General features: G+C 40.4%; 2 protein-coding genes across 3 annotated transcripts in view; one reads left to right on the top strand and one right to left on the bottom strand.

The window, feature by feature from the left end:
- Positions 1-12,138, bottom strand: part of tedc2 (tubulin epsilon and delta complex 2) — a 17,733-nt gene extending 5,595 nt beyond the window's left edge. Inside the window, exons 1-8 of one of the 2 annotated variants that reach the window (XM_079827538.1) lie at positions 11,928-12,138; positions 11,505-11,614; positions 11,073-11,134; positions 10,097-10,589; positions 9,385-9,438; positions 6,011-6,089; positions 5,412-5,541; positions 5,094-5,192 (exon numbers count right to left, since the gene is read on the bottom strand). In XM_079827538.1, coding sequence (XP_079683664.1) covers positions 5,094-5,192; positions 5,412-5,541; positions 6,011-6,089; positions 9,385-9,438; positions 10,097-10,589; positions 11,073-11,134; positions 11,505-11,605 — 1,018 coding nt within the window. In that variant the 5' untranslated portion in view covers positions 11,606-11,614; positions 11,928-12,138. Of the gene's footprint in view, positions 1-5,093; positions 5,193-5,411; positions 5,542-6,010; positions 6,090-9,384; positions 9,439-10,096; positions 10,590-11,072; positions 11,135-11,504; positions 11,615-11,874 lie in introns of both variants that reach the window. The other variant, XM_079827537.1, reaches the window with a different exon arrangement.
- A 6,071-nt stretch (positions 12,139-18,209) lies between these two features.
- Positions 18,210-68,279, top strand: cfap70 (cilia and flagella associated protein 70; the record flags this gene model as incomplete). Its single annotated transcript, XM_079827597.1, has 22 exons — positions 18,210-18,314; positions 22,245-22,427; positions 22,503-22,597; positions 22,681-22,783; positions 22,882-23,016; positions 24,760-24,909; positions 28,729-28,803; positions 28,899-28,990; positions 29,087-29,147; positions 47,126-47,320; positions 49,243-49,374; positions 49,684-49,809; positions 57,945-58,078; positions 58,487-58,602; positions 59,378-59,542; positions 59,620-59,774; positions 62,058-62,210; positions 64,389-64,550; positions 64,636-64,725; positions 67,575-67,676; positions 67,851-67,898; positions 67,997-68,279. 22 exons carry the CDS (start codon positions 18,210-18,212, stop codon positions 68,075-68,077), a joined length of 2,658 nt encoding a protein of 885 aa, XP_079683723.1. The 3' UTR covers positions 68,078-68,279.
- Positions 68,280-72,089: the final 3,810 nt, after the last annotated feature.

Genomic DNA, 72,089 nt, shown 5'->3' with positions numbered 1-72,089 from the left:
CAGCCGAATCAAATTCTGTTGCATTATTTTCCTGTTTAACACTGTGAAGCTGCTTTGAAACAATATGCATTGTAAAAAGCAATATATAAATAAAGGTGACTGGACTTGACTCTACTCTACCCTTCATTTCAACCAGATGATCCCACAGGAGCTGCACGAATCTCAAACTGTCTGGCGGACATCTCGGCATAGATGAAAGAACATCACCTGCAGCTCAACCTGGCAAAGACTGAGCTTCTTGTCTTCCCTGCCAATCCCACTCTACAGCACAATTTCACCATCCAGCTAGGTTCCTCATAAATTACTCCATCAAGGACGGCCAGAAATCTTTGAGTAATCTTTGATGACCAGCTGACCTTCAAAGTCCACATTTCAAAGACAGCATGCAGGTTTGCGCTACACAAAATCAGGAAGATCAGGCCTTTCCTAACCGAGCATGCAACACAGCTTCTCGTCCAGGCCCTGGCCATTCCTAGGCTTGATTACTCAACGCTATTCTGGCTGGACTTCCATCACGTGCAATCAAACCTCTTCAAATGATTCAAAACGCTGCAGCACGTCTTGTCTTCAACGAGCCCATGGCTTTTTATCTCTCTGAACTGGCTACCACTCGCTGATCGCATAAAGTTCAAGGCTTTGACGCGTACTTACATATCCACCACAGGCTCAGCACCCGCATACTTCCACTTGCTCTTACACCCCTACCAGAAACCTACGATCGGTAAATGAGCGACGGCTCACAAAATCACTCTCCAGAATATTTTCGTTCACTGTTCCTTGCTGGTGGAACGATCTCCCCGTCTTCATCTGGAATGCAGAATCCCTGACAACTTTCAAAAGACAGCTGAAAACTCATAAAACATCTATGCTTTCAATTTCCTACTCTAAGCAATGCCTGAAATGTTGTATTTTGAGCACTTCTTGTGTTTCTTTGCCTCTTCAAGATGACTCGCTTGCTGTATTACTCATTTGTAAGTCACTTTGATAAAAGCATCTGCAAAAATGAATGAATAAATGTAATATAATACCACATGCAATTTGTATAAAGAAATGATCAAGCATCTACAGTACATTCATTGCTTTTCCAAGAAGCAAGAACATGGGAACTCTGGTACAATGGATCCCTCCGGGGTCGGGGGATTTCTATGGAATCGTGGAGGATGAAGTTTCAAAATTAGATGAACCATGTGTGAGGCCTTTTGAGAGGTTACCCATTAAATCCAGAGGGAACACTTAAAACTACATGAGAAAAAAAAAAAAACAGCTGAAAACATTGAAAAGGGGATGGGAATTTTTCATTCTTGGATAATTGGATGGTGTGTCACTTGTAGAAATCAAACATGTGAATTTGTGATAATGAGCACAGCAACTCAACTAGCACTGTTTAATGGAGAGTGAACAGATTAAAGACTGCTGACACCACATTAGACCCAAAATAGACTGAAGATGTATGATTCAGACCTGCCAACCTTGAAGAAACTTTATGAGTACACACTACCCCCCCCCACCACGGGCCCCCAGCGCACCGCCAATGTACGCTCCACCGTTGTCCACACACCAGTAAGTAATCTATGAGATACCTAACACTAAAATACATAATATACACAATATACTTTCACCAATTACGATTTATTAGTTACTCCATAACCAAATACAAGTAGACCATAAATGTTGTACAGTTACTGCACACCCATCATTGTGTTCAGGATATTATATACAAAAAAGGCTGATGATGGTTAAACGTCATACAAAAATAGAACAAAAGACAGATTAAACACAAATAGTAAGATTAATAACAAACTACCGTATTCAATAGCAAAGGTGTTTGTTTTCCAGTAGATGGCAGCAATCTTCCACTAAACTATGGCACATTTCATATTTTCACTATGAATGAAACTGAGTAGTAGATATTTTATTTGAATTTGACATAAAATGTTGCTATTATATAAATAGACTATTATTACTAATTTATGTACATTTAATTTAATATTTAATCAAATTAAATATGAATTTTAATTAATAAATAAAAATGTATATAATTTAACACAACTACACAAAACTACACAACTGTAGAGTAAAAACATTAATAAAAAACTGATATTCCATGCGTTTAAAAACATCTGACAAGATTAAGGTAAAGTCACACTGTCTGGTGCCTCTCTAGACAACCCAGCACAATTGTTAGCATAAAGTTTAAGGTAAAAATAACTGCCATTCATTTACTAGTATCTTAATACTATGCAATTAGATAAACTGTTCCTTCATTACATCACTTTACCTGTCTTTATCCACATTTTTCATCTTCCCTGCATCAGAGGGCTTTGGTCTTTTTGATACTGTAGGGTAGGCTATGGCAGACTATAATGCTAATTTATAATGTGTCATGTGAATTCGACCATCTGTCACAATCAGGTAACTTTTTGTCTACTGACGCGAGTTAAGCACCCTCAAACGAAAGCAATGCTTTCTACATTGAATGTGGCAAGACGCGACGCAACACAACGCAACAGTTACGTTAATTCATTTTATACCAGCAGGTCAAACAAAATCATACAAGAAACGAATTATGGAGCTTTGATATTACAGAAACGCAAACTCTATTCATTCATTAAAATTCGCTGAAAGTCAACCGAACAACTGTGCAACGTGCATGTTCTCATTTTAATTATCCATAACAACCCCAAAACTTGCCCGCTTGCTTTGCACATCTGCTAATAAACGATGGGCAAAGTTTTTCGACTATTTTTTTACCTTATTTTTTCCTTTTTTTTGCTCTGGATGTTATTGAGCTTGTAGAAGTTTAGCTCTTGTGTTCTTCTGAACATCTCGCGCTGCCATTGCCCGATGCCATTTTTATATCACTCCATAATCTGTCTATGTTTTAAATGCCTATTCCCCGAGTGGTAGGCTACAACGACTGGCTGTTTTAAAATATCTACGAGAAGAAGCCTAGGCCTCCATACTGACAGCTGGGCTCATAGCTTGCAGGTTTGCTTAGTACACTGTAACAATATTTAAGAATGCATATATTTTTTCCCATTTGATTGGTTCAACCGCCACTCGCCCAAATTTATTTAAAATATAATTTTTCGTCAAGTCATCCGCGGCTGTAACCGCCAACAGCGTACCTCTGTGACGCGGTTCAGCCATGGCATGCACGCCTGCAGTTATCTGGCCTGCCTAGCTTGCTTGAGGCACTGAAATGAAACGAACGCGCGCGGCGCGGACTCGAAGCATTTGTCTAGGAGGGGCGGGCATGTAAGCGGAGGTAATGAAGCGCTCTGATTGGCCGAAAGCTTTTCACTCCACTTTCACGCTGTGGCTCAGCAGCAGAATCAACGTCATAGATTGCACTGAAACCGGCGAAATGCGAGATGCAACAAAATGCGTACATAGAGAGCAGCGAATCGTACAAGCGTACCAAAGGGTCAAAATGTGTGCCGAGTACGAAAAATGCGTACATGTTGGCAGGTCTGATTGTTCCATTGCAGTACACTGAATCCAAAAATACAGTGAGTTATTCATCACTATAAATACCATGTGAACATTGTTGTGTTCATGAGAAGAACTGTACATTGTTGTCTTGTGTAAGGACGTAATAATGTGTGAGAGCGGAAGTGAAAAGAGTAAAGAAAGATGCGATAGATGGATGAAGTTCGCTACCCCTGTCTTGTGTGTTTCTTTGATTAATAATTACTGACAGATACACCAATCAGGCACAACATTATGACCTAATATTGTGTTGGTCCCCCTTTTTCTGACCCCTTTCAATCAGAACCAGCTTTAACTTCTTGAGCAATTTGAGCTACAGTAGCTCGTCTGTATGATCGGACCACACGGGCCAGCCTTCGCTAATCAATGAGCCTTGGCCGCCCATGACCCTGTGGCCGGTTCTCCACTGTTCCTTCCTTGGAGCACTTTCAATAGATACTGACCACTGCAGACCGGGAACACCCCACAAGAGCTGCAGTTTTGGAGATGCTCTGACCCAGTCGTCCAGCCATCACAATTTGGCCCTTGTCAAACTCGCTCAAATCCTTACACTTGCCCATTTTTCCTGCTTCTTACAGATCAACTTTGAGGACAAAATGTTCACTTGCTGCCTAATATATCCCACCCACTAATAGGAGCCGTGATGAAGAGATAATCAGTGTTATTCACTTCACCTGTCAGTGCTCATAATGTTATGCCTGATTAGTGTATATAAAGTAGACCTACCATCTCTTTGCCCACTTATACAAACTTGTGGTTTTTCTAGCACTGGTTTTGTATGTTGGTTTTAAACACCAAAATGTTCTTAAATTAAAATAATGCATTTATCCTTAAAGGGTTAATTCACCCAAAAATGAAAATTCTGTCATTAATTACTTACTCTCATGTCGTTCGACATGAAGCTTCAAAGCGTTATGAGCGTTATCAATGAGCCGAATGAGGATTCGAATCGCGTGTCAAACCGCCAAACTGCTGAAATTTGGCGATTCAAACCGCTGAATCGACTCGCTGATTCTTAACGCTTCGAAGCTTCATGAGGCCGTGTTTTGAAATCGTCATCACTATGTAAGTCGTTATTTAGGGTTTTTTTGCGCACAAAAACTATTGTCGCCGATTCATAAAGTTATTGTAGAACTACTGTAGTGAGATGGACTTTGTAACGACGTCTTTAGTGCCTTTTAAGGGTCTTGAGAGTGTAGAGTACCATTGTGCCAATGGAGGCCTTTCAGAGCCATCAGATTTCAACTAAAATATCTTTAATTTGTGTTCCGAAGATGAACGGAGGTCTGACGGGTGTCGAACGACATGAGGGTAAGTAATTAATGACAGAATTTTCATTTTTGGGTGAACTAACCCTTTAAGTAAAATTACAATATAACCATATTTGGTAATATGTGTTGGTGTTGTAATATCTATCGGTTTTATTTTTTAAACAACACAATCACACTGATATATTAAAACAATATCTGAATACGTCAGTGTGGTTTTATTGCTTAAATTAGTTTTTTATTGCTTTGGTAAATTGACATTTTTAAGCAGATGCTTTCATTCAAAATCTCTGCTCATTGTTTGGGCAACTAGAGAGAGAGATTGTGAAGTACCTTTCTTCCGCTGATCAGCGCATGCAAGAAGTTCTGCCGTCATCCTCTCCAAACCCTCCAGCATCCGCAAGGACTCATACTCTCTCTCATGCGATGTCACTGTGACACAAACAAACACATATCTTTTGATCTCCATCTACTCCAAATGAGCTGCCCGCCTGTGAAACGTCCTGTGACTCAGAAGAATAAAGCCTGGATGACAGTGTTATCCTTGGACGGATCCTCATTGTCCAGATGCTCATTTCTCAGCCCCTTACTTCCACCCACACACTTCTGTCTTCCTGCAGCCCTCCATCTTTCTGCCCCCAGCACGAGTACCTGAGTCCGAGTCTGTGGAGCGGCTCTGCTCTGTGTGGAAGAAGTGTGTCAGGTCAAGACAGCGCTGTGAAAGCACGTCCAGCTCTGTCGTGATATCAGCTGGACATCTGGAAGGCCATTCTGATGGGAACTGATGCAGCAGCAGGTCAAGAACATACAACAACAACATAGAAATCTTAGTCAGACATCATATTTGACCAAAAACAAAAGAAAGGGAGAGTAAATGATGACAGAATTGTACGTTCGTTTTCAAAGCCTTCAAATTAAATATGCCGTCTACCCCGACAAGGCCTTTTGAACAAATAGCAAGTGGAATAGAGTGGTGCAGGGAAGATGTATTTTTGTAGGCCAAAACCCTGAAAAGAGGTTCCATTGTCCAGAAATCAATGGGTTTTTTTTACGTGTTTTTGGTTAAATTCATGAAATAAGGTCTGCGGTGTGTTCAGGATATTGGTCACGAAGCACCACTCTATAGTGTGCAGTTCATTCCTAGACCAGGATTAAAACCACATCAACAGGAGAAATGATTAGACGGATGCATTGATCACGTCTGATCAAATGCAACAGGTCAGAAGTGACAGGATTGATCTGAAGGATACAGTTGCCTGCAGTCTCTCCATGAACTGAGTTCTCTCTGGCACTGGCTTTGATTGCTGGGTTAACACTTTTTTCCACGATCTGAAAGAACACGTACACTTTAAGAAATCATTTCTTTCCCCCTCACAATAATAATGGTGATTTAATATTCTGCATATATTCTGACTTATTTACACTGTTAAAGAGTTGGATTCTCATGCTAAACATGGCCAAAAAAAAAAACGAGTTGGACACTCCTTCAGGATTCAAATAAGTTTTGTACGGTTTTTTTTTCCGAGTATGGCCCTGTTTGACATCATAAAGGGCAGAGTTCCTTGTATGGGCACTTCTCCCTGATGAGCATGTGCACATCAACCAGAGCGAGAGCAAGAGCTTAAACGAGCCCTTAAACAAAGCCCTTAAACGAGCTTTGTTCGGGTTACGGGAGGCATTGGCAGTGCTGCCATTTTGTTTTTAGACCACGAAATCAACAATATAACTAAAGAAGTGTGTTTCTGGTTGTGAGGGAGAGATAACCTTGTTCAGCTTTGTTCAGCGTTAAAGGAACACGCCACTATTTTTGAAAAAAGGGCTAATTTTCCAACTGCCCTAGAGTTTTACCATTTTCAAATCCATTCAGCCAATCTCCGGGTCATAGATAGCTTAGCGGAAGTTAGCCTATTTTCAGGCGCTGTGTAATATCATTGCGCCGCTGAACTCATGGTACGGTTCAAAGTCCGTTGATAATTACGCAGGAATGAGAGTATAGTTCATAGCCATATCGGTCTAGAAAATCACAACTTTTCATTTCCCGTCGGTCTTGGTACATGATGTAATTACAGAATAGTCAAGTTTTAAATAGGAAAAATATCGAAACTCTTTGGTAATTTTTTTGAGCGAGATGCTAACGGTCTAATCAGATTCAATGATCTATGCTAAGCTATGCTAAAAGTGCTACCGCCAGACCCGGAGATCGGCTGAATGGATTCAAAAACGGTAAAACTCGACTGTTCATCTCTAGGGGAGATGGAAAATTAGCCTTTTTTCAAAAATAGTGGCGTGTTCGAAAAAACTGGCAGTAAGTGAAACTGCATCAAATGTCTGTGTTTTGTTGGCAATCGATATGCAAGTTCATATAATATAAACAGCACGAACGTATAGAGAATCAAAAGTTATCCAGAGATAATGTGATGTATTGTGTGTGTGACTCTTTAGCTCCTCCCACTGCACTCCTCCACAAGCTCGGCTGTTTACAGAAAGAATCGGTACAGCGCATCTGTCTTTTATAAATATGATAAAACTAAAGACTCTTCAGAGATATGAAGCAGGGCTTGACATTAACGCTTGTCCGCTTGTCCGGGACAAGTGGATTTTTTGAAGGGGCAAGTGAAAGAGAATTTTACTTGCCCGACGGACAAGTAGGCCTATCCTGATTAAAACCTCAATAACAAAAAATAACTAGATAACTAAATCACCAAAATGCAAGAATGATTCTGCATTAATTTAGTGTAAGTAACGATCGATGGTGGATAATAATATATAATGTATAATGTAGGCTATTGACGGTAACAAGGTTGTGCTGTTGACGCTCGCGCAGCCTCTCGAGGTGAAAATAAATGAGCGCTGTGCAATACAAATTGTGTTTTCATATTTATAACATGATACAGTTAAGCAACATCACACAAATAAGAGAGTGCTGTTTTCCTGAATGACTGAAAATGATGGATTCCATATGCCAGCTCCATAAACAATTTATTAACATCAAGTCACTTACATTTTAGATGCAATATTGAGTGTTTTTGTTCGATTTCAGCAGCGAAAATAGTTCCAAACAAGATCACAGCAGAACCATAATGCAACAGAGCGTTACTGAATGATTCAGCGTTTGAATGAATCGGTTGAATCAAAGATTCAATGACCTGTTCATAAACGACTGCCTCATTCTGAATGAATCATCCGTTTGAATGAATCGACTCAATGACTCGCATTTAGACGGTCACCTGCCGCCACCTACTGGCAGTTTAGTTTAATCTTTCCAACATTTCTTATTTGTATATTCAAAAATTAGGGCCGTCAAAAGATTAATCGCGATTAATCGCATCCAAAATAAAAGTTTGTGTTTACATAATACATGTGTGTGTAAATTATTATTTATATATAAATACACACACAAGCATGCATATATTTAAGAAAAAAAATATTATTTTTATATATAAAACATTTATATTTATATATATTATAGATTAAATAAATGTATATACATGCAAATATTTCTTAAATATATACATGAATGTGTGTGTATTTATATATAAATAATAATTAACAGAGTACACACACATATATTATGTAAACACAACTTTTATTTTGGATGCGATTAATCGCGATTAATCTTTTTACAGCCCTATCAAAAATATAAAAAATAATCTCATAACATTATTCAATGCAGTTGTAACTTTTCAGTGTAAATTATTTAATTTAATTGGTAATAGCCCTATAGTGTCTTATTCTAATTTAATTTATTGATCAAATTTAAGAATATAAAAGGAAAGCTGAAGCATATCCTATATTTAATAAGACTATGGAAAATGTATGGACTATTTATAAAAAATATACAGATTTAAATATGTCAAAGCTGATTGAACATTGGTCTGAATAAATTATATTTACAAAAAAAAAAAAAAAAAAAAAAAATTTCGCACAAGCAAATTTTTTACTCGGACAAGTGAATGACAGATTTACTTGTCCGAAGGACAAGCACATGAACAGGCTTAATGTCAAGCCCTGATGAAGGATGCAACACTACTCTATAGGTACTCAAGATTAACATGAGACTGGCAGAAACTGTGTGTGTTATGTACACTTTAAAGAAATATTCTGGGTTTACTTCAAATAAAGCTCTATCAACATCTTTTTTAAGGAAGAATCATGGTTAAAGTAATGCATGTGGAGCACACATGAAGCACTTACATGAAGTATTTCTTAATGTGTGTTACTTGAGTTATAATGATGCTTTCTAAATGATCATCTTGCACTAGAACTAGGCAGTTATTAATAAATAGTCATTTATGTGTTTAGATGTTTCTCTGTGTAAAAACTTCACTTCTCTTTGAGTGTATCGTGTGAAATTTACAGAATTTACCAGCTTTACATTTTCATAAATAAATAGTTGGATATGATGCTCATGTTAAAGTACATGCTTAAGTCTTATTGCTTTAATTATGTTAAGCTCTGTTTACTTCCATTGTACTGTGGCATGATTTTAAAGTATCCTTTACACTTCTAGTCCATCATTAGTCATTGTAATCCATATTATGTCATTATAAACTATATTATGCCACAAATACAGCTAATAGTACCAAAAATATTCCTTTGATTTAAAAGACAATATCAGACTGACCGGATCTGTTTTGTTCTTTGTGCTCGCCAGACTGGTAACAAAGGAGACGATATCCTACAGCAACAAAGAGAAGCCATTAAAGCAACATTTGATGGAAAATAATATTTCATGTATACATTATATAATACATATACAATACCCTTGAAAAATTTTGGGTCGATTTTAATGTTTTTGAAAGAAGTCTCTTCTGCTCACCAAGGCAGCATTTATTTGATAAAAAATACAGTAAAATAGTAATATTGTTAAATATTATTATAATTTTAATAAAATGTTTTCTATTGTAATATATTTTAAAGTTTAATTTATTCCTGTGATCAAAGCTGAATTCTCAGCATCATTACTCCAGTCTTCAGTGTCACATGATCCTCCAGAAATCATTCTGATATGATGGTTTGATGCTCAAGAAACATTTATGAATATTATCATTGTTGAGAACAGTTATGCTGCTTCATATTATTGTGGAAATCATGAAACATTTCAGGATTCTTTGATGAATAGAACATTTAAAAGAACAATTTATTGGAATAGATATCTTTTGTAACATTATAAATATCTTTTCAGTCACTTTTGATCAATTTAATGCATCCTTTCTGGATAAAAGTATAATTTTTTTTCATACTGACCCCAAAATTTTGAAAGTTGTACATATTTGATTAAAGATTAATTTCATATTTAAACGCAAAAACAGATGAATATCTAATCATATACATACCATTGTGCGTTGTACTGCATATTTCCTGTTGTGAATTTCCCATCTTTACCAGACACTTCTCGGCAGGAGACAGATGGGGAATTATCGTTAGCATTTGTGGCTTTGACACACATCTTCTGCTGGGCTTCTGTGGAAGAGATCTTCACTGGAGCGCTCTTTGGGACTGATGGCCTTCCTTTGAACACTGGATGAGCAGTCAGTCCTTTCTGGACCAGAACGGCCCCGTGGGTCACGTTCCCTCCGGTTGCTCGTCTGTGATGACTGGGTTTTTTGCACGTCTCTGAAGGGGGCAAAGATCTCACAGGTTTTCTTTTATCTTCATCTTTAACGGTACAGTTAATGAGTGGTTTATTTAGTCTCTTATTGGGGTGTTTTATTTGGTTGCTGTCAGAGGGAAGTTCTTTATGAGCCTCAGATGTGCTGCGGATTTTCAGTGCTTTTTTTAAAACCTGCTCCAACAATTCAATTTCTTGCTTTTCTTCAGCTGGAATATCTGTTTTAGAAAGCAGAGACAAAGATATATTGTGTAATATATAACATGGGATTATATGACAAATAAAGATAAATGTGACCCTGGACCACAAAACCAGTCATGAGGGTCAATTTCTTGAAATTGAGATTTATACATCATCTGAAAGCTGAACAAATAAGCTTTCCGGTGATGTGTGGTTTGTTAGGATAGGACAATATTTGGCAAAGAAAATCTGGAATCTGAGGGTGCAAAAAAATCGAAATATTGAGAAAATCACCTTTAAAATTGTCCAAATGAAGTACTTAGCAACGCATATTACTACTAATAGTATATTTTTATATATATTTACGGTAGGAAATGTACTAAATATTTTCATGGAACATGATCTTAATATCCTAATGATTCTGGCATAAAAGAAACATTTATTTGAATTGAATTGCCACAAATACTCATGACTGGTTTTGTGCTCCAGGGTCACAAATAGATAAATGATTTTCCTCTGACCATCTTTAGTACTGATGGCTGCGGCAGTTTCCACCTCGCTGGCTTCTGTCACGCGTGTTCTCCTGCACAAATATGACAAAATGTAACCCTCTATTTCAAGACAAGAGTGCCACAACAACAACAACAAACCATGTGTCCTCTCAATTCGGTCAAAACCTGTATGTATTTCTTTCTCCTGCTGAACACAATAGAAAATATTTTGGAGAATATGTTTAGCCAAACAGTTGAAGGTCCTCCATATAAGTAAGAAGGGGGAAAATACTATGGAAGTCAATGGGGACCTGAGACTGTCTGGTTACCGACATTCTTCAAAACATCACCTTTTGTGTTAAACAGAAGAAAGAAGTTCATACAGGTTTGGAACAACATGAGGGTGAGTAAATGATGACAGAATTTGTATTTTTGGGTGAACTATCCCTTTAAATATCTTACATTGAGCGCAATATCTCCTTGCACTGCCTGATGTTTTCAGTGAGTCTTGATTCTTCAGCTTTGCACATCTTGATAGCTTCTTCAAAAGCTTGAAGAGACATGCTCAATATCTGAGAAAATACACAAGAACTGTAAGCCTATAGTAACTGTACTGTGTGTGTGTGTGTGTGTGTGTGTGTGTGTGTGTGTGTGTGTATAGGTGACAGATAACATGGGTGTGACAATTTAGGTTAAAACGAATATAAATGTAAGCATGGAAGTTATAAATGCTATATAGTTATACATGTACACAAGCAGAAATATTACAGATGGCATTAAGACATTAAGTTCAGTCATCAAACAGCCATTTATAATGCACAATAATATGTACCATTTGGTCAATATGAATATGCAAGACTCTTATCATGGAGTCATTCAAGTTACCCGCCCGGAAGCGCACGTTGGTGTCCAGAAACACAGCTTTCACTTTCCTTTATCCATCCTTTATGTACCGTCAGCTCGTTGAGTGGTTTAAATGAATCGTATGCAACTCGGACTGTCAAAATAAAGTCAGACGAACACGGGAAATTCAGGATCAAACTTCCGAGTTCAGATCGACTTCTCACAACAAACGCCAGCTCGCACCAAATATCGCGAGAGACTGACACGGAGCGTCGTTGCTGTGGAAACAAGTACGCGCTGCGCAACAGCTGTTGAGGAGAAACCGAGAAACATGGAGAACCAGAGAGAGTTTGGGAGAGCGGTTCCAGTGCAGATCACTGTTCTCTCTGGAAATAATTTGGTAAGTCCTTAAAATCATACTACAATCACTTAATAAAATCCTCTGAATCTGAATCCTCATGGAAACCATAACCGGGGCTAGTTGTCACACGAGGGACGGCTATATCTCTATATCTTACTGTACTGTAGTAGGGTCTTCAATTCTTGTTCTCTCTTGCTATATGGTTTAAACACCTATGTTATGTCTTAAATTAGAGAAGAAACTAACTTTCAAATATAAACCTACTAAGTTACCCTGAGAAGTATTCACTGCAGTAAATAGTGTGGCAACTAGCCCCGGTCTCCCATATCACTGTTGCTACAATAAAACGGTGGCACTAAAATATAATAATAAAACAAACATGGCATTAGCCACCACTGACTTAACAAACAAATAAATAATTAAACAAAACAACATCGAGATTCTGACAAATCCCATATTGATATATTATGATTTTGCTATTGTACGTATTTTGCCAATATGATAAAATCTTTGTAAGAGGTTGTTATAAGGTTTTGCTGTTATAAACAGTGTTGGGGAAAGTTACTTTGAAAAGTAATGCATTACAATGTTGTTATTCCCTTAAAAAGTAACTAATTGAGTTTCTTTGTTACTTTTTAAGAAAAGTAATGCGTTACATTAGTTTTGTATTACTTTTTCTCTCCTGGGCTGGGCTTGTTTTTTGTTGTTTTTTTATAACAAAAAAGTTATATTTTTGTGCAAATGTAAAGACCTCTTCATACCAAAATTTAAATAATAAACCACAGGCTGAGGTAAAAATGCTAATTCACGCATGAACAGTAGAGGGCGCAGGAGAAACAAGTTTTACTAATAAAAACAAAGTAATTTTTGCTCATGGTTTAACTGAATCATCAAAGGTCAGCAGCAAGACATTGGTCAATAAAGATAGATTATTTAAATGCATCAACATATTTGTTTTATTTAACATTTATATTGGAGGTTTGCATAGTAGGCCTACTCTGATTTTGCATTTGACTGATTTTATTCATTTTGAGGAGTACTGAATCTTTATTGTGCAAGTGAGATGAATAAATGCTCACATTTAGTCTAGAACTATACAATAATGTGTTTACACACAACATGGGGACAGGAGAGCTGTCAGTCAAATAAATGTGAAAAAGTAACTCAGATATTTTGTTGTAAATTGTACAAGTAATGCGTTACTTTACTACTTGAAAAAGTAATCTGATTACATAACTCAAGCTACTTGTAATGCGTTACCCCCAACACTGGTTGTAAATATAGTTGTTGTTGTTGTTGTTGTTTTTTTACACTCTTTTGTGATTATTTCAGAGAGGCAGTAGGACTGATTCGTGTCTCAGTTTTGTTCGGGTGGAGTTCAATGGATCTATGTTGGGAGACTCACAAAAACTGGACATTGCTGTGGACAACAGTGTGGTTTACAACTTCACCTGTAGCTTTGAATGCTCAGAAATAGCACATGCACTGGATGAGGTGGCACATAAACCTGTCATACGTGAGTATTAACAGTCTCACTGATTTGTTCGTTGTTTTAGCATTCATGATTCTCGGATTTTCCAATACAAATATCTAGACAAATTTCAAGATTTCAAGATCAAGATTCATTTACTTGAGAAGCAAATTACTTTAGATATTCAGTCTTATTTAAAAAAAAAAAAAAAAACGTAAAAATTTTACGTTTATGCTTAAAACAAGAACAAATATGTGCCATTGGGCTGAGAAAAAACTTCATTTGAAGATAAAACAAGATTATTTTCTCTACCCCAATGACATATATTTTTCTTATTTTAAGCATAAACTTACTTAATTTTGAAACTGTTTTTCCAGAAAATATCTTAATACATTTAGACTTTTTAAATATTTGTAATTGAAAACAAGACAAAAAATATTGAGTAAGAAAATAATATAGTGCAGTTCAAATGTAGCTAGAAAAATGCATATAATTCCCATCTATCCATCCATCCATCCCACAATATTTAAGGCCAATTCACGCTGCACGACAGACGCCGATAAGCAGGCACTTTGTCAGGTTTTGTCGGATCAGTGTGTTAGCCCTGTCGGAAGTGTTGGGAAAAGTTACTTTTAAAAGTAATGCATTACAATATAGTGTTACTCCCTAAAAAAGTAACTAACTGCATTACTGAGTTACTTTTTTATGGAAATGTAATGTAAAGGATCTTTCTGTCACGTGTGTGTAAGTGTATTTGTCTGTTTTGCACTCTTGATGTTTTAGAGATTCACCCCTTCACTGTTGTGCTTTTTTTCTGCATCCTGGCTGATTTGTAGATTGTACGCACAAAAAAACTCTGTATTTTCATATTTTTGCCAATTTCCCATTCATTTCCTATGGGGGTCATTTTTGACCCGAAGACTCTGAGTGTGACAATTTTTTTTACGACCACTTAGACTTTTCAAATCCTGTCCCCAATTGTTTTGTGTGTTCATATACCAAGTACCAATAAAGTCATTCAGTTTCGTACCATTCCGATGAAGCTACAATTTTTAATATTTTTTATTTAAAAAAATGACCGAAGAGCCCCACAGGATTAAACGCATCTAGACAGAGCGAGCGTTTTACATGAAAGAAAGAAAGAAATATATCACAAACGCAGACTCTTTTAAGACCCAGAAAATTGTAAAAATGTGTTCTCATCTCTCGTGCAGTAGAAGTGGTTCAGTCAAAACGCTGAATCTGTAACTGCATGAGAGAGAGTGATATATGAGCCATAAGTTTCCCACTGACACATTGTAAGCTTTATTTAACATCACAACTGATATAACATATGGAATACTGAGTCAGATATGGAGATTATTATTTTTGACGTCACTACAAGGAAATAATCCGATTTATTGATACTTGGGTTGTCATGTTTACTGGTTTGCATGTAAACTGGGGAAACTGGTTATTTCAATAAGCTGATATTTGAGAGTTATCATCTTACTGGTGTGCATGTACACATGCTCGCTATGTTGGAGTGTATTTCCCTGTTTTTCAGTTTGTTCCTGAGCATTACTAAAGTTCAAGTTTATATTTGGATCTTCTGAGTCTATAGCCCGTTCCTGTGCACACCCAACCGTTACACTTTCACACCAAAACGTGAATTGAATAAGCCTCAGGCTGAAGGAAATGCAAATTCACATCTGTCCAGTAGAGGGCGGCGCTCAAACAAACCATTCAGCTGTGCTGCTGCTATTCTGGATCGCAGAAGAATATGAGGCAGGAGAAGACGGCTTACTTCAGCAATAAAAGCGAAAAAAAGGAAACACAAATGTGATTTTTTTTTTGTGCTTATTGTTTTGGTAGTATTGGATCATCGAAAGTCAACAGCAAAGACATTAGTTAATAAAGTGAGATTAAATACATAAAGTATATTTGTATTATTTAACATATTTAATTATTGCAGGTTTGCATAATATTCTGAGTTTGCATTTCACTTTTTTATTCATTTCGAGGAGCACTGAATCTGTTTTTGTGCAAGTGAGATTAGTAAATTCATGCTCACATTTAGTCGAGAACTACAATAACCGTCATGTTTACGCTCACAACGCCTCCTCACTTTCTGCAGATTTCTCTCAACATGGGCACAGAAGAGCTGTCAGTCAATAAATGGAAAACCATCACGATTGAAAATGTGACTGATTTCATATGACAGCTCCATAAATAATTAATTAACATCAAGTCACTTACATTTTAGATGCAATATTGACTGTTGTTGTTCGATTTCAGCAGCGAAAATAGTTCCAAACAAAGATCACAGCAGAACCATAGCGCATCTCTCTCAGTGTGTTACTGAATGATTCAGCATTTTAAATGAATCAGTTGAATCAAAGATTCAATAACCTATTCGTAAACGACTGCGGCCCTGTCCCAAATTACACACTTCATGTGCACTTTCGGTCTTGTGGACTTACATTGGCTGCCTAGTGCGCGTGTCTGTTAAGTCCACGAGACCGCAGGGTGTCCCATTTGTAATTTTAGGTCTCAGAAGGGTGCTCGCGAGCGCCACCTTTGCAGTCGATTTGCGCCCTCGATGCACACTTCTGCCGAGCCGGACTTCTTCTCGACAGTCAAAGCGGCGTTAAGTCATGAAAGTGCGGAATTGTTGGAAGACCGCGAGGGTTGCAGGGGTTTTCAAACTGGGGTCCGGTGACCCCAGGGGTCCTCCAGAAGGTTCTACGTTTTTTCTGAAAATATCAGAAAATAAAAAAATGGATAAAGTCAACCTAATATTCTAACTGTTCCATTTCTAAATGTTTCTCTCCTTTCTTGCCGTATACATTCCAGAATTGTATATGTTTGCTTTGTATCTTTAGTTTTTTTCACTATAGTCCCCTTTATCTCGCTCACTATGGTTGTAAGGCAGTATTCTTAACACAGTACGTATGCTGCTTTCATACATTTATTGTGAAAGTTGCTTATACAAATAATTTTTAATTGAAAAATGTTCTTCTTCAGGTTTATACATCCAACATTAGCCAATATAAGTTGGGAAACAATATGTTGTATTTTAATGTCACATTTACTATTTATCGAACAGTTTAAATGTTTTTTTTGTACATAAAAATAGATGGATTTTAGGAAGGGGGTCCTTGGCATAAAGTTTGAAAACCCCTGGTTTAGGGTGCCATTTGGGACAGGGCCTGCCTCATTCTTGAATATTCAGCCGTTTCAACGAATCAACTTAATGACTCAGTCACCTCGGTCACCTGCTGCCACCTACTGGTGGTTTAGATTCATGTTTAAACATTCTTCCCAACTTTTCTTATTTGTATATTCAAAAAATATTTAAAACAATCTCATAACATTATTTAATGCAGTTGTAACTTTTCACTGTAAATTATTTAATTTGATTGGTAACAGCCCTATAGTGTCTTCTAATTTAATTTATTGATCAATATAAAATGAAAGCTGAAGCATAGCCTACACTCTAAAAAAAAAGGCTCGTAATCATAGGGGAACCTTTTTTAGTGCTATATAGCACCAATTTTGGTGCTTCAGTGGTTCTTCAGCGGTTCTTCAGAGGTGCTATATAGCACAGTAGTCAAAGAAGCGGTGAAGAACCTCTGAAGAACCGCTGAAGAACCACTGAAGCACCAAAATTGGTGCTATATAGCACTAAAAAAGGTTCCCCTATGATTACGAGCCAAGAACCATTTTTGGTGCAATATAGAACCTTTTTTTTTTAGAGTGTATATTTAATAAGATTAGAGGGAAAATGCCCTTTATAAAAAGTAAAAATATAAAAAATAAATATATCAAAAATAAATTATATTTATAACATACATTGTCGTGGTACTTGTAATGTAATGTTGGCGTGGTTCGGGCCTCGTTTTTGCATGTTAAAACGGCATTTATCGAGTCTTGGAATGTGAAGTGACGTATTATAATCTGACTGTCGGCTATGGTTGGCATCTGTCAGTGCAGTGTGTTGGCCCAATTTAGGACTAAATTGCATAAGATAAATTGGTCATGGTTAAATGTAAGCAGAAATGCATGTGTGCCCTCAGTAACGGTGCTCGAGATCTTACCAAAAGAAAAAAAACAAAAAGAGGAGAAAACCGTTGCACTGGGACAAGCCGTTGTGGACCTGCTGCCACTGCTGCGAGGTTAAACCATTTAATTTTATTCAAACTTTACACATTTTATGGATTCTCATATTCTTGAGATTTGACGCGGTGCTATTTTCATTCTAGGTCAGTGTAGCTTCTCATCCACTGTGCTACTTCACGCGGTGCCCGGATCAACGGCAGATGCTGCTATACATGAGGATGGCGTAAAAGTAAAATGACTTTCATTTTACACTACTAATTTAGTATGTTTGTAAATATAGTTTTATATTTTGTGTGTGTGTTTCCATGTACAGCAGTCCACACTAGATGTGACGGTGAGCGTTCCGGAGCCGTTGCTCTCTGATGCCCAGCGCTCTGGCTCCAATGTGCTGATGGTCACCGTTGAGACGGTGTATTCTGTTCCTGAGGTCTGGAATCCTGCCTCCTCTCCTCCATCCAGCTACGTAGCTGCCCTGCAGATGCCTGTCTCAGCCACAGTAAGAAACAAGTGCTTGTGTTTATTTGGCATTTCAAGTGATTCATCAGTAGTTGATTCTTCAAATCACAAGAAGCAAGACACTTTAAAGGGATAGTTCACCCAAAAATGAAAATTCTGTCATTTAAGGGTAACTTCAGTGATATAGCATTAAGTTTTGTATTTAAAATGGGTCATTTATGCAGTAGAAATATGAAATTATTTTTGAATTTGGTGCCTTCAAGACTGAGAAAAGACAGAACATTTATTTTTGACTCATGTGGATGAAAGACAACAACTCCCAGAATGCACTTGCTTCGCTGCCCTACGAGGCCACTCCGTACACCGTCGTTTTGATCTTCATAGTAATGCAATCATTTCGTTCAGTTAGAGAATAAACACTAAAATTAAAAACTGAACGTGTCTTTTCAATAAAGTGTGAGAGTGAGTGAGCCGAACGAAAGTCACGTCACAGGCAGCAGTGTCAGATTTCATTACTCTAGAAGAGCTGAAGTAACGTTAAGCACCAGTCTGGCACAGTCTATCACAGGAATTCATTGAAAAGTTGATTACCTTTTATGATTGTCCGTGCAGCCGTCTGTGTCTTAATGTTACATTCTGTGTGTGAGATCTCTCCCCTGTGGGCGGGTTGATAACATGCGGAACAGCTCCTTCTAGTGGCTGTAGTCTTTACCTCTGGCCAAAAAATCCTTCTATGACGCAAAATGGCGATATTTGCGTCATCGGAGGAATTTTTCCAGAAATAAAATGCATAATTCTCTCGTCTCAGGGGGATATGAGGGGGGAAAGTACCATAATTTGAATATACTACCGGGTTTCTACTGATACAAAGCCTAATGCTAAATCACTGAAGTGACCCTTTAATTACTCACCCTCATGTCGTTCCAAGCACATAAGACCTTCATTCATCTTCAAAACACATACAAATGAAGGGGTCTTTCACACTTGGTTCGATTGCCTGGTCCGAACCTGTGTTCGATTGCTCCCCCTGCCCCCCTGGACTGTGTTCAGATTATAGGATTTGGGTCCGAACAGTGGTGCGTTTGCATCATCAAATCTGCAGCTGTTTACCCCGTTGCTTGGTAACGACAGCGAGCGAAAAGGCGGCAAAATGCATAGCGTTGCTCACCTCACTTTTATATATTTGTTTTTGAACCATTGGTTTTGTTACCAAAGCTTCAGTACAAAACTACACTTGCGTCTTATCTACCGCGAATGTACTGCAAATGCTCTAAAGAACGCTAGTAGCGTTACGCTAGGACGCTAGGAGTCTGCGCAGTAGCGACCTCAGGACCGGAGTCTGCGCAGTAGAGAGCAGGAAGTAGAGGTGCGATATCAAAAGCCTGTCCACACTCTCGCAGATGCAAAACAATTCATTATGTTGGTGTGAAATAAACTGTTATGGAAATGTATAAATTAAAGCTACACTATGTAACTTTTCCATCCACTAGAGGTCGCCTGTTCAAAACAAAGGCGTAGTTTGATGTTGCCACGTTTGAGCGCAGAATCTTGGGACATGTGGTCTTCACCTCACAGCCGGTGGAAAACAGTCAGGATAGGACTCGGGCAGAAATCATGTTCATGGATGCAATTATTAACATTACTGTAGTCTGAAGCAGAGCAGGACCGAGTGTTGTGGAGCTGAGCAAGGCCGCAGGAGCGATTGAAGAGCGGGACTGTTATTATGGCATAGTCGCCGGTGGGACTTTTATTATGACGCGGTTGCCGGTGCCACTTCCTCTTTTCCAGTCATGAGTATATGAGGTAACGCAACTCTGTTAATCGTATTAGATATATCTGAGTGTGTTGAAAAGGAAGTTATGACGTTCGCTCGGCGGCTGCTATGACACTTGTTCACAATGCAGTGAGAGTAAAGTGTTTCACTGAATAAAACCGGAAACCGAGGGTGACGCAGATATGACGCAATCGACAGGCGACTCCCTCACACGCATAGCTCACACGTCCCGGTTCCTTGGTTAAAATAGCAATTTCTCACGATTTACAAATAGTTGGAAACATTTGGGATATTCTAAGTACTCAACTGAACAAAATATATAACACTGGCCTAGTGGTTTCTGGATATTTTACTGCAAAAATCCTACATAGTTCACCTTTAAAGCTAAAGCTCCAATCTCCTCCCGAAAATCCTGAAAAAAGACCTTTGGTGCCTCAGTGACTTCACTCAGAGAAGCTGTCAATCACAGCTGTCAATCATGACGTTACACCCCCCGTTTTTATAGCATCAGATAACTAACTAAAACTAAACTTATTTAAAAAAACAAACACTTGAAATGAAATCAGCGTGATAAAAACTACCTAAAATGACAGAAACCAACTTTGGGGGAAAATTATATGAAGTGTAATTTGATTGTTTAATTTGTCTCACGTCCATTAGAAAACACGGAGGGGTGGGGGTTATGAGCTATACTGGGACCAAACACCTGGGGGCGATTGAGGCACTTCGGCTTCAGTTTTTAACACAAGTGCTGCAGGCTTGGTTCACTTCCGCAATTTAGTATGTTTGCGTTCATATCAGCAGCGAACCGTACCAGAGTTCACATAAACCGAACCCCAGACCACCCTTTTAAGTGGACTTGGGTACGGTTCACGGGTGCGCACCCTACTTCGGAAGACAGCGTTCACATCATCCTAACGGACCGAAATCTGACGTCAGTCGAATCCGGGTACACACCAAAAGTGCTATTGTAAAAGCACCCTAAAGGGGGTCGCACACCAGACGCGAAGCTCAGCGGCGGCGAAATTCGGCACCCAGCTACGACTCAGGAAGTTGTTCAAAATCCTGCCGCGCCACAGAGCGCCATTTCAAGGTTTTATATTAAATGTATATTATATTTCCCTCAAATCGTCAATGTACATACTGATTTCACACTGTGCTACACGAACTCACCCATCGTGCAGCTCTTCTGTCAGAAGTCGATTCAAAATTGAGCTCGCTTTACTACCAGAAAGGTAGTAAAGACATCGATAAAATAGTCCATGTGACTCCAGTGGTTCAACCTTAATTTTATGAAGTGACGAGGATACTTTTTGTGCTCAACAAACAAACAAAAAGTGACGACTTTATTCAACAATTTATTCTCGTTTGTGTCTTCGTCTGTGTCTCGTCTTCGTTTTGTAAAGTCGTAGTATTCTTTTTGCTTCATAAAATTAAGGTTGAACCACTGGAGTCACATGGACTATTTTATCGATGTCTTTACTACCTTTCTGTGCCTTGAAAGAGTTAATCAAATTGCTGTCTATGGAGGGGTCAGAAAACTCTCGAATTTCATAAGAAATATCTTCATTTGTGTTCCGAAGATGAACGAAGGTCTTACGGGTTTGGACGACATGAGGGTGAGGAATTAATGACCGAATTTTAATTTTTGGGTGAACTAACCCTTTAATGGGATAATTCACCTAATAATGTAAATTCTGTCATTTTGTCATTTGAGGTTAAGTAAATGAACAGAATTTTCATTTTAGACTGAACTATCCCTTTAAGTCACTGGTATTCCTTACTTATGGACCTTGGCGGTCAAAACATACTGAAGACAATAAGACAATTTTTTTTTAAATTTTATTAAATGAATGTACTATATTTTGTTTCAATAATATTTATTCTTTCTATTTTTGTATTTTAAAAGGTTTTCATGGTACTAGACAATATTCACCTCTAAATAATGCATCATTTATTTTTTTCATTTAAAAATATGTTAGAAAAAATATTTAATATTATTCTCAATGAATAGTGTTTAACTTCTGTTTACAAAGCAAGTGCCGCAAAAGCCACCAAGTTTCATGCCATTCTGATCTTCTGTCTAAAACGACAGAAGACCACCAGAGAGTTAAATATATGCTATATATTTTTATGTTTAAATAAACAATTCACCTACAAATAAAAAGTCTGACATTATTATGTATTGCTTTTCAGAAAGAGCAAGTGCTGTTGTTCTCCAACGGCGTTTTAAAAATGGGTGGTGAGCGGGAGCCAGTGCCAAGACCCAGAAAATGGCCTTTGGGGCCTCTTCTCGCTCCAGGGGCCGAGTTCATTCAGGGCCTTTATATTGATGCAGAACCCACAGACACGGATCACGGAGACCACACCGGCATAGAGGTGATCTGAGCCACAGTGATGAATGTGAAAGGAATATACACTATGACACCGCATTGATTTGTGCGTGGGTTGTAGGACCAGGATTTCAGAGCAAACGTGGAGTGTAACGAGAAAAGGGTGAGCTGGGATACAGCACGTCGTTGCTTTATTGATGCAGGAGGTGTGGCCTGGTGAGTAAACACCTCTTTTAATCAAGGCACTCGACTTGGCATTATTTGTCACATTCTCCAATGATGGTTTCCACTCTTTTTAGTCTGTCCCGCAGGATTGCAGAATGCAGACTGTGGCCTGTTGAGATCATGAAAGCCAATCAGACGGCATCAACCAAAAGTGGGAGAACAGCTAGAGACAAGCTGGTGAGAAATGTCCTGAACTTTAGCATATCTCAAGATGGCACTCAAAACCCAAAATAAGACAGCAATAACTTTAACAGTTTTGCTTGTGTGTTCTGTAGGGGGAGGATGAGACACAGATCTCATTTCACGGAGTGGTTTACATGGATCTGGTGCCATTGTTGTACCCTGGAGTACGGCGTATACACGGGGTGTACAGAATCTACCCATTTTATGAGTCTGATCTACTGAGTAAGGCGAGTGAATATGAGTCATATGCACATGAAATGATCGTGCATCAAATCAAGATCGGAAATGATACACCACTGAATTAAACTGAAACACTTTCAGGTCACTGCAAAATTATTTTCTTATTCCGTATTTTTCAGTTTTCCAGTAGAAATATATGAAAAAAATATAACTTTTTTAGTTTATTCTTAGCTAAAAACACTTAGTTCTTTCAAAAATATATGTGCTCATTAATGTATATTTACTTCTTTCAAGTAATAAAGTATTCTCGTAAGTTTATAATATGCCATTGAAAATACATACGGGTGAGGGGTTCGAATGCCGGTCGCCATGTTGCCCCTCCATCTTGAAAGTACATCAGCCAAAGAGGGACATACCTTTTCGCGGTTTAACACTCGATGGCACCGTGTCGAATGTGGACGAGGTTGAACTGGAAGCCATGTTAATCTTGGACTAAATCGGCCACCGTAGGAGTTAAAACGAAATCGGAATTGAGAAGAACAGAAACTAATATTCACTGGATGGTCATATACCTTTTCACCACTAGATGGGGGAAAATATCACACAGTGTAGCTTTAAATCAAGATAAATTTATATGAAAAGCAAAATGTACTTACTATTAGTATAAAATGACTTTGTTTTTATTGGGAAAACATTTATAAATGTAACAAACGTGGAGGAAAGAAGGATTTAAATACAGGGGCTTTAGTGAAAGAAGCAAAAAGAAAAAAAGAAGACTGATATTTTTCGGACATTTATTTTTTTTATGTCATTTAAAGTGGATTATGATAAATACTTTCATTGTTACATATACATGGAACACGAGAATGAACCTCATTGGTTCTTGCTGAAGCTCAAACGTGCTGCCTAACACAAGAATAAACCTCATTGGTTCTTGAGGAAGCTCAAACGTGCAGCGTTACACGAGAATGAACCTCATTGTTTCTTGAGGAAGATCAAACGTGCAGCGTTACACGAGAATGAACCTCATTGTTTCTTGAGGAAGATCAAACGTGTGTAACACGAGAATGAACCTCATTGGTTCTTGAGGAAGCTCAAACGTGCAGCGTTACACGAGAATGAACCTCATTGTTTCTTGAGGAAGATCAAACGTGTGTAACACGAGAATGAACCTCATTGGTTCTTGAGGAAGATCAAACGTGCAGTGTAACACGAGAATTAACCTCATTGGTTCTCGCACATTAAGCGAACATGCTCAAACTTCTGTTTACAACTGATTGAGTTGAGTTGATGAATGTTTGTATGTTAATAAAAGCCTAAATTCAATCTGTTCATTATATAAAGCGATGGTCTCTTCAGAAAATTTGACTAAACCACTCAATTCATATGGATTCATTTTACGATCTCTTTATGAACTTTTTGAAGCGTCAAAGTGTTAGTTGAGTAGCTGTCAATGGAGAGACAGAAATCTCTTAGATTTAGTTAAAAATATCTTTATTTGTGATCCGAAGATGAACGAAAGTCTTACGGGTTTGGAACGACATGAGGGTGAGGAATTAATGACATAACGGGGTGAACTATCCCTTTAATTCAGGTATGGCGCTTAACAAAAAACGTGTGATGCTCTGTCCACATCAGTAGATGCCATTATAAAGTCCAAGACCACTTTTGAATCAGCCAGTGGAAAAAATACCAAGTGCATCATTTTTATTTTTCAGAAAACATGTTATTGTACATATTATTTTAAGATTGATTCTTTGACAGTGAATCTTATTGTATGTGCTGTTCAGACTCAGAGGACTTGCAGCATTCTGAAGGAGCTCAGCAGAGCACCACCAGCACTGGGCCGAACTCGAGCCAATTCCTCCGTCGACTCCTTGAGAGCATTTCCCAGTAAAAACTTTGAAAACCAAAGAGGAAACAAAGATGTTTCCAAAAAGGTATGACGAATCAGATCTTATTAATATCTCAATAGCTTCTCCTTCTGTACGTGTTTGAAATTTCACTGCCTCAAAAGTCTGCCTGCTCAGATACCCAAAAAATCTCAAACAAAAGTCAAAGATTTCAATATGAGCTCAAATGTTAAAGCCCAACAGCCGCTATCCATTAATTTATAGCTCTCTGGTTGACAACTATTTGAGTTTATTTTGATTTCTCCCAAGAAATTGTAGGAGAAACATCTGAGACAAAGATGACAAAGAGACAAAGAAACACAACATCAAGTCACTTGTGAGCTATGAAAAGCAACTTCAAAGCAGTACAACGTTCCTCAAAGTCACAGCCGCTTTGAAATATCACGCACACAAAGCATACGTTTTACCCAAATGAGACGTCATAGAGTTCATGGGATAAGATCATTTGGAGCAGATGCCATCTCTTCCCCTTTCCGCACAGCATTGGGGCTCGGTTTTGAACCCCCCCCCCCAATTAAATCCGGATCTGTGGCCGAGGCACGCTTCCCAAACCAATTAGCTGTAATAGCAGCAGATTGCCGGCCTCGTCGCAGTGCGGTGAATCATCTCCTCTGCTCATCTGCCCCTCTCTGACGCCCGTGGCTCCGCAGCAGACGGAGAGAGGCGAGGAACACACCACCGCTCCACCAACCGAGCATCTGACGCCGCAGCTGCCCGCTAGACAAATAACAGCCGCTGAATCAACACACACAAACACACACACCTTTTATCATATTCCCCCATGTGTGAGTTTGTATTCAGATCTCTGACTTTTGCTATCTTGGCAAATCTGAGCGTGGTTTGAGACTGTTGTTTCTTTCTAATGTGAAAGGAGACTTGAGAATTCTCCCCAAAAGTCTCTATTTACTCTCCATTTTAGGGGCCGTTTTCAATTAAAAACTTGTTATGCGTTTTGGCCATTCATTTACGTGACTACCGCATTTTGGGGGCCTGAAAACTTGTTGAAAACGGGTTTCAAAGGCCCTGTCCCACATGGCACACTTCATGTGCACTTTCGGTCTTGTGGACTTACAATGGCTGCCTAGTGCGCCTGTCCGTTAAGTCCACGAGATTGCAAGGTGTCTCATTTATAATTTTAGGTCTCAGAAGGGTGCTTGCGAGCGCCCCCTTTGAGGTCGATATGCGCCCTCGATGGGCACTTCTGCCGAGCCCGCACTGGTGTGGGTTACGCAGCGGACTTCTTCACGACAGTCAAAGCGGCGTTATGTCATGAAAGTGCAGACTCAGAGGAAGACCGTGAGGGTTAAGGGTGCCATTTGGGACAGGGCCACAGTGCAAGTTTTTGAAAGCGATTATCGTCTGATGGTGACGTCATGTGTGCAAAGTGACATCGCCAACTACTGGCCTGGCTTGAATAATACAGCGTTTTAGTTGTTTCCGTGGATCCGTGTGAACGAGGATCATTTAGACCAGGGTTCCTCAAATCTTGCCCTGGAGGGCCAATGCGCTGCAGAGTTTAGCTCCAACCCTGATCAAACTCACCTACCTGTGATTTTCTAATGATCCTGGAGACATTCAGTACGTTTACATGGACAACAATACTCCGATATTAATCTGATTAAGACAATACTCTGATTAAGAAACTACCATGTAAACAGCGATTTCTAATTACCTTAATCCGGTTAAAGCCATATACTCGAATTAAACAAAAATCGAATTAAGACATGTGGAGTATGCCTATTTTAGTCGCATTATCGAAGTGCATTTTAGACATGTACACACCTGAATCTAACTATTAACGTCGTGTAGGAGTTTTCGCCACATTTTGTGACAGGACACACACACACACACCAGGCAAGTGCAGAGGAGAGCTCCCCTGCCCTTTTTAAAAATGTATCAAAAGTGCCCCTCTCAACAATCATCAATAATATTGTGACAAACAAAACAGATTTGAATTATAATTAATATAACAGTGCGTACAAAACAGTAGCAAAGCGCTCAAATTCCCGTTTATCTTTTACGTATCTGTCAGTCTGAAATGTTGCTATGGTGCGTGTCTTGCTTGGCTGCTCATTCTGACACTGCCTCCTCTATATTTAACGCTGTCCGACAGCGACACCCGCAGGTAAAGTTACAGAGGGTCGCCTGAGCCCATTGATTTTAACAGACCCACGAAAGTCGCGCTATGATTGGACGTCGGACAGCGTAGCGGGGCATGGGGATGTAATGACGTACCATAAACCAAGCTATGTTCTATAACATGTAAAACGGGAACATAAACGGAATATTCTAAAAGCAACTCATGTAAACACCTTAATCAGAATATTGTCTTATTCAGAATAAGGTCAATAATTAGATTACTGCTGTCCATGTAAACGTAGTATTTGGAAGAAACTATTTGAGATTTTAAATAAATCTCAATTGCTCCGCCCCTTCTATTTTCTCTCTCTCACTGAATATCCATTGTCACAATTAATTATAATACATTTTCAAAAGTTTGTGGTTAAGATTTTTTAAATATTTTTGAGAGTCTCTTCTGCTCACTAAGGCTGCATTTATTTGATAAAAAATATAGTAAAAACAGTAATATTGTGAAATATTATTAATTTTTTTTATTGTTTTATATTTTAAATATATTTTAACGTAAAATTTATTCCTATGATGGCAACGCTGAATTTTCAGCACCATTACTCCAGTCTTCAGTGTCACATGATCCTTCAGAAATTATTCTGATATGATGATTTTATGCTCAAGAAACATTTATGATTATTATCAATGTTGAAAACACTTGTGCTGCTTCATATTTTTGTGGTAACCATAATACATTTTTGTTCGGAATTCTTTGATAAATAGAAAAAAATAGAAATCTTTTGTAACTATGGGCCCTATCATACACCCGGCGCAATGCGACGCCAGGCACGATGCAAGTGTTTTTTGCTAGTTTCAGCCTGATGCAGTTATAATTTTCAGGTCCAGCGCCACATTGTTTAAATAGCAAATGCACTCGCACCCATCTGTTCACCCATGGGCGTTGCTGTTCTGAAAACCAGGCGTGTTCAGGCGCATTGTTGGTGTGTTGCTATTTTGAGGAACTGAAAACGACTGCGCCATTGACCAACAAAAACCTGATCTAAAGTCAATGGCGCAGTATTTTTTGTGTTATTTAAGGCTGTGTTAGTAATATGCGCCTATAGGCGGGTGCACAACGCGCGTACACTCTGATCATTACACACATAGGGATGCGCAACAGCACACAAACATTTTTAAATATTAAAATAAAAGGATTCCTCTCTGGAGAAGCTTTCAGTTTTTCCGCTCGCAAATTCTGCCATGTAAATAGCGAATCCGCCGTGGTGTGAGCGCAACTGGCTTTTAAAGGAAATGGGAGATGAGACTCTGATTGGTTTATTGCGCATTACGTCCAAAACACACCCGTGACTCATTAAGAGATCTAGGTACAACCCTTTTGGACCATGCGCCTGTAGCGCAGACCGTTTTTTCCATCGTTAAACTAATGTTTAACTATCGTAAACTATCGTTAAACTAGTAAAAGTAGTCTGACTAAGTGCACCTGCGCCATGTGCTCAGATCGTTCAAATAGAGCCCATTATCTTACTGTCACTTTTGATCAATTTATGCATCCTTGCTGAATAAAAGGATTAATTTCATAAAATAAAAAAATACCAACCCCAAACTTTTGAATGGTAGAGTACATCACATTGCACAAGTGAAATATTTTCTGAATGCTATCTCATGTTTTTTTTTAATACACATGAAACATTTCAAGTATGTTTAAACAGTAAGTAATGGGACTACATAGGAAAGACTAATGTCCTCTTTCTATAGCCAGATTCCCAGGGAAAAGCTGCTCAGTCTGACATTGTGACTGGACTGGACCCACAGGTGAACACAGAGGGACAGGTCAGTGGCCATATCAAGTATACATCAAAATGAAGCAGTCAAATATGAAAATCAGTCTTGGTAAGGTGTGATATTCACTTTTGTTATTCTCTCAGATGTATGACGATTCAAGATCATACATTATTATTGAAATTGCTTTGGAAAAGCCGCTGGTTCCAAAGAGACCACCGGAGGAGCTGGCCAAACGGTAATGGGAAAGAGTTTCCATCAAATTTAAATCATTGTTTTGCCCTCAAAATATGTCTAGAGGGGGCTTCAGATTAATTCATTCTGTCTGATACAGTGTGATGGAGCTGGTTCCTCCCAGACCTCCTCTGCCTCGACGTCCAGCGGGAGCAGAAAGAGTAAAAACATTTTTTTCTCACTATTTCTGTCATACATTTTCCTCTCACAGTCAGATTTAAGGGGAATAATGTATCTATAACAGTTTACACTATCATGGCAAAAGAGAATGTCTGAAACGTACTATGAAATGTCTGGGTCATATTTCGCATCCATGTAAATATTTTTCACTGTAACAATATTTTCATGACAATTAAGCACTTTGTCCCCTGCGTTCAAATGTATGTGTTGTAGTGTTGTAGTACTCGAGAACAGTCTTAAAGGGTTAGTTCATCCAAAAATGAAAATTCTGTCATTAATTACTCACCCTCATGTCGTTCGACACCCGTAAGACCTCCGTTCATATTCGGAACACAAATGAAGATATTTTTGTTGAAAGCTGATGGCTGAGAAAGGCTTCAGATTGGCCTCCATTTGCATTCAGTACACTTATACTCCCAAGACCGATAAAAGGCACTTAAAATGTCGTTACAAAGTCCATCTCACCACAATGACTCTACAATAATCTTACGATGCGACGACAATAGTTTTTGTGCACAAAAAAAAATCAAAATAACACCTTTATCCAGCTTGTTATTGCCTTCCGCGTGTGCCTCCACGACGCATGCGTGAGAATATGACGTAGCGCCGGGGTTCGGGAATCCATGAAATGCGCACTTTAGCCCCATTTTGAGAACTACGCCAAGACCTAAAGCACGATCAATGTAGAATCCAACAGCTGAGACACGCGCGTCTTCCTCTGATTGTAAACAAATCACTTCTGGGTCATGTGTCCGAACGCCGGATCTGCGTCATATTCTCGCGCATGCGTCGTGGAGGCACACGCGGAAGGCAATAACAAGCTGGATAAAGGTGTTATTTTGATTTTTTTTTGCGCACAAAAACTATTGTCGTCGCATCGTAAGATTATTGTAGAGTCACTGTGGTGAGATGGACTTTGTAACGATGTTTTGAGTGCCTTTTATCCGTCTTGGGAGTATAAGTTTACTGAATGCCAATGGAGGCCAATCTGAAGCCTTTCTCAGCCATCAGCTTTCAACAAAAATATCTTCATTTGTGTTCCGAATATGAACGGAGGTCTTACGGGTCTCGAACGACGTGAGGGTGAGTAATTAATGACAGAATTTTCATTTTTGGGTGAACTAACCCTTTAAGACCATTTTTTGACGGTCCACATTTGTACTCTGTCTTGTCTTGGTCTCAGACTAAGTGGACTCAGGATTTTGTTTCAAGACCAGTCAAGACCACAACTGCTGGGATATCACTAAACTGCCAGTGCATTGCCTGATATATTTATTAACATAATTAATGTGATTGGATGTAAAACTGACTGCTTCAGATGCAATCAATAACTTATTTCTAATTTGATTTATTTATGGTGTCGATTCAGAAATTAATTAGGGAGTGTGTCAAAAATGTCACCAAAAATTAATACAAATGCTCACAAAATTCAAGATATTGTTGCAAAAAGTTCTTGTGTGTATGAGATCTGGATATATAACATGTGATGTAATTAACCAATATCACAAGAGCAAGAGAGCTGTTCTCACAAATTTGACCGCAAACATGATATTTCATTCAATATATTAAAAAAAAACATTATCCAAAACATTATTTATGCATTTTTAATTTACCAGTTCAGATGTATCTTCTGTATCACCTCTGTAGCGCAAAGATACATTTTGTTGTTAATGATTTCATTTGATTGGTAACAGCTCTATATAGTGTCTTATTCTAATTATATTTATTATAAGTCATTTAGTATAAGTAATCCGTCTTTTCTCAGGTGGTAATGTGGATCTCTATGAATTTAAAGAGTGCTGGTCTGGTCTTAACTGGGTCTCGTCCATCCTTGGTCTTGGTCTCAACCACTCAAAGTCTTTGTCTTGTCTTGGTCTCAACACACATTGGTCTTGGTCTCAACCACTCAAAGTCTTTGTCTTGTCTTGGTCTCAACACACATTGGTCTTGGTCTCGGATTAGGGGGTCTTGACTACGACACTAATGTGTTGCATTATTAAACAATAAAACACTTGCAGTTGCGCTGCTGTTCCGATTATGTAAGAATGAATCAGCGTTTTTGAACGAATCGTGTGGGTGATTCAATGATTCACTCATTCAGTCTTTTTAAGTGTGTTCTAGTTGAGGCGGCGATGCAACCTGCAGAAAATCCTAATTACACACCGCCACTAATACACAGACTGACTTGTCTGAGCTTTTGAAAAAAATATGTAATTTGTTTATTAAGATTTTGGCTGTGAAATATGACACATTTTTCATAAGAGTCGCCCAAATAGCTAAATAATATGAATAACTAGAATGTACATTTCCTGAAGAAAATGTGAGTGGTGCTTGCCGTGGCAAAAAAATCCTCTCGGATGCTATGTTGTGTGTACTGGATTCTCACCCGAAACAAAAGAGGCCACCCCCAAGTCTGTACGATGTTGTGGAGCTGAGATATGTCCTATTCATGTGTTTGTACGGTTGCTAGGGTACTCTCTATGGTTGCTATGGAGTGGCTATACAATTTATGGGGTGACATTTAAAGACTATTTGCCAGTCTGAGTCAAAAGACCCAACCCCCATGCCTCTACGATGTTCTGATGCAGAGATATAGGTCCTTGTAAACGGTTGCTAGGGTACTCTGTTTGGTTGCTATGGAGGGGCTTGGCAGCATCCAATGATGATACTGCTTGTCTGTATGAATGATATAAACCAACCCCCATGCCTCTATGATGTTCTGAAGCAGAGATATAGGTCTTGGTATACGGTTGCTAGGGTACTCTGTTTGGTTGCTAGGGGGGCTTGGCAGCATCCAATGATGATACTGCTTGTCTGTATGAATGATATAAACCAACCCCCATGTCTCTACGATGTTCTGAGGCAGAGATATAGGTCTTGGTATATGGTTGCTAGGGTACTCTGTTTGGTTGCTAAGGGGGCTTGGCAGCATCCAATGATGATACTGCTTGTCTGTATGAATGATATAAACCAACCCCCATGTCTCTACGATGTTCCGAAGCAGAGATATAGGTCTTGGTATATGGTTGCTAGGGTACTCTGTTTGGTTGCTAAGGGGGCTTGGCAGCATCCCATGATGATACTGCTTGTCTGTATGAATGATATAAACCAACCCCCATGCCTCTATGATGTTCTGAAGCAGAGATATAGGTCTTGGTATACGGTTGCTAGGGTACTCTGTTTGGTTGCTAGGGGGGCTTGGCAGCATCCAATGATGATAATGCTTGTCAGTATGAATGATATAAACCAACCCCCATGTCTGTATGATGTTCTGAGGGAGAGATATAGGTCTTGGTAAACGGTTGCTAAGGTACTCTGTTTGGTTGCTATGGAGTGGCTTGGCAGCATCCAATGACAATACTCCAAAGGCTGCTTGTCAGTATGAATGATATAAACCAACCCCCATGCCTCTATGATGTTCTGAGGCAGAGATATAGGTCGTGATTAACGGTTGCTAGGCTGCTTGATAATGGTTGCTAGGGCGTGGCTAGGAAGAGTTGAAGGTGATTTGTGATTGGCTGTTGATGCCCCGAGTCAAACAAACCCACCTTCATGTTTCTCTGACACTTCTATCCAAAGATATCCCTTTGATCTCTTTCAATGGAAGTCTATGGGATCAGTTGCTAGGGAGCTCTAAATGGTTGCTAGGGCGTGGCTTCATAGGTTGACAATCATCCTGAGATAGTGATTGGCTGTCTGAGTAAATTGAGCCCACCCCCTTGTCTCTGAGACACTGTGAGCCAGAGCTATGGTCAATACAAAATCCCTATGCAATTTCCCATACTAAGAGATACACGAGCTTAACGGGACATCCTCCCCATAGACAATGAATGGGGTCAAATTTTGGGCAGCTCCTGCACCCCAGGGGTACAACTTATACCCCATTGCGATGTGTCATCTTACTGGGCCTGTCAGCCTCTTCAAATGTGGTAAGTCACGAGTTTCTACGAAATCCTCGCTCGGAGCTACGAGGGGTCAAAATTCGTCGCAATGTTAAGTCAATGGGATTTTTCGGCTACTTTTTCGCCCCTGGGGCGAACATCGCACCCCCGACCTCTTAGAAAAGATATAGCACACCATTCCCGTATAGGCCGGTCGATTTGACGCCTCATTCATGGGTCTGTGACAAAATTTGTGGGAGGAGTAGCGCGCCGAAAAAGTGTCCAGAATAAAGAATAAGAATAACTAGAATGTACATTTCCTGAAGAAAATGTGAGTGGTGCTTGCCGTGGCAAAAAAATCCTCTCGGATGCTATGTTGTGTGTACTGGATTCTCACCCGAAACAAAAGAGGCCACCCCCAAGTCTGTACGATGTTGTGGAGCTGAGATATGTCCTATTCATGTGTTTGTACGGTTGCTAGGGTACTCTATATGGTTGCTATGGAGTGGCTATACAATTTATGGGGTGACATTTAAAGACTATTTGCCAGTCTGAGTCAAAAGACCCAACCCCCATGCCTCTATGATGTTCTGATGCAGAGATATAGGTCCTTGTAAACGGTTGCTAGGGTACTCTGTTTGGTTGCTATGGAGGGGCTTGGCAGCATCCAATGATGATACTGCTTGTCTATATGAATGATATAAACCAACCCCCATGTCTCTAGGATGTTCTGAGGAAGAGATATAGGTCTTGGTAAACGGTTGCTAGGGTACTCTGTTTGGTTGCTATGGAGGGGTTTGGCAGCATCCAATGATGATACTGCTTGTCTGTATGAATGATATAAACCAACCCCCATGTCTCTATGATGTTCTGAGGCAGAGATATAGGTCTTGGTATACGGTTGCTAGGGTACTCTGTTTGGTTGCTATGGAGGGGTTTGGCAGCATCCAATGATGATACTGCTTGTCTGTATGAATGATATAAACCAACCCCCATGTCTCTATGATGTTCTGAGGCAGAGATATAGGTCTTGGTAAACGGTTGCTAGGGTAGTCTGTTTGGTTGCTATGGAGGGGATGGGCAGCATCCAATGATGATACTGCTTGTCTGTATGAATGATATAAACCAACCCCCATGCCTCTATGATGTTCTGAGGCAGAGATATAGGTCTTGGTATACGGTTGCTAGGGTACTCTGTTTGGTTGCTATGGAGGGGTTTGGCAGCATCCAATGATGATACTGCTTGTCTGTATGAATGATATAAACCAACCCCCATGTCTCTATGATGTTCTGAGGCAGAGATATAGGTCTTGGTAAACGGTTGCTAGGGTAGTCTGTTTGGTTGCTATGGAGGGGATTGGCAGCATCCAATGATGATACTGCTTGTCTGTATGAATGATATAAACCAACCCCCATGCCTCTATGATGTTCTGAGGCAGAGATATAGGTCTTGGTATACGGTTGCTAGGGTACTCTGTTTGGTTGCTAGGGGGGCTTGGCAGCATCCAATGATGATACTGCTTGTCTGTATGAATGATATAAACCAACCCCCATGTCTCTATGATGTTCTGAGGCAGAGATATAGGTCTTTGTATACGGTTGCTAGGGTACTCTGTTTGGTTGCTATGGAGGGGCTTGGCATCATCCAATGATGATACTGCTTGTCTGTATGAATGATATAAACCAACCCCCATGTCTCTATGATGTTCTGAGGCAGAGATATAGGTCTTGGTAAACGGTTGCTAGGGTACTCTGTTTGGTTGCTATGGAGGGGCTTGGCAGCATCCAATGATGATACTGCTTGTCTGTATGAATGATATAAACCAACCCCCATGTCTCTATGATGTTCTGAGGCAGAGATATAGGTCTTGGTAAACGGTTGCCAGGGTACTCTTTTTGGTTGCTATGGAGTGGCTTGGCAGCATCCAATGACAATATGTCAAAGGCTGCTTGTCAGTATGAATGATATAAACCAACCCCCATGCTTCTATGATGTTCTGAGGCAGAGATATAGATCTTGGTTAACGGTTGCTAGGTTGTTTGATAATGGTTGCTAGGGCGTGGCTAGGAAGTGTTGACGGTGATTGATGATTCGCTGTTGATGCCCCGAGTCAAACAAACCCACCCTCGTGTTTCTATGACACTTCTATCCAAAGATATCCCTTTGATCTCTTTCAATGGAAGTCTATGGGATCAGTTGCTAGGGAGCTGTAAATGGTTGCTAGGGCGTGGCTTCATACGTTGACAATCATCCTGAGATAGTGATTGGCTGTCTGAGTAAATTGAGCCCACCCCCTTGTCTCTGAGACACTGTGAGCCAGAGCTGTGGTCAATACAAAATCCCTATGCAATTTTCTATTGTAAGAGAAACACATGCGTTTTATGGGACGTCCCTCCCCATTATAAGTCAATGGGGAAATTTGGGGAGCTCTAGCGCCCCAGGGGTACAACTCACACCCCATTGTGATGTGTCATCTTACAGGGCCTGTCAGCCTCTTCAAATGTGGTGACACACGTGTTTCTCCGAAATCCTCGCTCTGAGTTATGACTCGTTAAAAATTTTCGCAATGTTAAGTCTATGGGATTTTTTTCGCTACTTTTTCGCCCCTGGGGCGAACACCGCACCCCCGACCCCTTAGAAAAGATATAGCACACCATTCCCGATTAGGCCGCACGTTTTGACACCTCATTCATGGGTCTGTGACAAAAACTGTGGGAGGAGTAGCGGGACAAAATGTTGTCCGGAATAAGAATAAGATTAAGAACTAGAATGTACATTTCCTGAAGAAAATGTGAGTGGTGCTTGCCGTGGCAAAAAAATCCTCTCGGATGCTATGTTGTGTGTACTGGATTCTCACCCGAAACAAAAGAGGCCACCCCCAAGTCTGTACGATGTTGTGGAGCTGAGATATGTCCTATTCATGTGTTTGTACGGTTGCTAGGGTACTCTCTATGGTTGCTATGGAGTGGCTATACAATTTATGGGGTGACATTTAAAGACTATTTGCCAGTCTGAGTCAAAAGACCCAACCCCCATGCCTCTACGATGTTCTGATGCAGAGATATAGGTCCTTGTAAACGGTTGCTAGGGTACTCTGTTTGGTTGCTATGGAGGGGCTTGGCAGCATCCAATGATGATACTGCTTGTCTGTATGAATGATATAAACCAACCCCCATGCCTCTATGATGTTCTGAAGCAGAGATATAGGTCTTGGTATACGGTTGCTAGGGTACTCTGTTTGGTTGCTAGGGGGGCTTGGCAGCATCCAATGATGATACTGCTTGTCTGTATGAATGATATAAACCAACCCCCATGTCTCTACGATGTTCTGAGGCAGAGATATAGGTCTTGGTATATGGTTGCTAGGGTACTCTGTTTGGTTGCTAAGGGGGCTTGGCAGCATCCAATGATGATACTGCTTGTCTGTATGAATGATATAAACCAACCCCCATGTCTCTACGATGTTCCGAAGCAGAGATATAGGTCTTGGTATATGGTTGCTAGGGTACTCTGTTTGGTTGCTAAGGGGGCTTGGCAGCATCCCATGATGATACTGCTTGTCTGTATGAATGATATAAACCAACCCCCATGCCTCTATGATGTTCTGAAGCAGAGATATAGGTCTTGGTATACGGTTGCTAGGGTACTCTGTTTGGTTGCTAGGGGGGCTTGGCAGCATCCAATGATGATAATGCTTGTCAGTATGAATGATATAAACCAACCCCCATGTCTGTATGATGTTCTGAGGGAGAGATATAGGTCTTGGTAAACGGTTGCTAAGGTACTCTGTTTGGTTGCTATGGAGTGGCTTGGCAGCATCCAATGACAATACTCCAAAGGCTGCTTGTCAGTATGAATGATATAAACCAACCCCCATGCCTCTATGATGTTCTGAGGCAGAGATATAGGTCGTGATTAACGGTTGCTAGGCTGCTTGATAATGGTTGCTAGGGCGTGGCTAGGAAGAGTTGAAGGTGATTTGTGATTGGCTGTTGATGCCCCGAGTCAAACAAACCCACCTTCATGTTTCTCTGACACTTCTATCCAAAGATATCCCTTTGATCTCTTTCAATGGAAGTCTATGGGATCAGTTGCTAGGGAGCTCTAAATGGTTGCTAGGGCGTGGCTTCATAGGTTGACAATCATCCTGAGATAGTGATTGGCTGTCTGAGTAAATTGAGCCCACCCCCTTGTCTCTGAGACACTGTGAGCCAGAGCTATGGTCAATACAAAATCCCTATGCAATTTCCCATACTAAGAGATACACGAGCTTAACGGGACATCCTCCCCATAGACAATGAATGGGGTCAAATTTTGGGCAGCTCCTGCACCCCAGGGGTACAACTTATACCCCATTGCGATGTGTCATCTTACTGGGCCTGTCAGCCTCTTCAAATGTGGTAAGTCACGAGTTTCTACGAAATCCTCGCTCGGAGCTACGAGGGGTCAAAATTCGTCGCAATGTTAAGTCAATGGGATTTTTCGGCTACTTTTTCGCCCCTGGGGCGAACATCGCACCCCCGACCTCTTAGAAAAGATATAGCACACCATTCCCGTATAGGCCGGTCGATTTGACGCCTCATTCATGGGTCTGTGACAAAATTTGTGGGAGGAGTAGCGCGCCGAAAAAGTGTCCAGAATAAAGAATAAGAATAACTAGAATGTACATTTCCTGAAGAAAATGTGAGTGGTGCTTGCCGTGGCAAAAAAATCCTCTCGGATGCTATGTTGTGTGTACTGGATTCTCACCCGAAACAAAAGAGGCCACCCCCAAGTCTGTACGATGTTGTGGAGCTGAGATATGTCCTATTCATGTGTTTGTACGGTTGCTAGGGTACTCTATATGGTTGCTATGGAGTGGCTATACAATTTATGGGGTGACATTTAAAGACTATTTGCCAGTCTGAGTCAAAAGACCCAACCCCCATGCCTCTATGATGTTCTGATGCAGAGATATAGGTCCTTGTAAACGGTTGCTAGGGTACTCTGTTTGGTTGCTATGGAGGGGCTTGGCAGCATCCAATGATGATACTGCTTGTCTATATGAATGATATAAACCAACCCCCATGTCTCTAGGATGTTCTGAGGAAGAGATATAGGTCTTGGTAAACGGTTGCTAGGGTACTCTGTTTGGTTGCTATGGAGGGGTTTGGCAGCATCCAATGATGATACTGCTTGTCTGTATGAATGATATAAACCAACCCCCATGTCTCTATGATGTTCTGAGGCAGAGATATAGGTCTTGGTATACGGTTGCTAGGGTACTCTGTTTGGTTGCTATGGAGGGGTTTGGCAGCATCCAATGATGATACTGCTTGTCTGTATGAATGATATAAACCAACCCCCATGTCTCTATGATGTTCTGAGGCAGAGATATAGGTCTTGGTAAACGGTTGCTAGGGTAGTCTGTTTGGTTGCTATGGAGGGGATGGGCAGCATCCAATGATGATACTGCTTGTCTGTATGAATGATATAAACCAACCCCCATGCCTCTATGATGTTCTGAGGCAGAGATATAGGTCTTGGTATACGGTTGCTAGGGTACTCTGTTTGGTTGCTATGGAGGGGTTTGGCAGCATCCAATGATGATACTGCTTGTCTGTATGAATGATATAAACCAACCCCCATGTCTCTATGATGTTCTGAGGCAGAGATATAGGTCTTGGTAAACGGTTGCTAGGGTAGTCTGTTTGGTTGCTATGGAGGGGATTGGCAGCATCCAATGATGATACTGCTTGTCTGTATGAATGATATAAACCAACCCCCATGCCTCTATGATGTTCTGAGGCAGAGATATAGGTCTTGGTATACGGTTGCTAGGGTACTCTGTTTGGTTGCTAGGGGGGCTTGGCAGCATCCAATGATGATACTGCTTGTCTGTATGAATGATATAAACCAACCCCCATGTCTCTATGATGTTCTGAGGCAGAGATATAGGTCTTTGTATACGGTTGCTAGGGTACTCTGTTTGGTTGCTATGGAGGGGCTTGGCATCATCCAATGATGATACTGCTTGTCTGTATGAATGATATAAACCAACCCCCATGTCTCTATGATGTTCTGAGGCAGAGATATAGGTCTTGGTAAACGGTTGCTAGGGTACTCTGTTTGGTTGCTATGGAGGGGCTTGGCAGCATCCAATGATGATACTGCTTGTCTGTATGAATGATATAAACCAACCCCCATGTCTCTATGATGTTCTGAGGCAGAGATATAGGTCTTGGTAAACGGTTGCCAGGGTACTCTTTTTGGTTGCTATGGAGTGGCTTGGCAGCATCCAATGACAATATGTCAAAGGCTGCTTGTCAGTATGAATGATATAAACCAACCCCCATGCTTCTATGATGTTCTGAGGCAGAGATATAGATCTTGGTTAACGGTTGCTAGGTTGTTTGATAATGGTTGCTAGGGCGTGGCTAGGAAGTGTTGACGGTGATTGATGATTCGCTGTTGATGCCCCGAGTCAAACAAACCCACCCTCGTGTTTCTATGACACTTCTATCCAAAGATATCCCTTTGATCTCTTTCAATGGAAGTCTATGGGATCAGTTGCTAGGGAGCTGTAAATGGTTGCTAGGGCGTGGCTTCATACGTTGACAATCATCCTGAGATAGTGATTGGCTGTCTGAGTAAATTGAGCCCACCCCCTTGTCTCTGAGACACTGTGAGCCAGAGCTGTGGTCAATACAAAATCCCTATGCAATTTTCTATTGTAAGAGAAACACATGCGTTTTATGGGACGTCCCTCCCCATTATAAGTCAATGGGGAAATTTGGGGAGCTCTAGCGCCCCAGGGGTACAACTCACACCCCATTGTGATGTGTCATCTTACAGGGCCTGTCAGCCTCTTCAAATGTGGTGACACACGTGTTTCTCCGAAATCCTCGCTCTGAGTTATGACTCGTTAAAAATTTTCGCAATGTTAAGTCTATGGGATTTTTTTCGCTACTTTTTCGCCCCTGGGGCGAACACCGCACCCCCGACCCCTTAGAAAAGATATAGCACACCATTCCCGATTAGGCCGCACGTTTTGACACCTCATTCATGGGTCTGTGACAAAAACTGTGGGAGGAGTAGCGGGACAAAATGTTGTCCGGAATAAGAATAAGATTAAGAATAATAAAAAGAATAATAATAAACCGTTCTAAATAATATTTATGGCTTGCTACGCAAGCACCATTAATAATAAAAATATGGAGAATAACAATATTGATGCATTGCTTCACAAGCAACACTAATATGCATGTTTGAGAGTGATGGTGATGCCTTGCTTCGCAAGGCATCACTAAAACCGTTTTCGGGCTAGATAGTAATAGTGATGCCTTGCTACGCAAGCACCACTAACTAGAATGTACATTTCCTGAAGAAAATGTGAGTGGTGCTTGCCGTGGCAAAAAAATCCTCTCGGATGCTATGTTGTGTGTACTGGATTCTCACCCGAAACAAAAGAGGCCACCCCCAAGTCTGTACGATGTTGTGGAGCTGAGTTATGTCCTATTCATGCGTTTGTACGGTTGCTAGGGTACTCTATATGGTTGCTATGGAGTGGCTATACAATTTATGGGGTGACATTTAAAGACTATTTGCCAGTCTGAGTGAAAAGACCCAACCCCCATGCCTCTACGATGTTCTGATGCAGAGATATAGGTCTTGGTATACGGTTGCTAGGGTACTCTGTTTGGTTGCTAGGGGGGCTTGGCAGCATCCAATGATGATACTGCTTGTCTCTATGAATGATATAAACCAACCCCCATGTCTCTACGATGTTCCGAAGCAGAGATATAGGTCTTGGTATACGGTTGCTAGGGTACTCTGTTTGGTTGCTAGGGGGGCTTGGCAGCATCCAATGATGATACTGCTTGTCTGTATGAATGATATAAACCAACCCCCATGCCTCTACGATGTTCTGATGCAGAGATATAGGTCTTGGTATACGGTTGCTAGGGTACTCTGTTTGGTTGCTAGGGGGGCTTGGCAGCATCCAATGATGATACTGCTTGTCTCTATGAATGATATAAACCAACCCCCATGTCTCTACGATGTTCCGAAGCAGAGATATAGGTCTTGGTATACGGTTGCTAGGGTACTCTGTTTGGTTGCTAGGGGGGCTTGGCAGCATCCAATGATGATACTGCTTGTCTGTATGAATGATATAAACCAACCCCCATGTCTCTATGATGTTCTGAGGCAGAGATATAGGTCTTGGTATATGGTTGCTAGGGTACTCTGTTTGGTTGCTAAGGGGGCTTGGCAGCATCCAATGATGATACTGCTTGTCTGTATGAATGATATAAACCAACCCCCATGTCTCTATGATGTTCTGAAGCAGAGATATAGGTCTTGGTATATGGTTGCTAGGGTACTCTGTTTGGTTGCTAAGGGGGCTTGGCAGCATCCAATGATGATACTGCTTGTCGGTATGAATGATATAAACCAACCCCCATGCCTCTATGATGTTCTGAAGCAGAGATATAGGTCTTGGTATACGGTTGCTAGGGTACTCTGTTTGGTTGCTAGGGGGGCTTGGCAGCATCCAATGATGATACTGCTTGTCTGTATGAATGATATAAACCAACCCCCATGTCTCTACGATGTTCCGAAGCAGAGACATAGGTCTTGGTATACGGTTGCTAGGGTACTCTGTTTGGTTGCTATGGAGTGGCTTGGCAACATTCAATGATGATACTGCTTGTCAGAATGAATGATATAAACCAACCCCCATGTCTCTATGATGTTCTGAGGCAGAGATATAGGTCTTGGTAAACGGTTGCTAGGGTACTCTGTTTGGTTGCTATGGAGGGGCTTGGCAGCATCCAATGATGATACTGCTTGTCTGTATGAATGATATAAACCAACCCCCATGTCTCTATGATGTTCTGAGGCAGAGATATAGGTCTTGGTATATGGTTGCTAAGGTACTCTGTTTGGTTGCTAAGGGGGCTTGGCAGCATCCAATGATGATACTGCTTGTCTGTATGAATGATATAAACCAACCCCCAGGCCTCTATGATGTTCTGAAGCAGAGATATAGGTCTTGGTATACGGTTGCTAGGGTACTCTGTTTGGTTGCTAGGGGGGCTTGGCAGCATCCAATGATGATACTGCTTGTCTGTATGAATGATATAAACCAACCCCCATGCCTCTATGATGTTCTGAAGCAGAGATATAGGTCTTTGTATACGGTTGCTAGGGTACTCTGTTTGGTTGCTAGGGGGGCTTGGCAGCATCCAATGATGATACTGCTTGTCTGTATGAATGATATAAACCAACCCCCATGCCTCTATGATGTTCTGAAGCAGAGATATAGGTCTTTGTATACGGTTGCTAGGGTACTCTGTTTGGTTGCTAGGGGGGCTTGGCAGCATCCAATGATGATACTGCTTGTCTGTATGAATGATATAAACCAACCCCCATGTCTCTACGATGTTCCGAAGCAGAGATATAGGTCTTGGTATACGGTTGCTAGGGTACTCTGTTTGGTTGCTATGGAGTGGCTTGGCAACATTCAATGATGATACTGCTTGTCAGAATGAATGATATAAACCAACCCCCATGTCTCTATGATGTTCTGAGGCAGAGATATAGGTCTTGGTAAACGGTTGCTAGGGTACTCTGTTTGGTTGCTATGGAGGGGCTTGGCAGCATCCAATGATGATACTGCTTGTCTGTATGAATGATATAAACCAACCCCCATGTCTCTATGATGTTCTGAGGCAGAGATATAGGTCTTGGTATATGGTTGCTAAGGTACTCTGTTTGGTTGCTAAGGGGGCTTGGCAGCATCCAATGATGATACTGCTTGTCTGTATGAATGATATAAACCAACCCCCAGGCCTCTATGATGTTCTGAAGCAGAGATATAGGTCTTGGTATACGGTTGCTAGGGTACTCTGTTTGGTTGCTAGGGGGGCTTGGCAGCATCCAATGATGATACTGCTTGTCTGTATGAATGATATAAACCAACCCCCATGCCTCTATGATGTTCTGAAGCAGAGATATAGGTCTTTGTATACGGTTGCTAGGGTACTCTGTTTGGTTGCTAGGGGGGCTTGGCAGCATCCAATGATGATACTGCTTGTCTGTATGAATGATATAAACCAACCCCCATGCCTCTATGATGTTCTGAAGCAGAGATATAGGTCTTTGTATACGGTTGCTAGGGTACTCTGTTTGGTTGCTAGGGGGGCTTGGCAGCATCCAATGATGATACTGCTTGTCTGTATGAATGATATAAACCAACCCCCATGTCTCTATGATGTTCTGAGGCAGAGATATAGGTCTTGGTAAACGGTTGCTAGGCTGCTTGATAATGGTTGCTAGGGCGTGGCTAGGAAGTGTTGACGGTGATTTATGATTGGCTGTTGATGCCCCGAGTCAAACAAACCCACCCTCGTGTTTCTATGACACTTCTATCCAAAGATATCCCTTTGATCTCTTTCAATGGTAGTCTATGGGATCAGTTGCTAGGGAGCTCTAAATGGTTGCTAGGGCGTGGCTTCATAGGTTGACAATCATCCTGAGATAGTGATTGGCTGTCTGAGTAAATTGAGCCCACCCCCTTGTCTCTGAGACACTGTGTGCCAGAGCTATGGTCAATACAAAATCCCTATGCAATTTCCCATTGTAAGAGAAACACATGCGTTTAATGGGACGTCCCTCCCCATTATAAGTCAATGGGGAAATTTGGGGAGCTCTAGCGCCCCAGGGGTACAACTTATACCCCATTGCGATGTGTCATCTTACAGGGCCTGTCAGCCTCTTCAAATGTGGTAAGTCACGAGTTTCTACGAAATCCTCGCTCGGAGCTACGAGGGGTCAAAGTTGGTCGCAATGTTAAGTCTATGGGATTTTTCGGCTACTTTTTCGCCCCTGGGGCGAACATCGCACCCCCGATCCCTTAGAAAAGATATAGCACACCATTCCCGTATAAGACGCACGATTTGATGCCTCATTCGTGGGTCTGTGACAAAATTTGTGGGAGGAGTAGCGCGCCGAAATTCTGTGTGGAAAAATAATTATAAGAACTAGAATGTACATTTCCTGAAGAAAATGTGAGTGGTGCTTGCCGTGGCAAAAAAATCCTCTCGGATGCTATGTTGTGTGTACTGGATTCTCACCCGAAACAAAAGAGGCCACCCCCAAGTCTGTACGATGTTGTGGAGCTGAGATATGTCCTATTCATGTATTTGTACGGTTGCTAGGGTACTCTATATGGTTGCTATGGAGTGGCTATACAATTTATGGGGTGACATTTAAAGACTATTTGCCAGTCTGAGTCAAAAGACCCAACCCCCATGCCTCTACGATGTTCTGATGCAGAGATATAGGTCCTTGTAAACGGTTGCTAGGGTACTCTGTTTGGTTGCTATGGAGGGGCTTGGCAGTATCCAATGATGATACTGATTGTCTGTATGAATGATATAAACCAACCCCCATGTCTCTAGGATGTTCTGAGGCAGAGATATAGGTCTTGGTAAACGGTTGCTAGGGTACTCTGTTTGGTTGCTATGGAGTGTTTAGGCAACATTCAATGATGATACTGCTTGTCAGTATGAATGATATAAACCAACCCCCATGTCTCTATGATGTTCTGAGGCAGAGATATAGGTCTTGGTATATGGTTGCTAGGGTACTCTGTTTGGTTGCTAAGGGGGCTTGGCAGCATCCAATGATGATACTGCTTGTCTGTATGAATGATATAAACCAACCCCCATGTCTCTATGATGTTCTGAAGCAGAGATATAGGTCTTGGTATATGGTTGCTAGGGTACTATGTTTGGTTGCTAAGGGGGCTTGGCAGCATCCAATGATGATACTGCTTGTCTGTATGAATGATATAAACCAACCCCCATGCCTCTATGATGTTCTGAAGCAGAGATATAGGTCTTGGTATACGGTTGCTAGGGTACTCTGTTTGGTTGCTAGGGGGGCTTGGCAGCATCCAATGATGATACTGCTTGTCTGTATGAATGATATAAACCAACCCCCATGTCTCTACGATGTTCCGAAGCAGAGATATAGGTCTTGGTATACGGTTGCTAGGGTACTCTGTTTGGTTGCTAGGGGGGCTTGGCAGCATCCAATGATGATACTGCTTGTCTGTATGAATGATATAAACCAACCCCCATGTCTCTATGATGTTCTGAGGCAGAGATTTATGTCTTGGTAAATGGTTGCTAGGGTACTCTGTTTGGTTGCTATGGAGGGGCTTGGCAGCATCCAATGATCATACCGCTTGTCTGTATGAATGATATAAACCAACCCCCATGTCTCTACGATGTTCCGAAGCAGAGATATAGGTCTTGGTATACGGTTGCTAGGGTACTCTGTTTGGTTGCTAGGGGGGCTTGGCAGCATCCAATGATGATACTGCTTGTCAGTATGAATAATATAAACCAACCCCCATGTCTGTACGATGTTCTGATGCAGAGATATAGGTCTTGGTAAACGGTTGCTAGGGTACTCTGTTTGGTTGCTATGGAGGGGCTTGGCAGCATCCAATGATGATACTGCTTGTCAGTATGAATGATATAAACCAACCCCCATGTCTCTACGATGTTCTGATGCAGAGATATAGGTCTTGGTAAACGGTTGCTAGGGAACTCTGGTTGGTTGCTATGGAGTGTTTTGGCAACATTCAATGATGATACTGCTTGTCAGTATGAATGATATAAACCAACCCCCATGTCTCTACGATGTTCTGATGCAGAGATATAGGTCTTGTTATACGGTTGCTAGGGTACTCTGTTTGGTTGCTATGGAGTGGGTTGGCAGCATCCAATGATGATACTCCAAAGGCTGCTTGTCAGTATGAATGATATAAACCAACTCCCATGCCTCTATGATGTTCTGAGGCAGAGATATTGGTGTTGCTAAACGGTTGCTAGGCTGCTTGATAATGGTTGCTAGGGCGTGGCTAGGAAGTGTTGACGGTGATTTATGATTGGCTGTTGATGCCCCAAGTCAAACAAACCAACCCTTGTGTTTCTATGACACTTCTATCCAAAGATATCCCTTTGATCTCTTTCAATGGAAGTCTATGGGATCAGTTGCTAGGGAGCTCTAAATGGTTGCTAGGGCGTGGCTTCTCAGGTTGACAATCATCGTGAGATAGTGATTGGCTGTCTGAGTAAATTGAGCCCACCCCCTTGTCTCTGAGACACTGTGAGCCAGAGCTGTGGTCAATACAAAATCCCTATGCAATTTCCTATAGTAAGAGAAACGCATGAGTTTAATGGGACGTCCCTCCCCATTATAAGTCAATGGGGAAATTTGAGGAAATTTGGGGAGCTCTAGCGCCCCAGGGGTACAACTTATACCCCATTGCGATGTGTCATCTTACAGGGCCTGCCAGCCTCTTCAAATGTGGTGACACACGAGTTCCTCCGAAATCCTCGCTCGGAGCTATGAGGGGTCAAAGTTTCCGCAATGTTAAATCCCATTGACTTTTCGGTTACTTTTTCGCCCCTGGGGCGAACATCGCACCCCCGATCCCTTAGAAAAGATATAGCACACCATTCCCGTATAGGCCGGTCGATTTGACGCCTCATTCATGGGTCTGTGACAAAATTTGTGGGAGGAGTAGCGCGCCGAAAAAGTGTCCAGAATAAAGAATAATAATAAACCGATCCTGGGTTACATAGTATATATACGCCTTGCTAAACAAGCTCCACGAATATTAATTAGTATGGAGAATAACAATATTGATGCCTTGCTTCGCAAGGCCCACTAATAAGTATGTTTGAGAGTGATGGTGATGCCTTGCTGCGCAAGGCATCACTAAAACCGTTCTGGGGCAAGATAGTAATAGTGATGCCTTGCTACGCAAGCACCACTAATAATAATAAACCGTTCTAAGAATATTTATGGCTTGCTACGCAAGCACCATTAATAATAAAAATATGGAGAATAACAATATTGATGCATTGCTTCACAAGCAACACTAATATGCATGTTTGAGAGTGATGGTGATGCCTTGCTTCGCAAGGCATCACTAAAACCGTTTTCGGGCTAGATAGTAATAGTGATGCCTTGCTACGCAAGCACCACTAATAATAAATATGTGTAATATTATCAGGCAGTACAGGAATACCAGTCTCAGATAGCGAGTGTGGCCGCTCAGGTGTTGGATCAGTACCAGCAGCTGTTCGGGACAGCATTCGTTCCTGGTGGGAAACCTCTGGATCCCGTCCTGCAGGAGGAGCGCAAAACCCAGCTGCTCGGAGAGCTCAACTGCTCTGGGAAATACTTTGCCTTCAAGGAACAGATGAAGGTGAACTTGAATCATGTTAAATGTGTCATTTTTTTTTTTATTCCATTTAATGCTATTCAGGGTTTCTTGCAACAAAAACAGTCATAATTTAGTGTTTCTTAAAGCTACACTGTGTGATATTTTCCCACATCTAGCGGTGAAAAGGTATATAACCATCCAGTGAATATTAGTTTCTCTTCCTCTCAATTCCGATTTCGTTTTAATTCCTACGGTGGCCGATTTAGTCCAAGATTAACATGGCTTCCAGTTCGACCTCGTCCACATTCGACACGGTGCCATCGAGTGTTAAAACGCGAAAGGCGAAGCTTGAATTCAAACCCCTCACCCGTATGTATTTTCAATGGCATATTATAAACTTACAAGAATACTTTATTACTTGAAAGAAGTAAATATACATTAATGAGCACATATATTTTTGAAAGAACTAAGTGTTTTTAACTAAGAATAAACTAAAAAAGTTACACAGTGTAGCTTTAACCCTTTCCGCTCTCTTTCCTTTAGATTTAAGCTGGCTGTTTTTTGTGTTATTTTAATATTTTATATTGTAGTATTTAATATATATATATATATATAATTAGCTTTTATTTTAATATTTTTGGTTATAGTTAAAGTAGGTATTTTTAGCTATATTTATAAGTTAAAGTTTTTTATCTAATATTTATAATATATTTTAAATCATATTTCAGTAATTTTGTTATGTTCTTTTGTAATGTTTATTCATTTTGTAATATTTCTATTTAGCTTTAATTCATTCTTACTTCAACTTAAATTTATTTTATTTCTTAGCTGCCAAGGCAACATTTCTAATTTCCTTTTTTTTTTTTTCATAACATTTTTTCATCTAATATTTATATGTTATTTTACTTCAATTAATGAAAATAGCTTTTAATAGTTCTAGTTTTAAGGCGCTTTCACACCTACCTTGTTTGGTCCGGATTACCAAAATTACAGGTGTGAAACCTCCCCCGTACCACGGTCCGGACCAAACAGACGAAATTTGGTCAGACGAAAAGAGGTAGTCTCGGTCCGGATCAAACTGAACAAAGGTTCGGTTCGTTTCTAGTGTGAAAGCATTTTCTGTATGGTTCGGACTTTCAGACCATTTACAGGAAGTTCCTGTTTATTTTTAATATTATAATGTTATTTTTAAATTTCATATAGGCTGCATTGATTATGAAAAGTGAAAAAATAAGCAATATGTCAGAAGACAGAAGGTCAGAAATGATTTTGAAAGAAATTTTGTATGATTTTGCTTAGAAAGCCTTTCTTTAATGTGAATTTCGTTTTGTATAAATTGTATCTTAATTTTAATCAACGTTTAATCAGATAATTGCCTGGATTTAATAAATAAGAAGCAAATAGTCCATAGCAGACAATAATCGCGGGAGCGATCACATGCTTTACACATGAACTGGAACTGGAACTCAAATAAACCGAAACTCAGCAGCTACTCGTCTCACAAACATGAGAAATATGTGTAGCCAATATAAAGCTTGAAATGTCCACTTTTAAACGTAGCGAAAAGAAAATAGGCAAGCAATGCGCACTGTTCAATAGTGGCAACGATATGCGTCCGTTCATTCATTCTTGTCAAAGACGCTGATGTCAGACGCACGTCCGTTTACAAACCAATCAATGTCCAGATGCAGCCACATAGATATTAATGCGCTCACATAATTGCAATGTGAAACCAAACCAAAACTTACCAAATGTATGAAATGTATCAAAACATGAACTTCGGTTCGGACCTTGGTGCGGACTTCCAGGTGTGAAAACGCCCTAAATGAACAATAACAACACATGGGACATGTTTTGGACATCTACATGTAAACAACACTTGTTATGATTCATACTGTTGTTTATCAGGCCAGGGTCATTAGCATATATGTTAATGAGCTCCTGGTGTTTGTTGTATGTGTCAGTACTCTGTGGTCCGGATCGTAAGAGAGAAGATGTTGAGGACAGAGGCTTTCTCAGACCCTGAACAGCTCCAAGCGTTCCTCAGTCAGCTCTACGTGTTCCTGGTGGACGAGATGCATGCTGCTCTCAATAAGGTGAGCCCTCAAAAAAAATAATTATTGGTGTTATTTGTTAAGGGAAGCTGAGGGTTACTGATCTGAACAAACCTTTAACCATTTAACCATCAGAAATTTGATAATTCCCACTTCTGAAGTCGTGATTACAATCTCATCTCATTCAAATTTTGAAATGTGAGGGCGTTCATGTGCAATGTTTTACCTAGGAAACTCGTATTTACGATAATTCTGAGCACGTGAAGGCAGCATAAGAATGGGTGCTTTAGGGTCTGTATTATCAGTTGTGTTTCTGTTTCGTCTGTGTTTTCATGCACTCCACTGAACCAGAACCTGTCAGTGGACTCTCAGGACACACATCATGAGCCTCTGCTGAGCTGTGCTCAACTCAAACACTTCGCCAAAGAGGCCCAACTCAACACGGACTTCCAGTTGGCGGCACAGTACTATCAGGAGGTAAAGCATTACGGCACTTTTGATGCTTCAAAATAGTCAAGTCAAGTCAAGTCAACTTTATTTATATAGCGCTTTTAACAATGTAGATTGTTTCAAAGCAGCTTTACAGTGTTAAACAGGAAAATAATGCAGCATAATTTTATTCAGCTGTATAGCCATTCTGGAAAAATTTCAAGTATCATACAGTGACAGTGTGGGCTTTAGATCAATAATTTGATCAGTAATTTAGTTTAAATGGTTAATTTAGTTTATTATTTAGATGTATTTCGATGTTTAGTTGAAAAATTTAGTGTCCCCAACTGAGCACGCCAAGCCAGAGGCAACAGTGGCAAGGAAACCAAAACCCCATTAGGTGACCTAATGGAGAAAAATAAACCTTGGGAGAAACCAGGCTCAGTCGGGGTGCCAGTTCTCCTCTGGCCAATTAACAAACAGCGTATTATTATTATTATTCTGGCAGTTTTACAGCTCGGAGGTCATAATAGATCAGAATATTCGAGGGACCGGGGGCAACATGCTGGAGACGGGTTTATTGAGGATGATGTTGATTAAATAGTTATTAAAGTGCAATATTCGAATGATCGGAGGCAACACGCTGGAGACGGGTTTATTGAGATGCCGTGTCGATGAGGCAGTTTCAGGGGGAGTCTAATCACGGTCTCCCAGACACTTCGGGGTCCTGTGTTGGTCTTCTCTGGGCGCAGGTCCACCATCTGATCTGGATACGGCCCGGATCCAGCTGACTGCAGTAAACCTCGGGATAAAACAGAGAGACTAACATTAGCGTAGATGCCATTCTTCTGATGATGTAACGAGTACATCAGGTGTTATGGGAAGTGTTCCCGGTTCCGGCTGACCTAGTTAATGCAGCCTAACAATCATTTCATTGAAAAAGTGTTTTATGTGTATGCCACAGTAAAGAGATGTGTTTTTAGTCTAGATTTAAACTGACAGAGTGTGTCTGCTTCCCGAACAATGTTAGGAAGACTGTTCCAGAGTTTAGGTGCTAAATAGGAAAACGATCGACCGCCTGCAGTTGATTTGGATATTCTCGGTATGATCAACTGGCCAGAATTTTGAGACCGCAGTAGACGTGATGGAGTATAATATGTTAAGAGCTCGCTCAAGTATTGGGGAGCTAAACCATTTAGTGCTTTGTAAGTAATAAGTAAGATTTTAAAATTTATGCGATGTTTAATAGGCAGCCAGTGCAGTGTTGACAGAACTGGGCTAATATGGTCATACTTCCTGGTTCTAGTAAGAACTCGAGCTGCTGCGTTTTGGACCAGCTGGAGTTTATTTATTAAGCGAGCAGGGCAACCACCCAGTAGAGCATTACAATAATCTAACCTTGAGGTCATGAACGCATGAACTAACTGTTCAGCATTTTGCATTGAGAGCATGTGCCGTAATTTAGATATATTTTTAAGATGGTAGAAAGCAGTTTTACAGATGCTAGAAACGTGGCTTTCAAACGAAAGATTGGTATCAAAGAGCACACCCAGGTTCCTCACTGACGACGAGGACTTGACAGAACAGCCATCAAGTGTTAGACAGTATTCTAGGTTACTACTTGTGGAGCTTTTTTGTCCAATAATTAAAAATTCAGTTTTTTCTGAATTGAGTTGCAGGAAATTACCAGTCATCCAATGTTTTATATCAGCTATGCATTCCGTTAATCTTGTGAATTGGTAAGTTTCTTTAGGGCGTGAAGAAATATAGAGCTGAGTATCGTCAGCATAACAATGAAAACTAACGCCATGCTTCCTAATGATATCTCCCAGTGGTAGCATGTACAGGGTGAAGAGTAGCGGTCCTAGCACTGAGCCTTGCGGTACTCCATACTGAACTTGCGATCGGTGTGACATATCTTCATTTACTACTACAAACTGATAACGGTCGCATAGGTATGATTTAAACCATGATAATGCAATTCCACTAATACCTACATAATTTTCGAGTCTATTCAAAAGAATGTTGTGGTCGATAGTATCAAATGCAGCGCTAAGATCGAGTAACACTAATAGAGAGATACAGCCACGATCGGATGATAAGAGCAAATCATTTGTAACTCTGACGAGAGCAGTCTCAGTGCTATGATATGGTCTAAATCCTGACTGGAAATCCTCACAGATACCATTTCTTTCTAAAAAGGAACATAATTGTGAAGACACTGCCTTTTCAAGTATTTTTGACAGAAAGGGTAGATTTGAGATTGGTCTATAATTGACTAAATCTGTAGGATCAAGTTGCGGTTTTTTAATAAGTGGTTTAATAATTGCCAACTTAAAAGTTTTCGGTACATATCCTAATGACAAAGATGAATTAATGATATTAAGAAGAGGATCTATGACCTCTGGTAGCATCTCTTTTAATAGCCTAGTTGGTATAGGGTCGAGCATACATGTTGTCGATTTTGATGATTTAACGAGTTTAGCCAATTCTTCTTCTCCTATAGCAGTGAATGAGTGTAATTTTTCCTCAGTGACACTACAATGCTCTGTCTGATGTGATGCTGTATTAGACGGCTGCATGGTTAAAAAATTTTTTCCTAATATTATCAATCTTACATGTGAAGAAGTTCATAAAGTCATTACTGCTGTGCTGTTTACAATCATCAGAAGTTGAAGCTTTATTTTTGGTTAATTTAGCCACTGTATCGAATAAATACCTTGGGTTGTGTTTGTTTTCTTCCAAGAGAGTTGAGAAATAAGCAGATCTAGCAGTTTTTACAGCCTTTCTGTATGTGATCATGTGCAATTTCCACGAATTACGAAATACCTCTAATTTTGTTTTCTTCCAGCTGCGCTCCATTTTTCTGGCTGCTGTTTTAAGGGCCCGGGTGTGCTCGTTGTACCACGGCGTTGGACTATTTTCTTTAATCTTCTTTAAGCGCAGAGGAGCAACTGTGTCTAAAGTACTGCAAAAGAGAGAGTCAATAGTTTCTGTTGCAACATCGAGTTCTTCTATACTATCTGGGATGCTGAGCAGATGATACTGATGAGGGAGATTATTTAAAAAGCAATCTTTAGTAGCGGCAGTGATTGTCCTGCCATTTTTAAAGCGAGGGGGCGGCTTTGCAACCTTAGCTAAATTAAGTATACATGATACTAAGTAATGATCTGAGATGTCATCGCTCTGCTGCAGAATTTCAACGGTATCAACATTTATTCCATGTGACAATATTAGGTCTAAAGTATGATTATGGCGATGAGTGGCTCCTGACACGTGTTGCCTAACTCCAATAGAGTTTAGTGTGTCTTTAAATGCTAATCCCAATACGTCTTTTCCGTTGTCAACATGGATATTAAAATCACCAACAATTAGTACTTTATCTACGGCCAGTACTAACTCTGATAGAAAATCAGCAAATTCTTTGATAAAGTCTGTATTATGCCCAGGTGGCCTGTATACAGTAGCTAACACAAATGTTGAACGGGTTTTATCATGTACACTACATAGCGTTACATAAAGCACCAAAACTTCGAAGGAATTATATTTGAAACTAGACTTCTGAGTAATACTGAAGATATTATTATAAATTACAGCAACCCCTCCCCCTTTACCTTTCAGACGCGGCTCATGTTTATAACAATAATCTTGGGGGGTGGACTCATTTAAGGTAATGTAGTCGTCAGGTTTTAGCCAGGTTTCTGTCAAACAGAGCACATCTAGATTATTATCTGTAATAATATCATTAACAATAAGCGCTTTTGGGGAAAGGGATCTAATATTCAGCAACCCAAGCTTTATCAATTGTTCATCTGTATTATATATTTTGTTTATTTGTTGGACGTCAATTAAATTTTTACTGTTGAATGGTTTTGATGTTTTTTTGTATTTACTAATTCGGGGAACAGACACAGTCTCTATATGATAATATCTAGGTGAAAGAGTCTCTATGTGCTGGGATTTATCTGACTCCGGTAACGTGAGACAGCTAGCAGACGGTCGGTTTAGCCAGTTTGTCTGCTTCCTGACCTGGGCCCTAGTGAGTCAAGGTTTAGCTCTAAGACTATGTGCCAGATTACTAGAGAGAAGAGCGGAACCACCCCAAGAGGGATGGATGCCATCCTTCTTCAACAGGTCAGGTCTGCCCCAAAAACTTTTCCAATTGTCTATGAACCCTATGTTATTTTGCAGACACCACTTAGACAACCAGCCATTGAGTGATGATAGTCTGCTAACTATCTCATCACTCCTTTTTACCGGGAGCGGTCCAGAACAAAAAACAGCCTCAGACATCGTACTAGCGAGTTCACACACCTCTTTAATGTTAATTTTGGTGATCTCCGACTGGCGAAGTCGAACATCATTAGTGCCGACGTGAATAATAATCTTAGAGAATTTACGATTAGCTTTAGCCAGCACTTTTAAATTTGCTTTGATGTCAGGTGCTCTGGCTCCCGGTAAACAAGTGACTATGGTAGCTGGTGTCTCTATCTTCACGTTCCGTGTAATAGAATCGCCAATGACTAGGGCACTTTCAACAGGATACTCAGTGGGTGCTTCACTGAGAGGGGAGAACCTGTTTGATGTTCTAACCGGAACGGAAAAGCGGTTCTTTGGTCTGCGACTATGCTGCCTCACTGTCACCCAGTTTCCCTGCTGCGAGGGCCCTGCAGCCGGAACCGAAGAATGTACAGAGTTCACTAAGCTATTCGCATCCAAGTCAGTGTCTAAAGCTGTTACATCCTCACTACTCTCAGATAAAGTATGGATGCGTGTTTCTAATTCTGAAATCTTCTCCGTCAGCCTAACTATCTCCTTACATTTATCACATGTGAAGCCCTTTTCGCCAGCGGAGAAGCCTATACTGAACATGTGGCATGCACTGCAGGTGATAATGACAGGAGAAGACATGACTTACCGTGTTTGTTGATTAATCCAATTTACCACTTACCACAATCGTTTGCTGGACACAATTTACTAATCCAAGTTATGAACTCAGAAAAAGGACTCTAAAATAGCATACTATTATACTAGTCTCGATCATCATAATACTTTACACAGCATGTTTTTTTACCATGGAAGCTTGTTTACGCCACTGAATAAAAAAATTAAAAAGGTATTTGCGACTTTTTATCTCACAATTCCTGACTTTTTATCTCAGTGATATAAAGTCGCAATTGCATGTTAAAGGAACACGCCACTTTTTTTGAAAATAGGCTAATTTTCCGTCTCCCCTAGAGTTAAAAAGTTGAGTTACACCGTTTTCGAATCCATTCAGTCGATCTCCGGGTCTGGTGGTTGCACTTTTAGCATAGCTTAGCATAGATCATTGAATCTGATTAGACCGTTAGCATCTCGCTCAAAAAAATGACCAAAGAGTTTCGAAATTTTTCCCATTTAAAACTTGACTCTTCTGTAGTTACATTGTGTACTAAGACCGACGGAAAATTAAAAGTTGTCATTTTCTAGGCCGATGTGGCTAGGAACTATACTCTCATTCCTGCGTAGTAATCAAGGAACTTTGAGCCGTACCATGAGTTCAGCGGCGCAATGATATTACACAGCGCCTGAAAATAGGCTAACTTCCGTCAACATAACCAACGTGACGACCTGCTTGCACAGAGAGCATGCTGGGGACTATTTTCAGGCGCTGCGTAATATCATTACATACTGTAATAATCTTACATTTTAACAATTTAACAGTCATAAAAAGACATTAAAAAGGAAAAAGGAGAGGGCTATGATGTAACCGCCCTCAAGGGAAGTGTTCCATCACCAACGCCTTCGTTGAGAACGTTTGTCCTGGATCACCTCCCTTAGATCCTTTTTCCCGCGGGAATCCCGTCTCCTCTGTGCCCTGCTCCTCCAAGGAGGGGGGGCGAGAGGAGACGCTAGCACTCTGGTCCTGCCTACGGTCCTCAGACCGTGAAGAACCAGGTCCCGCCTGCCTGGGTGGGGGCGCGGATCTCAGCGGTATGCATGTCTTAAATGCCGCTGAGCGCGCCTTCGCCTCTCTGAACTTTCCAACCACCGCCTCCACGGAGGTGCCGAAAAGTTCAGTAGGCGAAACCGGCGAATCGAGGAAAAAACCCTTTTCTTTCTCCCCGATATCAGCCAGGCCCAACCACAGATGCCTCTCCGTAACCACCATAGCCGCCATAGAGCGGCCGATAGCAGCAGCAGTCTGCTTGGTGGCCCGGAGAGACAGATCTGTGGTGCGGCGCAGCTCAGCAACCGCCTCAGGGGACAGCCCGGCCCCCTGGTCGAGATCCTCCAGCAGGTCCGCCTGGTACGCCTGCAACACCGCCATCGTGTGCAGGGTCGCACCAGCCTGACCTGCTGCCGCGTATGCCCTGCCATTCAACCGCGAGGTAGTTTTCAGCGGTTTGGATGGCAGAGATGGAGCTCTCAGTGTCGACACCTGCCCAGAGACGAGATAGTTTGCAAACGTCTCGTCTATGGGAGGCATCGACACATACCCGTGCTTACCCACTCCCTCGACATCAGCGAAGCTTGCCCGCTGATGTCGGTGAATACGGGCAGAGAACGGGTTCTTCCATGCCGCCTGGACCTCAGTATGCAGGTCCGGTAGGAATGGAAGGCTCATCTGAGGTGCTGGTGCATGACCGGGGAGAAATCGATCGTCGAGCCGTCCACGAGCGACCTCTCCCCCAGCGCGCCGCCAGGGCAGCCTCAGCCTGTCCGTGGCGCGCTCCATAGCATCCAGCAGCTCGGCGCACGCGGGACAGGGTGGCTGAGAGGGTCCAGGCTGATCCTGGTCGCTCTCATCATCCTCCTCAGCCATCTCCTGCCCGTCCCGAAGAGCACCCGCTGCAGGTCTCGGCGGAGAACCATCGTTCTCCACATCGACCTGCAGGTCGCTCTCGTCAGCCGTTTGATCGTCCGAGAGTACCACACCTCTCTCCAGACGATCAGCGAGCTCCATCTGGGAACCCCACGACGTGCGCCGCCGCTCCGCCTCAGCGCGAGCGGGACTCACATCGGCAGCCCCAGATGTTGCGCCCTCTTCCCTCGAGTGGAGGGCCAGACGAGAACGGAGCAGTCTAACTGGGAATTGCTCACAGTTTGCACAGGCAGCTCCCTCGAGAACTGCCTGTGCATGCTCTTTGCCCAGGCAATAAACGCACAGAGAATGTGTGTCTCCCGGTGTCAGAAACCTCTGACACGGGTCGACACACTTCCTAAAGCTCTGCTTCTTCTCTGTGCGTTTCATCCTTTTCCTTAGAGTAATACTTTACCAGATCCACAGATACCGCTTCAAACAAACAGTCCCTGAAGACGAAAAAGATGTGTATGTGTTGGCACGCCGCCCTTTTATACTTCCGGGTCGCACGTTGATGACGTCATGGGCTGACGTCGGTCAAAGACTTTGCCGTGATTCGATAGTAGCTTCAGACACCAGTCACGCCGAGGGCGTTCCCCATAGCGTCAGCTAGACGCAGCGAGAGTTCCCTTTCGAAAGGGAACTAACAATGCATCAAAGCCAATGTTGTCCAAGACTGTGAAAAAAGGGGAAAAAATTCAGTCCACAATTACATTTTATATTGAAAATATGTCATTTTGTGTGTTTTTTCCCCCAAATCAGTGACATAATTTATGAAATTGTCAATTAAAGTGTTAAAATCCAGATTTTTTAAAAAACATTTAGTAGTTTTGATCAGGACTGAGGTTGATTAATAGGTTTATGCAAAAAAAAAATATATATATATTTATCTGATACATTTTTACAGCAGTATAATTTAGAGGATGTTTTCAGCCACGAGGGTAACGAAAGGGTAGTGAATTTGAAGGATGCACAAGGGTTAAGTTTGCAGAAAGGAGCTATGTAAAATAATACATGATATTTTACTGTCTGATTTTTTTTAACCATTGTATTACATTAACGAGAATTAAATTAATCATTGAGAATAATGAGAAGTACATAAAAACCCTGCAAAGTCAAACCCCTGGATGTTAATGTAATGCAAGAAAAATATAAATTTGGCATTTCAAGCATGAATGCACCAAATTTTTTGAAAAATGTTGCATATAATTATGGTATCTCATGCACAATGAATTCCTTCTAATGACAGTGTGCTATTTCAAACACAGCTTTTGCTATCACTTGTGATATGACAGTGTTATTGGATGTGACTCATGTCTCTCTGAATTTCCGTCTGTAGTGTTTGGCTCGAGACCGCAGTGACCCGTCCCACTGGTTTGATTATGGGGCGTTCCACATGCTGACCGCTGACCACCTGAAGGCAGAGGAGTGCTTTCAACAGGCCTTGTCCATTGAGCAAACACACATACCCAGGTTAGCAGACGAGAAATGACTTACAGTGCGTCCGAAATCGTGTACTCTCTGAGTAGCAGTTTGAGCTTGCTTTGTGACCGTTAAAAAGTATGTTCCATATTGTATGAATGTAATCCAGACGTACTACATTCGCCATGTTGTCATTATCATGTGACCCACCAGCGTCAGTTCACCTCCATTCATAAATATTCTCCTGTGGCCTCATGGGATAGTAAAGTGTTCATTGTATGCACACTTCAAAATCTCACCGGAAGTAGTAGGTCATCCGGGGACTTACCTTTTTTCGAATACAATTCGTACATACTACTCTATTGGCGTACTGTTTTTTGCATTCGTTTTCGGACGCGTCAGACTTTGTAAATGTGTGCTTTAACTTTTTCTGTGTTCTTTCTCTGGTGTTTGGTGCAGTTTGCTCATGTGCGGTGTTCTGTCCGAAGTAAATGGACGCTATGAGGATGCAGAGACCTTCTTTGAAAGGGCGACTTGTGTGGAGCCCAAGAATGCAGTCGCCTGGACTTTATTTGGTGAGAGCAGAAATAAACAGTACATATACTACTGTTCAAAGGTTTGGGGTTAGAAAGTATTTTTTAAAGAAATTAGTAGTTTATTGAGCAAGGATGCATTAAATGAATAAAGACATTTATAATGTTATGAAAATATTTCAAATAAATTCTGTTCTTTTGAACTTTCTGGAATCCTAGAAAAGAAACCTGACAAAATATGTATTGCAGTTTCCACAAAGATATAAAGCAGCACAGCTATTTTGAACATTGATAATCATCAGAAATGTTTCTTGGGCATCAAATTATCATATGTGACCCTGGACTACAAAAACCAGTCATAAGGGTCAAATTAGTTTTTTTTTTTTTACAAAAATGTGAAAATCTGATATCTGTGGATACAAAGAAATCTAAATATTGAGAAAATCGCCTTTAAAGTTGTCAAAATGAAGTACTTAGCAATGCATATTACTAACTATAATACATTTTTGATATATTTACAGTAGGACATTTACTAAATATATTCCTGGAACATGATCTTTACTTAATATCCTAATGACCTAGAAAACTTTTAAATTATAATAATATTTCACAATATTATTGTTTTCACTGTATTTTTGATCAAATAAATGCAGCCTTGGTGAGCAGAATAGGCTTCTTTCAAAAATATTTAAAAAATCTTACCAACCTCAAATTATAGTGTTTTTTTAATATTCTGTCATATATTCATTCATTTTGCAACATTATATAGTTAGTGTGCAAAATAATGTTGCCTAAATGTGTGTCAAATTGTTGTCAGGTGTGTTCTGCCAGGCTCAGGAGAAGTTCATCCAGGCCGAAATGGCTTTTCGGGAGGCCAATAAGCATTTTATTTCAGTGAATGACCAGACATCTAGACCAAAAATAACTTCAGAGAATCAAGAGAAGGACCAGAAAGATGAAACAAGCGAGACACAAAAGACAGGTGACCACCTCATTTCTTTCTACTCTGTAACAAATGCCCTTTCATTTATAGCTCATATGGGGTTGTTTGCTTTAAAGGTGGCGATACTGATGAAGGTGCTGTACATGAAGAAGACATCCCACAGAACAGCCAGGAGAGTAAGCAGGAAGCACACCAAATTTCCCCCAGCAGTGTCCAAACCACTGTCTTCATGGAGACGGTGTGGTTTCTCCTGCAGAGCAATGCATTACAGGTCAGCGGATGGCCACGTCAGTAGATCCTGTGCACAGTATCAAATTTAAAAGAGCGTTTTTTTAACACCCGAAGTCCATTTATAATAGCCGCTTTTCCACCGTCGGGCCGAACGGCTCTCATTGTGTAACCGTTCAATTCCGTGCCGATCCATGCCAGCTGATACGGTTCAGAGGCCGGTTGCATAAACCGTTAGACATAAATTTTTTTCTTTAAGACTGTTCATAACTTTTTAAAATCAGTTACATAAAAACATAGACTGGCCTTATTTGATACGAAAAGTAAGATTGAATGCCACTTGCCTAACTGCTAGTGGCTCATACTAGATCTTAAGACACTGTCTTAACATAATGGCTTAGTTTATGCAACTGGTTTCATTTTCCACTTTGGGGCTGATAACGGCCGCTCTTAGGAATGTAATACAAAAGCGTCAGTCGTTGCCGTGGTAAAGCAATGGTTTACTGATGATATGAAATGTAATCCTGGTGACCAATCCAAATGTCATTTCACGGATTCTTCCAGCACGGTTAGACAAACGGTAGACAATGGTTTGTAATCGTGCCGTGCTGTACCAGGCTCAAGTGGAAACACAACTGGAACTGTTCAATTCGGCCCGATGGTGGAAAAGCGGCTTTGGTTAGTCAAAGTGTCTTGCACCAGAAACAGTTAGAATTTTTTACACTCTCTCTCTCTCTCTCTGACACTTTTTAAAAGGCTGTTTTGCTGCTGTGTCTTTAAGATTTTTAATGTATTTTCTCAAATCTATTATGCTCACCAAGGCTGCATTTATTTGATCAAAAATATAGTACATTTTTAAAAATATTATTACCATTTGAAATAGCAGTTTTCTATTGTAATATACAGTTGCATAAAAAAGTATGTGAACCGCTTGTAGAATCTGTGAAAATGGGAATAATTTTAACTAAATAAGAGGGATCATACAAAATGCATTTATTTAAATTTATTTAGTACTGTCCTGAATAAGATATTTTACATAAAACATGTTTACATTAGGGCTGTCAAAAGATTCATCGCGATTAATCACGTCCAAAATAAAAGTTTGTGTTTACATAATATATGTGTGTGTGGTCTTTTAATTATTATTTATATATAAATACACACACAAGCATGTATTTATTTAAGAAAAAAATATTATTTTTATATATAAAACATTTATATTTATATATATTATAGATTATATAAATGTATATACAGTATATACATGCAAATATTTCTTAAATATATACGTTAACATTGGTAACATTAAAATTGTCTTTAGTGTCACTATCATTTAATGCGTCCTTGCTGAATAAAAGTATTAATTTCTTTAAAAATAAAATCTTACTGACCCCAAACTTTTGAACAATAGTCTATGGGCCCTATCATACACCCGGCGCAATGCGACGCAAGTGTTTTTTGTAAGTTTTAACCCGGCGCAGTTATAATTTTCACGTCCAGCGCCACGTTGTTTAAATTGCTAAATGCACTCGCGCCCATATGTTCGCCCATGGGCGTGCTGGTCTGAAAACCAGGTGTGTTCAGGCGCATTGTTGGTGTGTTGCTATTTTGAGGAAACTGAAAACGACTGCGCCATTGACCAAGAAAAAGCCTGGTCTAAAGTCAATAGCGCAGGATTTTTTGTGTTATTTAAAGAGTGTGTTAGTAATATGTGTCTATAGGCGGGTCCAAAACGCGTGTACACTGTGCTTATTACACACACAGCAGCACATAAACATGCCAAATATTACAAATAAAAGGATTCCTCTCTGGAGAGGCGTTCAGTCTTTCCGCTCGCAAATTCTGCCATATAAATGGTGTGAGCGCAACTGGCTTTTTAAAGGGAATGGGAGATGAGACTCTGATTGGTTTATTGCATGTTACGCCTAAAACACATGTTTTTCAAAACCCATGATTCATTAAGAGATGAGGTACAACCCTTTTGGACCATGCGCCATGTGGCTGGAGCGCCGACCGTTTTTGCCGTTGTTAAAATAGCAAAAGTGGATTCAGACTCGTCCTAAGTGCACCTGCGCCATGTGCTTCAGACCATGTGCTCAGATTGTTAAAATAGGGCCCTGAATGTTTTATATATGCAGAATGCTGGCGGTCATAAGCTAATGATGAGTGACTTTACAACCGTCCGTTTTTTGCACTTTAGATTCAATAAATGTTCTGAGTGGACTGAAGATGAGCTTTGAGTTTTGTACAGAAAACAGCTAGAATCAAGCAGATTTAAATGTGTATGTTAATAGCTAATGCTGGCTTGTGTCCTCGTGTCATCCAGATGGCCCAGCGGACTCTGTCTCTAGAGCTGCTGTCTCCAAACAGAGGATCCATCAGCTCGTATCATCTCGCTCTGGCCCAGCTTCAGCTGCAGAGAGGAGAACACGACAGCACTGAGGCCAGTCTCAAGGAGGCGCTGACCAACAACATCCAGGTCTGCAGAATTACATTCCCTGAAACTTTGAATCAATTCAACCAATTGCTTCACAAAGCCATTCACTGTTTTGAAGCGCTCGAAACGCCACACGTTGGTGACGCCTGCTGGTCAAAATGGTGTAATGCAACAGAAACCCAGCCCGAACATGCATAAAAACACCTTTAACAAACCAATTTTCAAATGTTTTATTCTTTTAAATGCAATTAACAAATCATCTAATACCAATAAATATAGTGTCTGTATAATAAGTGTTATTTTTATTAATTAAATTGTAGGGCTTTATATGGAGAGCTTGTTTTATGGCTAAACAGGCCAATAAGAGAATATTAACTAAAACTCTTCTTTTATTATACAAATGTGTCATTTAAAAATGTATAAAACTTAAAAAACAAAACATATAGATACTAGTTCATGCGTTCAAAGAGATTTAAAATGTTTCGAAACTGTCAACACTAAGCCTCGTTTTCTGAAACCATGTGACTTTGGCAGTTTAGGTGCATTCACGCCATGTCTAATTACTGTAATTACAAGATTTCAACTTATAAAAACGTGTAAAAAGCATTCACTTCCTCGTAGAGCTCATAATAACAACTTGTAAGCTGGGAATTTTCTGAGAGGTGCTAATTGTACCATCTGACCGCTGCAGATTCATTTAGGCGTAGATAGTGTTGCCATAGAAAAGCATCATTCCTCGTCCGAGGACGTGAACAGCTATGAGTAGAACGTCACGTGTTGCCATCTCGAAATTACGGTAATTCCAACATGATGTGAAAGCAGCATTTGATACACGCTCCAAATCACTGGGTCGAAACCATAGACTGTAGAAAAATATGGCCCTGACGTCACCCATAGGATTCTGAAGAGACGATTTGACGCGTAAAGTAGGGTTGAGCTGGCCGTTGCCATCTTGGCAGCGTGTTACTTCCGGATAATAGAAAATGGGCAAAGAGGCGGGACGTGGGACGTGGGACGTGGGCGGAGCCGAGATGACGCGATGACTAACAGACAGCAGATAAACGACAATTCACCTCTGTAAAAGTGGACTCTTCCAGGTGTTCAGGCTGGAGGGTTACCGAACGACTAAAGAAACGTTATCAGAAAGATGGAAGAAAACTGTACATTTCATGTCTATTTCCACCCACTGCAACTTATAACGACAGAAATAAGTGCAGTTACAATAGCAAAATTTGTGGTAGAGCGTTGCTATAATGTGACTATATTGTATTGCAATAGGGAGCACTTCAAAGTCAATTCCAAATCAAAACTAGTTAGCACAGTATTCGTAATAGAAAGGATTTCATGACAAAATCTGGTTACACTTAAAATAGCTTCAAAATGGATGTATGAGATGATAAACTTATACCATTAATCGTACACAACATGAATAAAATGTTACCTGAGGGATAGAGAAAGAGAGAGAGAGAGAGAGAGAGTGGGGGAGAGAGGGAGGAAGAGAGCAAAGAAGAGAAGCCCCAATGACCTCAAGAGCCAGAGAATAAGAGAGAAAAACCCACAGTTCCAATCTTCTTTTATCTATTCCTTGACCATGTGACTGAAAACAAATTTCATTTAGACCAATCAGACCAAACTTCCCCCACTGTAAAGCTGTGGCACCCATTTGGCATACAGGCCTTTCTTTTGTCTTCCAAATGACCCTTCTGATAAGGAATTTGGGTTGACAACAGTAAAGCAAATTTCTTTGTTGGATTTCAAATATCAAATATCTTTGATTATTTTCAATTCCTTCACCTGTCAGTCAAAGTGACCACACCCTTAATTATGCAGAACTTTAAGGCTTTATATAATGTAAACAAATGAGTTATAAAAAAATTCACCCCCCTCATAGTCGTCATGAAGGGCAAAATTAGCCGTATAGACCAAAACCACAATTTGTACCAGACTGTAAGCGTGTTTTTCTGCTGTAAAGTTGGGCATTTTAACATGAGGCTCAATGAGATTCTGCTCTGTCTCTAGTGGCCTGACGATGAATTGCAGTTTAAGTCACTTCCGTATTGATTCAAGAGAGACCGCGGGAGTTTGCCGCGTGGTCGAAACAAATGATTCGCAAAGGATTCAAAGCTTCACACAGTGTGTTTTGAAAGCACCCATCACTAGGTACTGATGGAATGGTTTGTTTGAGCTTCATGACTTGTTCTTGGTATTTGATCCTGGCAGAACCCAGACGTATGGGCGCTTTCGGGTCACTTGCATCACGTGAGGGGTGATTACGCTCAGGCTCAGAGCTGCTATGAACGGGCGCTGGATTCTGTGCTGGATGCTTCAGACACACACTCCATATACCTCCGTCTGGGCTCCATCTACCTGCAGGAAGGAGAAGTGAGTTCAGAATAATGATTTAATCTTGTTTATGAGTTTAACTTTTTATACAGCAGTTATAATGTGTGCTTCATTCCCTCTGTAGTATGAAAAAGCCCAAGCTGTATTCCTGCGCGTCTGCAAACGCTCTCCGTCATGCCTTACTTGGCTCAGGCTGGGAATTGCCTGCTATAGAGTGAGTAAATACCCCATGAGGCATTTAGAAAATCTGGACGTCTCTGTCTGTAGAATGCCAGTATAAGCTTTGCTGGAGCCACAATACAAGGAAGGTCTGTGATTGGTTGAGGATTTTGACGTTATACAATCACAGATCATGTCACTGTAAGCAGAGTTGTTCAAATCAGCATGAAGTCAATATCAATCACTTTCTTAATACATATTCATATTAAGCTCCTCAAGAAACATGATGGTGGAAAAAATATGAGATGGGAAGAAAACTTTTTATTTCTCTCGCAAAACATTGCACTTGCAAAGAACTCCATCACTATGACATTTTTTAATTGTAATCTTTTAAAAAAGGCGTCTGAAATAAACTTAGTGCAATGTAGTTTTGTCAAAATATCGCTTTTTCGATACATAATCGATACTGAAATATCTGAAAAGCTTCCTCAGAATAGATACACGATATCAGCTGCGCTTTCTCACTCTCTCATCTCTCCGACAGTGATTTGACACACAAACCCGCCTCCCTCCCTCACTCACTCATTTTTCATTTGCTCCGGATGAATATTGTTGCTGTTACAGGGCTCGATTTTCGGCATGGGATTGCACATCATTTTACCCATTCCCGCAGATTTTGTGCTCACACCCAAAGTTTGTGTGCATATGTAACGAATGTCCACTGCATGAAAGATTCAGAACCCATGTGCAGTTTTATTTAACTCAAAACAAAACATAAAACAAAGACTTGACTTAAACAGAAACAAAGACTTGGCAAAACCGTGACATAAACAGACTTGCCTTACAACGTCAATAACAGACAAAGACACATGGCAAACATGAGGGCTTAAATACACACAGACTAATGACAAGTGACACCTGTGAACAGCGATCAAACAATAAACCAATGACAGAACAAGACACAAGATCACATGAGGGCATGGGAGTCACATGACAAAAAAACAGGAAGTGCATGACAAGACAAAACATGACTGTGAACATGACAAACTGATAGGGATGGGGAAATGAAGCCTCATGAAGCAGTGAGGCTTTCCCCTGACTGTTCCGGGAAAAGATTTGAAGCTTCAAGAGTGTCGAGAACAGCGCCATCTGGTGCTTATTTAAAATAAAGCTGAATGAAGCTCTGTCAGATGAAGCAACCACAACACACTCCCATCGCTTCAATGTTATGTGTACAAATAAAAGCCTTACACGTTTGTGTTTAATTTGTCCATTAAATAAATTCATTTGCTCATTAAAGTGTGACAGTAAAATATAATATGAGCTTATATGATTCAATAAGATCTAAAATAGGCCTTCTCTCTCTCTCTCTCTCTCTCTCTCTCTCTCTCTCTCTCTCTCTCTCTCTCTCTCTCTCTCTCACACACACACACATTGTGAATAAGGACATTGTGTGATAGGATCATTAAATGTGGTAATGACACTTGGCAGTGATAGTGCTTGTGTAACTGTAGGAATAACAGAAAAGAGATACATTTTTTTATTATTTTTATTAAGGAAAGGTTTCACAGTGTTGGGGCTGAGTCTATTTCTTCTCTTAGACAGTAGAAAAGCATACATACATTGGAAGCTATAAACTCAAAATAATTCCCAGATAGGGGAAGTCTTTCTTTTTTTTTGGCCTGTTGTCATTGCTCTAAATACAAACCCTTCACCAAACACCCACACCCTATCCCCTAATCCCACCCTAACCCCAAATTACCTATAGAAACAACAAAAGTGCAAAGATTTTACCAAAATAAAAACACACAACAACAGCAACAAAAATAGTGACAAATAAATGTTGGTTATCTAAATGTAATGTATTGATTAACTTTCAAAGTACAGCACTCTCCTCACAAACCCATCAACCAGACTGACTGAGCCAACAAGGACTCCGAACCTCCTGACACGGAAAGCGAAACGCGCATGTGATTGGACAGAAAGTGAGGCTTCATTTGTCATCGATCACGTGACTCTGGGAAACCAATACACACCCCGATACGGAGCTTCACTAGAAATTGTCTCGCATGCGCGATACGCGCATCGAAGCTTCAGTGTCATACGTAACATCACTACAAACTGAAAACATGAAACATGAACAAACACCAAAACACCCTGTGACAGCATAAAGCTGACAGCTGACAGTCAGTACAACACAACACAATATTAGGTCATAATGTTATGCCTGATCCGTGTCTTTATGGCAGTTTTCCCCCATGGTATTGATGTCAAAATTCTGCACAGTGAAAATGCTTGGGAAAACCCTGTTTTTTGGCTCATATAATATGATATAGTGAGAATATGGAGATCAAACTCAGGAGGAAAAACACCTTGATTTTATTTAAAGGCCCGTTGATATTTATATGGCCAAAAAGTAAGATGAAATTTAATATGTAGTATAAATCAATGAGATCTTTGTAACACTATAGCAGATGCATAAAATGCATATCAGTTGTCACTTTATATCTGCCAATAATATGATACTTTAAATGTTTATTTTTATGATTAAAGTTCTGCAGTTCTTAAACATAATGCAATGCAATACAATGATTGAGAAATGAACAGATAAACCTTCCTCAAACGTCTGATGGATCATATTTTATACTCCCATTTTAACATGATTTTTCAAAAAAAAAAAAAGATGTATGGATAAGTTGCGTAAAAGTTGCTTCAGTCCAGTAATTGTTCATCTTGAAATGTTACTAACAATATACAAGTTATTCTTACATTTACTTGATAAAAAATGAGTAAAGATGGACATCCTGAAGGTGGACGTTTTTACAAATACACCAGAAGAACAGTATAAAGTGTCAGTCAGAGGGCAGAAGGCATGTGGTAGATTGTGTTTTGCTGTATGCTCAGCTGGAGGATCTGAGTGAGGCTGAAGAGGCTCTGACCGAAGCCAACGCGCTCAACAACAGGAACCCAGAGGTGTGGGCTTACCTGTCTCTAGTCTGTTTACAGGTGAGTGACTGCTTTCTTTCATTCATTCATTCATTCCCTCACGCACAGACACAATAGCTCTGATCAAAAACCCACTGCCTATCATCCCAGAGAGCAAAGCAGCTCATTAGCTTTTACAATCAGAGGATGCAGATAATCTTGCATTTATTGACTTTAGTTGCTTTGTCCTTCCAGACCGGCCGAAAACTAGAGGCAGAGCAGGCATATAAATATGCCATAAAGGTTTGTATTGTCTATTGTGTTAATGTGTTTGTGAATATCAAAGTCTGCGTTATCGAAATATATTACATTTTTGCTCTCTTTTATGATTGGTTTCACAGATGAATTTGCAAGAAGAGTCCCTTCTGCAGGAGATGCATGACCTGCAGTCACGTGTTGGGTTCGGAAACCCTTCCTTCTGATGTGCCCTAGCCACAGAAATTACGTTTTAAACAATAAAAAGCTTATTTACTTCTAAAAAAACGCATGATGGGTCAAATATTGACAAACTTGTAAACCAATGGTTGGATTTGTCCATATTTTACTGAAACATGGGTTGAAACAACCCAGCATTTTTTTAGAGTATAATACTAAAAAGGTGTAAATGATAATAAAATATGATTTAACATAACCTACTGTAGTCTTTCTTGGGTGATATTTGCTACACAAGGTTTGTTCACACCTAGGACAACTATAAAGTTGTATTAATCATTCTAATCCCATGTGAATATGGAAGTATACACCACAACTATAATAATTACAATACTGATGAATTATATTATTATAATCACTTTCAGAATGATTTTTGATAAAAACATTGACAGCTTATAAGAATCCACCTGATTTTAAAGAGTTTGAGCATTTAAAGCAGCAGACGAGAGAACTGCAGCGCGTTATTAGCCATAATAAGCACATTATCATCCTAATATACTTATAGTTATCTTTAGAGTTATATACTTTAAATGTATTTCTCATGATTTGATCCAACTGCCAAAAATTCTATGAATTCTAAAAAATACAAAACAGCTTATTTATGTGATAATTATGGAGTTAATCTTGATTTAATCTTCTGGCTCTCATCGGGTCATTTTGATCCGAAATTCTTTTTCTTTTATATATATTTTTTAAATTGTGTGTTCATTGGAGTGGTACAAGACCTAATCTCAGAGACCTAATGTCACATTTGAAATTGTAATACGCCAAAAAAAATATATATATATTCTGGATTCAATGAGTTTTTGTGGTTGTAATACAAAAAAGTAAGAAATCCTCTCCTTGCAGATTCCCTCGGGTCAATTTGACCCCCATAGGAATGAATGGAAAATGGGGTCAAATGATTATTTGTCCAAAAAATCTGGCACAATCCGGAACACACACTCGTACATACGCACAAACACATACCTAGAAATCCCCATTAAAATGAATTAGGGGCATATAATAGGCCAAAGTTGTTGTTTTTTCCCAAATTAAAATCAATCAATGACAATGTAGACCACACACAGATATGGAGTGGTTAGATTTGAACACATTTAAAATGCATTTTGACCTTTTGAGGACAGAAGGTTTAACACAAAGTTTATGGTTGTTCTGTTTGAAAAATTATTTTAAAAAGTAAACAATACACAATGGCTGCATCCAAAATCGCATACTTCCCTACTATATAGTAGGCGAAAAGGAGTCTGAATTCACAGTACTCATAAAAGAGTAGGCAAAAAGGGTGACCTACTTCTTCCAGCGACATTCTGAAGTGTCCATACAACGGACACTTTACTATCCCATGATGAGGCCACTGGAGAGGATTTGTGAATGGAGGTGAAGCGACCCTACGGACACTGGTAGGTCATGTGATAATGACAACATGGCGAATGTAGTACGTCCAGATTACATTCATACTATGGCTGCGTCCGAAACCTGGAAAATGCTGCCTTCGGAGGACACATTTCAAGGCAGGAAGGCACCAAGGCACGTCCAAATCTAATGTTAGCTTCACTTCCTGTCTCCTGAGATACCTTCATCTGATCGATTTATGAAGGCAGCATATTTGTATCCTTCGCTGCCTTTGATATCCCACAATGCTTTCCATTCTGTGACAGTTGAGCTGGAAATAAAAGATGGCGTCCGAATGTTGCGTTTGCTGGTCAGTTTGTTTGTAAAAGTATGTTTTTTTACCAACATTTTCCACTTCTGATGTCATTTCTTGTGAGAAATTACTAATGTAGTAGTTAAATATGTGTTTAGTTCTCACCAAAGCTCTCTCTATTTGGCTGTAGATCATTAAACGGCCATTAATACAAGCCATTGTCTGATAAGGCAGCGAGGCAACGAGTCAGTGCCTAGGTTTTCGGACGCAGCCTCGATTTTGAATTATGGATGGCACATCCGGTTTGGGAAACTTCCATTCAAAAACACTGAAACCAATCATTTCAAATCAGAAGGTTGCCCCTACAAATAGAGCATGACTGAATTAGCTGTCAATTTTCCTTCAAGATTTATTTTTAGACATCATGAGAATAACATAAGGCTTGGTATTTTAACGTAACGATGGCAATAGCTGTTTTCAGTCTGCATTATTTTCCTCATGATTCTTTTCTTTTTTCCTGTTGCATCCCGCTGTAATAGTATGAAAAATGACGACATATACTGCACATCTGTGGTCTGTTCTCCCGATTTAATTTACGATATATTTAATTGCCGTCGTTTGATTTTTTTTGGTAATTAAATTATTTCATTCAGTTAAAGAACAGACACTACAATTAAAAACTGAACGTGAAGCGTGAGCCGAACATGAGTCGCAGCACAAACCAGCAGCAGGACTCAGATCTCATTCATCACGAGAGTGAGGAGCTGACTGACAAGACGACGCTGGAAGAATGTAAAAGCGCCTATTAAAAGGTGCACTATGTAACTTTTCCGTCCACTAGAGGTCACATGTTCAAAACAAAGGTGTAGCTTGATGACACCACGTTTGAGCGCAGAATCCTGGGACACGTGATCTTCACCTTACCTTACCTAAAAGAATCGGGATAGAAATCATGTTCATGGATGTGATTATTAACGTTACTGTAGTCTGAAGCAGAAGCAGGAGCGAGTGTTGTGGAGCTGAGGAACCGCTGGAGCGATTGATAATAAGATGAAGCAACACACGCCTCGCGAGCAGCGGGACTTTTATTATGACACAGTCGCAGGCGCCACTTCTGCTTCTCCGGTCATGACTATGAGGTAACGCAGCTCTGTTCATCATATTAGACACATCTGAGTGTGTTGATGATGTTATGACGTTACTCTGTGCGTTCTCTCAGCGGCTGCTATGACACTTGTTCACACTGCAGTGAGAGTAAAGCGTTTCTGCAAAATAAAACCAGAAACCGAGGGGAACGCAGATATGATGTCATTGACAGGCAACTCCGTCACACATCCCGGTTCATTGGGTAAAATAGCAATTTCTCAAGATTTACAAATAGTTGGAAACATTTGGGATATTGTAAGGACTCAACTGAACAAAATATATAACACTGGCCTAGTGGTGTTTGGATATTTTACTGAAAAAAATGTTACATAGGGCACCTTTAGGGAGTTTGTCATTGTACTGTTTTGTTGTTGTGTTTTTCATTAAGAATAATAGGCTAATGAACCCACCATTCAAGCAACCCGCCCCCGAATTGGCGCTAATTCTAAACCGAAAGTAAAATGCTGTCATTCATTTATGGCCGCACTGTCATTCATGTTGCGTTTTCAGTTCATTCAATTCAGTGTTTTCAATTCACTGAAAACACTCGCTTTGCTCCGCACTGTTATGAATGCCCGAGCGGCCGCGTGCATTTTACTTTCGGTTTAGAATTGCCGATTTAAAAGCTGGTATTGCCTGTGTTTTCACACGTCGATTAACCAGTGGGAAAATGTCCTCACCATCACATCCCTATTTTAAATGTATTTTAATGTTTGATGGTTGAAGAGTGTGTAGAATAATGTCATCTCATACCCAGTTGCAAAAATAAAACGCATTATTGCGTTCATAAAGCGAGTCTTTCACTGATTGTTTTCATCTTAACGGAAGTTACACCCATAATCTGCGCAAAGCGTCATGGGGGGTAGGAATAAGGTGGATAGAACATACTTTTTAGCGCTCATGAATAATTACTTATTCAAAATAAGAACCTACTCGAGAGAATTGTTGCTAATGTGTATGCATTTAATGGTCCTGCGCCTTTAAGCGTAAGCTCTGGGAGGCACGTGGTTTCTTGCTGGGCTTCCTGTTTTGAGTTCATAACGGAGAGCTCGAACGCCGCAGACAAAAAAGGTACGAGCATCCGACCATTGATCAGTTATCAATCTATCATTTATACAGTCTAGTCAGAGCATTTAATACTAGTGTTATCTGATCTAAAGCAGGGTTGCGGACGCGCTGATTGTAAGTACTGGCTTAACGTTACTTCT

This window comes from Gobio gobio (genome assembly GCF_949357685.1).
Source record: "Gobio gobio genome assembly, chromosome: 1".
NCBI lineage: Eukaryota > Metazoa > Chordata > Actinopteri > Cypriniformes > Gobionidae > Gobio > Gobio gobio.
This window is presented reverse-complemented; position numbering and strand designations above follow the sequence as displayed.